The 57,594-nt window shown below is 41.6% G+C and overlaps 1 protein-coding gene, 12 non-coding genes and 1 pseudogene across 13 annotated transcripts; 4 read left to right on the forward strand and 10 right to left on the reverse strand.

Annotated features, from left to right (window-relative positions):
* Positions 1-1,436: 1,436 nt before the first annotated feature.
* On the reverse strand, positions 1,437-1,518 carry trnas-aga (transfer RNA serine (anticodon AGA)). Its single transcript has one exon. It is a non-coding gene; the product is annotated as a tRNA-Ser (tRNA).
* Positions 1,519-1,825: 307 nt separating this feature from the next.
* trnal-cag (transfer RNA leucine (anticodon CAG)) lies at positions 1,826-1,908 on the reverse strand. Its single transcript has one exon. It is a non-coding gene; the product is annotated as a tRNA-Leu (tRNA).
* A 1,355-nt stretch (positions 1,909-3,263) lies between these two features.
* On the reverse strand, positions 3,264-3,345 carry trnas-aga (transfer RNA serine (anticodon AGA)). Its single transcript has one exon. It is a non-coding gene; the product is annotated as a tRNA-Ser (tRNA).
* Positions 3,346-3,652: 307 nt separating this feature from the next.
* On the reverse strand, positions 3,653-3,735 carry trnal-cag (transfer RNA leucine (anticodon CAG)). The gene has a single exon. It is a non-coding gene; the product is annotated as a tRNA-Leu (tRNA).
* Positions 3,736-5,091: 1,356 nt separating this feature from the next.
* On the reverse strand, positions 5,092-5,173 carry trnas-aga (transfer RNA serine (anticodon AGA)). The gene has a single exon. It is a non-coding gene; the product is annotated as a tRNA-Ser (tRNA).
* Positions 5,174-5,480: 307 nt separating this feature from the next.
* Positions 5,481-5,563, reverse strand: trnal-cag (transfer RNA leucine (anticodon CAG)). The gene has a single exon. It is a non-coding gene; the product is annotated as a tRNA-Leu (tRNA).
* Positions 5,564-6,919: 1,356 nt separating this feature from the next.
* On the reverse strand, positions 6,920-7,001 carry trnas-aga (transfer RNA serine (anticodon AGA)). The gene has a single exon. It is a non-coding gene; the product is annotated as a tRNA-Ser (tRNA).
* A 308-nt stretch (positions 7,002-7,309) lies between these two features.
* trnal-cag (transfer RNA leucine (anticodon CAG)) lies at positions 7,310-7,392 on the reverse strand. Its single transcript has one exon. It is a non-coding gene; the product is annotated as a tRNA-Leu (tRNA).
* A 1,356-nt stretch (positions 7,393-8,748) lies between these two features.
* trnaf-aaa (transfer RNA phenylalanine (anticodon AAA)) lies at positions 8,749-8,830 on the reverse strand. The gene has a single exon. It is a non-coding gene; the product is annotated as a tRNA-Phe (tRNA).
* A 20,036-nt stretch (positions 8,831-28,866) lies between these two features.
* On the forward strand, positions 28,867-28,949 carry trnal-cag (transfer RNA leucine (anticodon CAG)). The gene has a single exon. It is a non-coding gene; the product is annotated as a tRNA-Leu (tRNA).
* Positions 28,950-29,255: 306 nt separating this feature from the next.
* trnas-aga (transfer RNA serine (anticodon AGA)) lies at positions 29,256-29,337 on the forward strand. The gene has a single exon. It is a non-coding gene; the product is annotated as a tRNA-Ser (tRNA).
* Positions 29,338-30,695: 1,358 nt separating this feature from the next.
* Positions 30,696-30,778, forward strand: trnal-cag (transfer RNA leucine (anticodon CAG)). Its single transcript has one exon. It is a non-coding gene; the product is annotated as a tRNA-Leu (tRNA).
* Positions 30,779-38,397: 7,619 nt separating this feature from the next.
* Positions 38,398-39,504, reverse strand: LOC139398325 (zona pellucida sperm-binding protein 4-like). The gene is made up of 3 exons (XM_071144387.1): positions 39,383-39,504; positions 38,892-39,022; positions 38,398-38,591 (listed from the first exon to the last, which is right to left on the reverse strand). Exons 1-3 carry the CDS (start codon positions 39,502-39,504, stop codon positions 38,398-38,400), a joined length of 447 nt encoding a protein of 148 aa, XP_071000488.1.
* Positions 39,505-45,740: 6,236 nt separating this feature from the next.
* LOC139398326 (uncharacterized) lies at positions 45,741-55,871 on the forward strand (annotated as a pseudogene).
* Positions 55,872-57,594: the final 1,723 nt, after the last annotated feature.

The following is a 57,594-nucleotide window of genomic DNA, read 5'->3' on the forward strand; positions in this document are numbered from 1 at the left end:
CAGAAGTGGGATTTGAACCCACGCCTCCATGGGAGACTGCGACCTGAACGCAGCGCCTTAGACCGCTCGGCCATCCTGACTACAGCACGGTAACTGGGTATCGGGTTAAAGAGTATGCGGTAAAAGTAGAAATATGGACAACGCTCTAAAATCACCACAGAGACCAGTACAATTATGCACGATACTGACTTGCACTTTCAATAGTCATTTGTTTTTATCAATTAAAAAGTCCAGTCATTGATTCAACCTCAATATGGCCTTCAATGGGAAAGAATAGTAAATCGTCATTGAATGAGCGCTAAACTGGCCTCAGAATATGGCCATTCTGATATAAATGATAGATTCCTCAGATAAGACCGAAAAAGTGTCTGGAAATATCAGCAACCATCAGGGTAAGAGTGACAACAGGTCCACATGGGGGAAATCTTAACAAATGGCTTAATGGGTCATTTCAACGCAATCGTGTTATTATTTATTTTTAGGGTTTAACAAAGCAGCTCACCTGTGACTTGACATTAGATGCGGCGACTTCGATTACCCTGCAGACGATATTTTTGTTCTTCCCGCCAATACAATCCACTGACAACGACCCGACGAGTTGTGCGTTCCGAGATGCTTTTTGTTATTTGCCTGTTTGTGCCCCGCATGTGAAATTGCGCGATTCTTGCAATTCTCTTTAAGCCTCTCATCAACTAGCTGTTTTCGCAGAATATTAAAAATACGATAGTTATTCACTACTCATATTAACTAAGTGTCATTTAGATTACCTTAAGTCATTTATTTTTCAACTGGATTTTACAAAGGTGCATGACATGCAGGCGCTAAAAAGTTGTCAGGAGTGGGTTTCATACCATGCCTATAGGGGAGTCTGCGTTCTGAATGACTTAATGGTTATTTTCAATGCAATCATGTTTTTTCTTTTTCTTTTAAGGTTTAACAAGGTTTCTCACCTGTTACCTGTGGCTTGACTTTAGATGTGGCCAGTTCGATTACCCTGCAGACTATAAGAGTGTCTTCAGAATATGGCCATTTTGACATGAATTTAAAAATGCCTCAGATAGGACCAAAAAAGTGTCTGGAGCTTCCCGTCAGGGTAAGAGTGACAACAGGTTTCCACATGTCAAAATGGGGGAAATCTTAGCAAATGGCTTAATGGTTATTCATGAGAATCGTGTTGTTGTATTGTTGAGTGTATCATGGGATCTCACCTGAAATCTGTGGCTTGACTACAAACCTGTAACCTATGCTACTGTGGCCTATAGAGCTAGAAGGCTGGATAACCAGGTGTGTAAAGGTGTGAAGTGGGATAGATGGCCTGCAGTCCTATCCCAAATGGACAACTAATCCCTATGTACTTGTGGAGATCTGAGAGGATGCGATTGGTATAAGAAACACGACTAAACTTCCACCTCCGGAGGGGTCAAAAAATGCATTTTCGTTGTCGGCAGGATTCGAACCTGCGCAGGAAGATCCTAATGGATTTCTAGTCCATCGCCTTAACCACTCGGCCACGACAACGTTGAGAGAAGAAAACAGGCTTGTTAGGAGTGAATGGGCCAAAAGGCATAGCCTACAGAAAGTGATAATTTAACAACTGAAAGATAATGCAGTAATTCATTATATAGCAATAACACAAAATGTTACCCTTATTCATTCGTTATTAAGTACAGCTGTTTTCTTATTTAACCTTGATCTTCGCTCACCTCCAGAAGGTCTGCATTTGAGAGTGTTTATTATGAATTGTTATTTCACTGTGTGAAGTTGTCATTTCATCATTCTTATTATTACTGCTAAGCAGCATGACTCCTGAGAGGCACTAAACAACTGTCAGAAGTGGGATTTGAACCCACGCCTCCATGGGAGACTGCGACCTGAACGCAGCGCCTTAGACCGCTCGGCCATCCTGACTACAGCACGGTAACTGGGTATCGGGTTAAAGAGTATGCGGTAAAAGTAGAAATATGGACAACGCTCTAAAATCACCACAGAGACCAGTACAATTATGCACGATACTGACTTGCACTTTCAATAGTCATTTGTTTTTATCAATTAAAAAGTCCAGTCATTGATTCAACCTCAATATGGCCTTCAATGGGAAAGAGTAGTAAATCGTCATTGAATGAGCGCTAAACTGGCCACAGAATATGGCCATTCTGATATAAATGATAGATTCCTCAGATAAGACCGAAAAAGTGTCTGGAAATATCAGCAACCATCAGGGTAAGAGTGACAACAGGTCCACATGGGGGAAATCTTAACAAATGGCTTAATGGGTCATTTCAACGCAATCGTGTTATTATTTATTTTTAGGGTTTAACAAGGCAGCTCACCTGTGACTTGACATTAGATGCGGCGACTTCGATTACCCTGCAGACGATATTTTTGTTCTTCCCGCCAATACAATCCACTGACAACGACCGACGAGTTGTGCGTTCCGAGATGCTTTTTGTTATTTGCCTGTTTGTGGCCCGCATGTGAAATTGCGCGATTCTTGCAATTCTCTTTAAGCCTCTCATCAACTAGCTGTTTTCGCAGAATATTAAAAATACGATAGTTATTCACTACTCATATTAACTAAGTGTCATTTACATTACCTTAAGTCATTTATTTTTCAACTGGATTTTACAAAGGTGCATGACATGCAGGCGCTAAAAAGTTGTCAGGAGTGGGTTTCAAACCATGCCTATAGGGGAGTCTGCGTTCTGAATGACTTAATGGTTATTTTCAATGCAATCATGTTTTTTCTTTTTCTTTTAAGGTTTAACAAGGTTTCTCACCTGTTACCTGTGGCTTGACTTTAGATGTGGCCAGTTCGATTACCCTGCAGACTATAAGAGTGTCTTCAGAATATGGCCATTTTGACATGAATTTAAAAATGCCTCAGATAGGACCAAAAAAGTGTCTGGAGCTTCCCGTCAGGGTAAGAGTGACAACAGGTTTCCACATGTCAAAATGGGGGAAATCTTAGCAAATGGCTTAATGGTTATTCATGAGAATCGTGTTGTTGTATTGTTGAGTGTATCATGGGATCTCACCTGAAATCTGTGGCTTGACTACAAACCTGTAACCTATGCTACTGTGGCCTATAGAGCTAGAAGGCTGGATAACCAGGTGTGTAAAGGTGTGAAGTGGGATAGATGGCCTGCAGTCCTATCCCAAATGGACAACTAATCCCTATGTACTTGTGGAGATCTGAGAGGATGCGATTGGTATAAGAAACACGACTAAACTTCCACCTCCGGAGGGGTCAAAAAATGCATTTTCGTTGTCGGCAGGATTCGAACCTGCGCAGGAAGATCCTAATGGATTTCTAGTCCATCGCCTTAACCACTCGGCCACGACAACGTTGAGAGAAGAAAACAGGCTTGTTAGGAGTGAATGGGCCAAAAGGCATAGCCTACAGAAAGTGATAATTTAACAACTGAAAGATAATGCAGTAATTCATTATATAGCAATAACACAAAATGTTACCCTTATTCATTCGTTATTAAGTACAGCTGTTTTCTTATTTAACCTTGATCTTCGCTCACCTCCAGAAGGTCTGCATTTGAGAGTGTTTATTATGAATTGTTATTTCACTGTGTGAAGTTGTCATTTCATCATTCTTATTATTACTGCTAAGCAGCATGACTCCTGAGAGGCACTAAACAACTGTCAGAAGTGGGATTTGAACCCACGCCTCCATGGGAGACTGCGACCTGAACGCAGCGCCTTAGACCGCTCGGCCATCCTGACTACAGCACGGTAACTGGGTATCGGGTTAAAGAGTATGCGGTAAAAGTAGAAATATGGACAACGCTCTAAAATCACCACAGAGACCAGTACAATTATGCACGATACTGACTTGCACTTTCAATAGTCATTTGTTTTTATCAATTAAAAAGTCCAGTCATTGATTCAACCTCAATATGGCCTTCAATGGGAAAGAGTAGTAAATCGTCATTGAATGAGCGCTAAACTGGCCACAGAATATGGCCATTCTGATATAAATGATAGATTCCTCAGATAAGACCGAAAAAGTGTCTGGAAATATCAGCAACCATCAGGGTAAGAGTGACAACAGGTCCACATGGGGGAAATCTTAACAAATGGCTTAATGGGTCATTTCAACGCAATCGTGTTATTATTTATTTTTAGGGTTTAACAAGGCAGCTCACCTGTGACTTGACATTAGATGCGGCGACTTCGATTACCCTGCAGACGATATTTTTGTTCTTCCCGCCAATACAATCCACTGACAACGACCGACGAGTTGTGCGTTCCGAGATGCTTTTTGTTATTTGCCTGTTTGTGGCCCGCATGTGAAATTGCGCGATTCTTGCAATTCTCTTTAAGCCTCGCATCAACTAGCTGTTTTCGCAGAATATTAAAAATACGATAGTTATTCACTACTCATATTAACTAAGTGTCATTTACATTACCTTAAGTCATTTATTTTTCAACTGGATTTTACAAAGGTGCATGACATGCAGGCGCTAAAAAGTTGTCAGGAGTGGGTTTCAAACCATGCCTATAGGGGAGTCTGCGTTCTGAATGACTTAATGGTTATTTTCAATGCAATCATGTTTTTTCTTTTTCTTTTAAGGTTTAACAAGGTTTCTCACCTGTTACCTGTGGCTTGACTTTAGATGTGGCCAGTTCGATTACCCTGCAGACTATAAGAGTGTCTTCAGAATATGGCCATTTTGACATGAATTTAAAAATGCCTCAGATAGGACCAAAAAAGTGTCTGGAGCTTCCCGTCAGGGTAAGAGTGACAACAGGTTTCCACATGTCAAAATGGGGGAAATCTTAGCAAATGGCTTAATGGTTATTCATGAGAATCGTGTTGTTGTATTGTTGAGTGTATCATGGGATCTCACCTGAAATCTGTGGCTTGACTACAAACCTGTAACCTATGCTACTGTGGCCTATAGAGCTAGAAGGCTGGATAACCAGGTGTGTAAAGGTGTGAAGTGGGATAGATGGCCTGCAGTCCTATCCCAAATGGACAACTAATCCCTATGTACTTGTGGAGATCTGAGAGGATGCGATTGGTATAAGAAACACGACTAAACTTCCACCTCCGGAGGGGTCAAAAAAATGCATTTTCGTTGTCGGCAGGATTCGAACCTGCGCAGGAAGATCCTAATGGATTTCTAGTCCATCGCCTTAACCACTCGGCCACGACAACGTTGAGAGAAGAAAACAGGCTTGTTAGGAGTGAATGGGCCAAAAGGCATAGCCTACAGAAAGTGATAATTTAACAACTGAAAGATAATGCAGTAATTCATTATATAGCAATAACACAAAATGTTACCCTTATTCATTCGTTATTAAGTACAGCTGTTTTCTTATTTAACCTTGATCTTCGCTCACCTCCAGAAGGTCTGCATTTGAGAGTGTTTATTATGAATTGTTATTTCACTGTGTGAAGTTGTCATTTCATCATTCTTATTATTACTGCTAAGCAGCATGACTCCTGAGAGGCACTAAACAACTGTCAGAAGTGGGATTTGAACCCACGCCTCCATGGGAGACTGCGACCTGAACGCAGCGCCTTAGACCGCTCGGCCATCCTGACTACAGCACGGTAACTGGGTATCGGGTTAAAGAGTATGCGGTAAAAGTAGAAATATGGACAACGCTCTAAAATCACCACAGAGACCAGTACAATTATGCACGATACTGACTTGCACTTTCAATAGTCATTTGTTTTTATCAATTAAAAAGTCCAGTCATTGATTCAACCTCAATATGGCCTTCAATGGGAAAGAGTAGTAAATCGTCATTGAATGAGCGCTAAACTGGCCACAGAATATGGCCATTCTGATATAAATGATAGATTCCTCAGATAAGACCGAAAAAGTGTCTGGAAATATCAGCAACCATCAGGGTAAGAGTGACAACAGGTCCACATGGGGGAAATCTTAACAAATGGCTTAATGGGTCATTTCAACGCAATCGTGTTATTATTTATTTTTAGGGTTTAACAAGGCAGCTCACCTGTGACTTGACATTAGATGCGGCGACTTCGATTACCCTGCAGACGATATTTTTGTTCTTCCCGCCAATACAATCCACTGACAACGACCGACGAGTTGTGCGTTCCGAGATGCTTTTTGTTATTTGCCTGTTTGTGGCCCGCATGTGAAATTGCGCGATTCTTGCAATTCTCTTTAAGCCTCGCATCAACTAGCTGTTTTCGCAGAATATTAAAAATACGATAGTTATTCACTACTCATATTAACTAAGTGTCATTTACATTACCTTAAGTCATTTATTTTTCAACTGGATTTTACAAAGGTGCATGACATGCAGGCGCTAAAAAGTTGTCAGGAGTGGGTTTCAAACCATGCCTATAGGGGAGTCTGCGTTCTGAATGACTTAATGGTTATTTTCAATGCAATCATGTTTTTTCTTTTTCTTTTAAGGTTTAACAAGGTTTCTCACCTGTTACCTGTGGCTTGACTTTAGATGTGGCCAGTTCGATTACCCTGCAGACTATAAGAGTGTCTTCAGAATATGGCCATTTTGACATGAATTTAAAAATGCCTCAGATAGGACCAAAAAAGTGTCTGGAGCTTCCCGTCAGGGTAAGAGTGACAACAGGTTTCCACATGTCAAAATGGGGGAAATCTTAGCAAATGGCTTAATGGTTATTCATGAGAATCGTGTTGTTGTATTGTTGAGTGTATCATGGGATCTCACCTGAAATCTGTGGCTTGACTACAAACCTGTAACCTATGCTACTGTGGCCTATAGAGCTAGAAGGCTGGATAACCAGGTGTGTAAAGGTGTGAAGTGGGATAGATGGCCTGCAGTCCTATCCCAAATGGACAACTAATCCCTATGTACTTGTGGAGATCTGAGAGGATGCGATTGGTATAAGAAACACGACTAAACTTCCACCTCCGGAGGGGTCAAAAAAATGCATTTTCGTTGTCGGCAGGATTCGAACATGCGCAGGAAGATCCTAATGGATTTCTAGTCCGTCGCCTTAACCACTCGGCCACGACAACGTTGAGAGAAGAAAACAGGCTTGTTAGGAGTGAATGGGCCAAAAGGCATAGCCTACAGAAAGTGATAATATTAACAACTGAAAGATAATGCAGTTATTCATTATATAGCAATAACACAAAATGTTACGCTTATTCATTCGTTATTAAGTACAGCTGTTTTCTTGTTTAACCTTGATCTTCGCTCACCTCCAGAAGGTCTGCATTTGAGAGTGTTTATTATGAATTGTTATTTCACTGTGTGAAGTTGTCATTTCATCATTCTTATTATTACTGCTAAGCAGCATGACTCCTGAGAGGCACTAAACAACTGTCAGAAGTGGGATTTGAACCCACGCCTCCATGGGAGACTGCGACCTGAACGCAGCGCCTTAGACCGCTCGGCCATCCTGACTACAGCACGGTAACTGGGTATCGGGTTAAAGAGTATGCGGTAAAAGTAGAAATATGGACAACGCTCTAAAATCACCACAGAGACCAGTACAATTATGCACGATACTGACTTGCACTTTCAATAGTCATTTGTTTTTATCAATTAAAAAGTCCAGTCATTGATTCAACCTCAATATGGCCTTCAATGGGAAAGAGTAGTAAATCGTCATTGAATGAGCGCTAAACTGGCCACAGAATATGGCCATTCTGATATAAATGATAGATTCCTCAGATAAGACCGAAAAAGTGTCTGGAAATATCAGCAACCATCAGGGTAAGAGTGACAACAGGTCCACATGGGGGAAATCTTAACAAATGGCTTAATGGGTCATTTCAACGCAATCGTGTTATTATTTATTTTTAGGGTTTAACAAGGCAGCTCACCTGTGACTTGACATTAGATGCGGCGACTTCGATTACCCTGCAGACGATATTTTTGTTCTTCCCGCCAATACAATCCACTGACAACGACCGACGAGTTGTGCGTTCCGAGATGCTTTTTGTTATTTGCCTGTTTGTGGCCCGCATGTGAAATTGCGCGATTCTTGCAATTCTCTTTAAGCCTCTCATCAACTAGCTGTTTTCGCAGAATATTAAAAATACGATAGTTATTCACTACTCATATTAACTAAGTGTCATTTACATTACCTTAAGTCATTTATTTTTCAACTGGATTTTACAAAGGTGCATGACATGCAGGCGCTAAAAAGTTGTCAGGAGTGGGTTTCAAACCATGCCTATAGGGGAGTCTGCGTTCTGAATGACTTAATGGTTATTTTCAATGCAATCATGTTTTTTCTTTTTCTTTTAAGGTTTAACAAGGTTTCTCACCTGTTACCTGTGGCTTGACTTTAGATGTGGCCAGTTCGATTACCCTGCAGACTATAAGAGTGTCTTCAGAATATGGCCATTTTGACATGAATTTAAAAATGCCTCAGATAGGACCAAAAAAGTGTCTGGAGCTTCCCGTCAGGGTAAGAGTGACAACAGGTTTCCACATGTCAAAATGGGGGAAATCTTAGCAAATGGCTTAATGGTTATTCATGAGAATCGTGTTGTTGTATTGTTGAGTGTATCATGGGATCTCACCTGAAATCTGTGGCTTGACTACAAACCTGTAACCTATGCTACTGTGGCCTATAGAGCTAGAAGGCTGGATAACCAGGTGTGTAAAGGTGTGAAGTGGGATAGATGGCCTGCAGTCCTATCCCAAATGGACAACTAATCCCTATGTACTTGTGGAGATCTGAGAGGATGCGATTGGTATAAGAAACACGACTAAACTTCCACCTCCGGAGGGGTCAAAAAAATGCATTTTCGTTGTCGGCAGGATTCGAACCTGCGCAGAAAGATCCTAATGGATTTTTAGTCCATTGCCTTAACCACTCTGCCACGACAACGTTGAGAGAAGAAAACAGGCTTGTTAGGAGTGAATGGGCCAAAAGGCATAGCCTACAGAAAGTGATAATTTAACAACTGAAAGATAATGCAGTAATTCATTATATAGCAATAACACAAAATGTTACCCTTATTCATTCGTTATTAAGTACAGCTGTTTTCTTATTTAACCTTGATCTTCGCTCACCTCCAGAAGGTCTGCATTTGAGAGTGTTTATTATGAATTGTTATTTCACTGTGTGAAGTTGTCATTTCATCATTCTTATTATTACTGCTAAGCAGCATGACTCCTGAGAGGCACTAAACAACTGTAAGGGAAAAAGCGGCGTTGATTCGTGCAAAGTATGGCAATTGCCAATTGTAACACCTCAAAAATCCAACAGGGGGCGAGTGCGCTCCACCTGGATTTTTCATATTGGAAATGCAACCCAAGTCAACATCCAAAAGCAAAATTTTGAAAAAAGGATTTTTTTTTCAAAAACGTTTCACCCCTTAAAAAAGTGCTTTCTGGGTCTTTTTTCGAAATTCTTTCGATTTTTTTTGTCAATTACACATGTGTAAGAACTGTATGAATATACTTTTGTCCAATTTTGTTATCATATTTTTTATTTTTTACTTGTGCATAAGGCATATGTTTTCTCCATTTGGAATATGATTTCATAGGAAGTCAAAAGTCCAAAGTCAAAAATGTCAAAATTGTATAAAAAACTTCACACACCCTTAAAAAAGTGCTCTCTGGACCGTTTTTCAAAATTCTTTCGAATTTTGTGTCAATTACACACGTATAAGAACTGTATCAACATACTTTATTCGTATTTTATTATCATAATTTTTTTTTTTTTTTTTACTTGTGCATAAGGCATATGTTTTGTCCATTTGCAATATGATTTAATAGGATGTCAAAAGTCGAAAATTAGATTTTTTTTTTAAAACTTTAAAAACAAAAAAAAGTGCTTTCTGGACCGTTTTTCGAAATTGTTTCGATTTTAAGACAATTAATCATGTGTAAGAAGTGTATGAATATACTTTTGTAAAATGTTATTATCATAATTTTTTTTTTTTTACTTGTGCATAAGGAATATGATTTGTCCATTTGCAATATGATGTCATAGGAAGTCAAAAGTCAAAGTCAAAAGTAACGATTTTCCTCCGTGCAACTGGTGATCTGAAATGTGCAACTGGTGATCTGAAATGTGCAACTGGTAACCCCCCCCCAAAAAAAAAAAATATTTTTGTTTATGTTTCCTTACTTTTTCAAAGTCACTGTGCATTTGCAATATGTTTCAATGGGCAGGTACCATCACGAATTGGTCATGCTATAAAAATCCTGCAGGAATGTGAAATTGACTGGCCCGATGAACTCGGGATGGCTTTGCAGTGATTCTGGGTCATCTCAATCACTCGTTTGGGTTGATTTCAGAATGTCGCTTTTGGTGATGGTACCTCACTGTTTAAACATATTGCAGATGTACAAGAGTCAAGTGGACAAGAGTCCATCAGTCAATTAGATATCATTCTGACACCAAACTGATACAAACTGACACCAAACCCACTTTTTCCAACTCGTATAGTAGCCAACTATGACATACTTCAGAGCTGGCCCAAAATTCACAACGCCTTCGTTTCAAACCATAAAAAAACCATATAACACATAGTTACGTTCTAGCTGCGGGTCCATTTCTTATGTTATGTGTTGGCCTAGCTGAGGCGACCCCGAATCCCAAGTTTCGGCTCGATAGGTCATTTGGTGTCCGAGAAAAACCCTAATTGGTGCTGAAAATCCACTATTTTCCATGACTTGCTACGGGGTCCTTGAACGAGCTATCCGACAGAAACGTTGGGGTCTGTCTCTATGGGCCGAGCCGGTTTCAATGCACCTAGCCTTGCGTCTCTAAGACTTTTCTAAACGTCGTCATTTTCGTAATGGTCCAAACGAATTGAAGGTATTGCAAATGTACGAGGCTGTTTCTCGGTCCGAGAACCGTCTAGAGCCACGTAACTCACCACGCACCATCGACCGGAGGTCTAGAACAGGTTTCCAAAGTTTCGGAACTCTAGGTCTGACGGTTCTTTTTTAGCTCGAACAAAGCTAACTATTGCAGCCACTGTCTGTCTCTACGCACCCCAATACGTCCCTCCTTCCAAGTTGTGTTTTAGTGTGATTTTTTTTTCCATTGAATTTTTTTGGGAAAAATGACTGATTTACAGTTCATGGGGGTTGCCTAATCACACATATGAAGTTTTGGAAAGATCAGACTTTTTTAACCCCTCGAAACAGCCCCTGAGACACCAATTATGGCACTTCCGGTTGGCACAGGAAGCTATAAATCAACACATATCCTCATTGGGGTATGCTGTTACAGAATCCTGAGTTTTAAGTCCTTACGTTTAGAACTGACTGATTTACACAGGGTTGAATGCACTATGTCTATCAAACTGCAGGCAGGGTATGGGTAAACACTTTTAGGGTGATTTTAACCACTTCCGGTTGGTCCAGGAAGCTTAGAATCAACACAGGTAGACCTCATAGTGGCCTGATGGACTGGTACCGAAGACAGGTTCATACGGCATTCATAACCCATATAGACTTCAGGTTGAAATTAGGTGTGCAGGCAATGTATTCCTATGGGGAGAGATGACACTGTAATCCGTGAGATCAAAAAACCCTGTTTTACTGTTAAGGGTTAATGCCACGCGGTCAAGGTTAGGCTTGCACGGATCGGGAGGACCTTAGGAACATTCCTGTGGTGGAATTTTTCTTCTCACCCTAACGGTTCTCTCACTCTCACCCAAAATCAAATGACGTTGTGGGGCAGGCTTCATTTTGGGCCTACTATTCTAATGGTCGCTGCGCCTAGACCGAGCGAGCTACGGTCAAGCGGGATATCTCGTTGAACTCGGCACGGCCTAGGGATTATGGTAATGCCATTTCCTGCTCTCTGTGTCTTTAAGCACCGCACTTTATCACTCCATCCTTCCTGTGTGTGTGTGAGGGAGCTTTTCTTTGACATCTGTTGGGAGAAATGACTGATTTACAGTTCAGAAGGGTTACCTAGTCACACATATGACATTTTGGAGAGATCAGACTTTTTTAACCCCTCGAAACAGCCCCTGAGACACCAATTATGGCACTTCTGGTTGGCACAGGAAACTATAAGTCAACACATATCTTGATTGACATAGCCACTTACAGAATCCTGAGTTTTAAGTCTTTACGTTAAGAATTGACTGATCTACACAGGGTTGAATGCACTATGTCTATCAAACTGCAGGCAGGGTATGGGTATACACTTTTAGGGTGATTTTAACCACTTCCGGTTGGTCCAGGAAGCTTAGATTCGACACAGGTAGACCTCATAGTGGGCCTGATGGACTGTCATAGAAGACAGGTTCATAAGGCATTCATAACCCACATAGGCTTCAGGTTGAATTTAGAGGTGCAGGCAATGTATTCCTATGGGGAGAGAAGTCAAAGCAAGCTGTTTCAAGTAAACACCTTCTTTTTACTGTGAAGGGTTAATGCCACACGGTCAAGGTTAGGCTTGCACGGATCGGGAGGACCTCAGGAACGTACCTGAGGTCTAATTGTGCTTCTCACCCTAACGGTTCTCTCACTGCCACCCAAAATCAAATGACATTGTGGGGCAGGCTTCATTTTGGGCCTTCTTTTTTTCAAGTTCGCTGCACTCAGAACGAGCTACGGTCAAGCGGGGCGTCTCGTTGAACTCGGCACAGTCTGGAGACTATGGTGATTCCATTTTTTGTGTTGATTTCAGAATGACATTTTGGTGATGGTCCCTCTCCGTTTAAACATATTGCAAATGCACAAAAGTCAACTAGCAAGTCAGTGTCCATCAGTCAATTAGATGTCATTATGACACCAAACCCACTTTTTCCTACTCATTTAGAAGCCAACTATCACATATGTCAGAGCAGTCCCATAATTCACAGCGCCTTTAGTTTAAAACATAATAAAAAGGTAAAACACATAGTTACGTTCTAGCTGCGGGTCCAGTTCGGACATTATGTGAAGTCCTATGTGAGGCGACCCCGAATCCCGAGTTTCGGCTCGATAGGTCATTTGGTGTCCGAGAAAAACCCTAATTGGTGCTGAAAATCCACTTTTTTCCATGCCTTGCTACGGGGTCCTTGAACGAGCTATCGGACAGAAACGTTGGGGTCCGTCTCTATGGGCCGAGTCGGTTTCAATGCACCTAGCCTTGCGTCTCTGAGACTTTTCTAAACGTCGTCATTTTCGTAATGGTCAAAATGATTTGAAGGTATTGCAAATGTACGAGGCTGTTTCTCGGTCCGAGAACCGTCTAGAGCCACGTAACTCACCACGCACCATCGACCGGAGGTCTAGAACAGGTTTCTAAAGTTTCGGAACTCTAGGTCTGACGGTTCTTTTTTAGCTCGAACAAAGCTAACTATTGCAGCCACTGTCTGTCTCTACGCACCCCAATATGTCCCTCCTTCCAAGTTGTGTTTTAGTGTAATTTTTTTTTCCTTTGAATTTTTGGGGGAAAAATGACTGATTTACAGTTCATGGGGGTTGCCTAATCACACATATGAAGTTTTGGAAAGATCAGACTTTTTTAACCCCTCGAAACAGCCCCTGAGACACCAATTATGGCACTTCCGGTTGGCACAGGAAGCTATAAATCAACACATATCCTCATTGGGGTATGCTGTTACAGAATCCTGAGTTTTAAGTCCTTACGTTAAGAACTGACTGATTTGCACAGGGTTGAATGCACTATGTCTATCAAACTGCAGGCAGGGTATGGGTAAACACTTTTAGGGTGATTTTAACCACTTCCGGTTGGTCCAGGAAGCTTAGAATCAACACAGGTAGACCTCATAGTGGCCTGATGGACTGGTACCGAAGACAGGTTCATACGGCATTCATAACCCATATAGACTTCAGGTTGAAATTAGGTGTGCAGGCAATGTATTCCTATGGGGAGAGATGACACTGTAATCCGTGAGATCAAAAAACCCTGTTTTACTGTTAAGGGTTAATGCCACGCGGTCAAGGTTAGGCTTGCACGGATCGGGAGGACCTTAGGAACATTCCTGTGGTGGAATTTTTCTTCTCACCCTAACGGTTCTCTCACTCTCACCCAAAATCAAATGACGTTGTGGGGCAGGCTTCATTTTGGGCCTACTATTCTAATGGTCGCTGCGCCTAGACCGAGCGAGCTACGGTCAAGCGGGATATCTCGTTGAACTCGGCACGGCCTAGGGATTATGGTAATGCCATTTCCTGCTCTCTGTGTCTTTAAGCACCGCACTTTATCACTCCATCCTTCCTGTGAGTGTGTGAGGGAGCTTTTCTTTGACATCTGTTGGGAGAAATGACTGATTTACAGTTCAGAAGGGTTACCTAGTCACACATATGACATTTTGGAGAGATCAGACTTTTTTAACCCCTCGAAACAGCCCCTGAGACACCAATTATGGCACTTCTGGTTGGCACAGGAAACTATAAGTCAACACATATCTTGATTGACATAGCCACTTACAGAATCCTGAGTTTTAAGTCTTTACGTTAAGAATTGACTGATCTACACAGGGTTGAATGCACTATGTCTATCAAACTGCAGGCAGGGTATGGGTATACACTTTTAGGGTGATTTTAACCACTTCCGGTTGGTCCAGGAAGCTTAGATTCGACACAGGTAGACCTCATAGTGGGCCTGATGGACTGTCATAGAAGACAGGTTCATAAGGCATTCATAACCCACATAGGCTTCAGGTTGAATTTAGAGGTGCAGGCAATGTATTCCTATGGGGAGAGAAGTCAAAGCAAGCTGTTTCAAGTAAACACCTTCTTTTTACTGTGAAGGGTTAATGCCACACGGTCAAGGTTAGGCTTGCACGGATCGGGAGGACCTCAGGAACGTACCTGAGGTCTAATTGTGCTTCTCACCCTAACGGTTCTCTCACTGCCACCCAAAATCAAATGACATTGTGGGGCAGGCTTCATTTTGGGCCTTCTTTTTTTCAAGTTCGCTGCACTCAGAACGAGCTACGGTCAAGCGGGGCGTCTCGTTGAACTCGGCACAGTCTGGAGACTATGGTGATTCCATTTTTTGTGTTGATTTCAGAATGACATTTTGGTGATGGTCCCTCTCCGTTTAAACATATTGCAAATGCACAAAAGTCAACTAGCAAGTCAGTGTCCATCAGTCAATTAGATGTCATTATGACACCAAACCCACTTTTTCCTACTCATTTAGAAGCCAACTATCACATATGTCAGAGCAGTCCCATAATTCACAGCGCCTTTAGTTTAAAACATAATAAAAAGGTAAAACACATAGTTACGTTCTAGCTGCGGGTCCAGTTCGGACATTATGTGAAGTCCTATGTGAGGCGACCCCGAATCCCGAGTTTCGGCTCGATAGGTCATTTGGTGTCCGAGAAAAACCCTAATTGGTGCTGAAAATCCACTTTTTTCCATGCCTTGCTACGGGGTCCTTGAACGAGCTATCGGACAGAAACGTTGGGGTCCGTCTCTATGGGCCGAGTCGGTTTCAATGCACCTAGCCTTGCGTCTCTGAGACTTTTCTAAACGTCGTCATTTTCGTAATGGTCAAAATGATTTGAAGGTATTGCAAATGTACGAGGCTGTTTCTCGGTCCGAGAACCGTCTAGAGCCACGTAACTCACCACGCACCATCGACCGGAGGTCTAGAACAGGTTTCTAAAGTTTCGGAACTCTAGGTCTGACGGTTCTTTTTTAGCTCGAACAAAGCTAACTATTGCAGCCACTGTCTGTCTCTACGCACCCCAATATGTCCCTCCTTCCAAGTTGTGTTTTAGTGTAATTTTTTTTTCCTTTGAATTTTTGGGGGAAAAATGACTGATTTACAGTTCATGGGGGTTGCCTAATCACACATATGAAGTTTTGGAAAGATCAGACTTTTTTAACCCCTCATAACAGCCCCTGAGACACCAATTATGGCACTTCCGGGGTTGGCACAGGAAGCTATAAATCAACACATATCCTCATTGGGGTATGCTGTTACAGAATCCTGAGTTTTAAGTCCTTACGTTAAGAACTGACTGATTTGCACAGGGTTGAATGCACTATGTCTATCAAACTGCAGGCAGGGTATGGGTAAACACTTTTAGGGTGATTTTAACCACTTCCGGTTGGTCCAGGAAGCTTAGAATCAACACAGGTAGACCTCATAGTGGCCTGATGGACTGGTACCGAAGACAGGTTCATACGGCATTCATAACCCATATAGACTTCAGGTTGAAATTAGGTGTGCAGGCAATGTATTCCTATGGGGAGAGATGACACTGTAATCCGTGAGATCAAAAAACCCTGTTTTACTGTTAAGGGTTAATGCCACGCGGTCAAGGTTAGGCTTGCACGGATCGGGAGGACCTTAGGAACATTCCTGTGGTGGAATTTTTCTTCTCACCCTAACGGTTCTCTCACTCTCACCCAAAATCAAATGACGTTGTGGGGCAGGCTTCATTTTGGGCCTACTATTCTAATGGTCGCTGCGCCTAGACCGAGCGAGCTACGGTCAAGCGGGATATCTCGTTGAACTCGGCACGGCCTAGGGATTATGGTAATGCCATTTCCTGCTCTCTGTGTCTTTAAGCACCGCACTTTATCACTCCATCCTTCCTGTGAGTGTGTGAGGGAGCTTTTCTTTGACATCTGTTGGGAGAAATGACTGATTTACAGTTCAGAAGGGTTACCTAGTCACACATATGACATTTTGGAGAGATCAGACTTTTTTAACCCCTCGAAACAGCCCCTGAGACACCAATTATGGCACTTCTGGTTGGCACAGGAAACTATAAGTCAACACATATCTTGATTGACATAGCCACTTACAGAATCCTGAGTTTTAAGTCTTTACGTTAAGAATTGACTGATCTACACAGGGTTGAATGCACTATGTCTATCAAACTGCAGGCAGGGTATGGGTATACACTTTTAGGGTGATTTTAACCACTTCCGGTTGGTCCAGGAAGCTTAGATTCGACACAGGTAGACCTCATAGTGGGCCTGATGGACTGTCATAGAAGACAGGTTCATAAGGCATTCATAACCCACATAGGCTTCAGGTTGAATTTAGAGGTGCAGGCAATGTATTCCTATGGGGAGAGAAGTCAAAGCAAGCTGTTTCAAGTAAACACCTTCTTTTTACTGTGAAGGGTTAATGCCACACGGTCAAGGTTAGGCTTGCACGGATCGGGAGGACCTCAGGAACGTACCTGAGGTCTAATTGTGCTTCTCACCCTAACGGTTCTCTCACTGCCACCCAAAATCAAATGACATTGTGGGGCAGGCTTCATTTTGGGCCTTCTTTTTTTCAAGTTCGCTGCACTCAGAACGAGCTACGGTCAAGCGGGGCGTCTCGTTGAACTCGGCACAGTCTGGAGACTATGGTGATTCCATTTTTTGTGTTGATTTCAGAATGACATTTTGGTGATGGTCCCTCTCCGTTTAAACATATTGCAAATGCACAAAAGTCAACTAGCAAGTCAGTGTCCATCAGTCAATTAGATGTCATTATGACACCAAACCCACTTTTTCCTACTCATTTAGAAGCCAACTATCACATATGTCAGAGCAGTCCCATAATTCACAGCGCCTTTAGTTTAAAACATAATAAAAAGGTAAAACACATAGTTACGTTCTAGCTGCGGGTCCAGTTCGGACATTATGTGAAGTCCTATGTGAGGCGACCCCGAATCCCGAGTTTCGGCTCGATAGGTCATTTGGTGTCCGAGAAAAACCCTAATTGGTGCTGAAAATCCACTTTTTTCCATGCCTTGCTACGGGGTCCTTGAACGAGCTATCGGACAGAAACGTTGGGGTCCGTCTCTATGGGCCGAGTCGGTTTCAATGCACCTAGCCTTGCGTCTCTGAGACTTTTCTAAACGTCGTCATTTTCGTGATGGTCAAAATGATTTGAAGGTATTGCAAATGTACGAGGCTGTTTCTCGGTCCGAGAACCGTCTAGAGCCACGTAACTCACCACGCACCATCGACCGGAGGTCTAGAACAGGTTTCTAAAGTTTCGGAACTCTAGGTCTGACGGTTCTTTTTTAGCTCGAACAAAGCTAACTATTGCAGCCACTGTCTGTCTCTACGCACCCCAATATGTCCCTCCTTCCAAGTTGTGTTTTAGTGTAATTTTTTTTTCCTTTGAATTTTTGGGGGAAAAATGACTGATTTACAGTTCATGGGGGTTGCCTAATCACACATATGAAGTTTTGGAAAGATCAGACTTTTTTAACCCCTCGAAACAGCCCCTGAGACACCAATTATGGCACTTCCGGTTGGCACAGGAAGCTATAAATCAACACATATCCTCATTGGGGTATGCTGTTACAGAATCCTGAGTTTTAAGTCCTTACGTTAAGAACTGACTGATTTGCACAGGGTTGAATGCACTATGTCTATCAAACTGCAGGCAGGGTATGGGTAAACACTTTTAGGGTGATTTTAACCACTTCCGGTTGGTCCAGGAAGCTTAGAATCAACACAGGTAGACCTCATAGTGGCCTGATGGACTGGTACCGAAGACAGGTTCATACGGCATTCATAACCCATATAGACTTCAGGTTGAAATTAGGTGTGCAGGCAATGTATTCCTATGGGGAGAGATGACACTGTAATCCGTGAGATCAAAAAACCCTGTTTTACTGTTAAGGGTTAATGCCACGCGGTCAAGGTTAGGCTTGCACGGATCGGGAGGACCTTAGGAACATTCCTGTGGTGGAATTTTTCTTCTCACCCTAACGGTTCTCTCACTCTCACCCAAAATCAAATGACGTTGTGGGGCAGGCGTCATTTTGGGCCTACTATTCTAATGGTCGCTGCGCCTAGACCGAGCGAGCTACGGTCAAGCGGGATATCTCGTTGAACTCGGCACGGCCTAGGGATTATGGTAATGCCATTTCCTGCTCTCTGTGTCTTTAAGCACCGCACTTTATCACTCCATCCTTCCTGTGTGTGTGTGAGGGAGCTTTTCTTTGACATCTGTTGGGAGAAATGACTGATTTACAGTTCAGAAGGGTTACCTAGTCACACATATGAAATTTTGGAGAGATCAGACTTTTTTAACCCCTCGAAACAGCCCCTGAGACACCAATTATGGCACTTCCGGTCGGCACAGGAAACTATAAGTCAACACATATCTTGATTGACATAGCCACTTACAGAATCCTGAGTTTTAAGTCTTTACGTTAAGAATTGACTGATCTACACAGGGTTGAATGCACTATGTCTATCAAACTGCAGGCAGGGTATGGGTATACACTTTTAGGGTGATTTTAACCACTTCCGGTTGGTCCAGGAAGCTTAGATTCGACACAGGTAGACCTCATAGTGGGCCTGATGGACTGTCATAGAAGACAGGTTCATAAGGCATTCATAACCCACATAGGCTTCAGGTTGAATTTAGAGGTGCAGGCAATGTATTCCTATGGGGAGAGAAGTCAAAGCAAGCTGTTTCAAGTAAACACCTTCTTTTTACTGTGAAGGGTTAATGCCACACGGTCAAGGTTAGGCTTGCACGGATCGGGAGGACCTCAGGAACGTACCTGAGGTCTAATTGTGCTTCTCACCCTAACGGTTCTCTCACTGCCACCCAAAATCAAATGACATTGTGGGGCAGGCTTCATTTTGGGCCTTCTTTTTTTCAAGTTCGCTGCACTCAGAACGAGCTACGGTCAAGCGGGGCGTCTCGTTGAACTCGGCACAGTTTTTTGTGTTGATTTCAGAATGACATTTTGGTGATGGTCCCTCTCCGTTTAAACATATTGCAAATGCACAAAAGTCAACTAGCAAGTCAGTGTCCATCAGTCAATTAGATGTCATTATGACACCAAACCCACTTTTTCCTACTCATTTAGAAGCCAACTATCACATATGTCAGAGCAGTCCCATAATTCAAAGCGCCTTTAGTTTAAAACATAATAAAAAGGTAAAACACATAGTTACGTTCTAGCTGCGGGTCCAGTTCGGACATTATGTAAGGGAATACCCCCCTGATTTGTACAAAAATGAATGTCAAAATATTGGCATTGGACAAACCATGTACACGATGTCCAATACCACCCAAAGCGGCGTTGATTCGTGCAAAGTATATGGCAAATGCCATATGGCAATTGCCAATTGTAACACCTCAAAAATCCAACAGGGGGCGAGTGCGCTCCACCTGGGTTTTTCATATTGGAAATGCAACCCAAGTCAACATCCAAAAGAAAAATTTTGAAAAAATGATATTTTTTTCAAAAACTTTTTACCCCTTAAAAAAGTGCTTTCTGGGCCTTTTTTCGAATTTCTTTCGCTTTTTTTTGTCAATTACACATGTGTAAGAACTGTATGAATATACTTTTGTCCAATTTTGATATCAAATTTTTTTTTTTTTAATTACATGCGCATAAGGCATATGTTTTGTCCATTTGCAATATGATTTCATAGGAAGTCAAAAGTCAAAAGTCAAAAATGTCAAAATTTGGTAAAAAACTTCACACATCCTTAAAAAAGTGCTTTCTGGACCGTTTTTCAAAATTCTTTCAATTTTTATGTCAATTACACATGTATAAGAACTTTATCAACATACTTTAGTCATACTTTATTATCATTTTTTTTTTTTTTTACTAGTGCATAAGGCATATGTTTTCTCCATTTGGAATATGATTTCATAGGAAGTCAAAAGTCAAAGTCAAAAGTAACGATTTTCCTCCGTGCAACTGGTGATCTGAAATGTGCAACTGGTGATCTGAAATGTGCAACTGGTGATCTGAAATGTGCAACTGGTAACCCAAAAAAAAATAATTTGATTCTATGTTTCCTTACTTTTTCAAAGTCACTGTGCATTTGCAATATGTTTTAATGGGCAGGTACCATCACGAATTTGTCATGCTATAAAAATCCTGCAGGAATGTGAAATTGACTGGCCCGATGAACTCGGGATGGCTTTGCAGTGATTCTGGGTCATCTCAATCGCTCGTTTGGGTTGATTTCAGAATGTCGCTTTTGGTGATGTTTTTTCACTATAGAATCATATTGCAAATGCACGTGCAACTGCTCACCCAAAAAAAAAATGTTTAGATTTTTTTTGTTTATGTTTCCTTACTTTTTCAAAGTCACTGTGCATTTGCAATATGTTTTTTCACTATAGAATCATATTGCAAATGCACATGCAACTGGTCATCCCCCCCAAAAAAATTTAGATTTTTTTTGTTTATGTTTCCTTACTTTTTCAAAGTCACTGTGCATTTGCAATATGTTTTTTCACTATAGAATCATATTGCAAATGCACGTGCAACTGGTCACCCAAAAATAAAAATTTTGGATTTTTTTTGTTTATGTTTCCTTACTTTTTCAAAGTCACTGTGCATTTGCAATATGTTTTTTCACTATAGAATCATATTGCAAATGCACATGCAACTGGTCATCCCCCCAAAAAAAATTTAGATTTTTTTTGTTTATGTTTCCTTACTTTTTCAAAGTCACTGTGCATTTGCAATATGTTTTTTCACTATAGAATCATATTGCAAATGCACATGCAACTGGTCATCCCCCCAAAAAATGTTTAGATTTTTTTTGTTTATGTTTCCTTACTTTTTCAAAGTCACTGTGCATTTGCAATATGTTTTTTCACTATAGAATCATATTGCAAATGCAAAGTCACTGTGCATTTGCAATATGTTTTTTCACTATAGAATCATATTGCAAATGTCATCCCCCCCAAAAAAATTTTAGATTTTTTTTGTTTATTTTTCCTTACTTTTTCAAAGTCACTGTGCATTTGCAATATGTTTTTTCACTATAGAATCATATTGCAAATGCACATGCAACTGGTCATCCCCCCCAAAAAAAATTTTTTTTGTTTATGTTTCCTTACTTTTTCAAAGTTTGCATTTGATGTTTTTTTTGAATCATATTTATGTTTCCTTACTTTTTCAAAGTCACTGTGCATTTGCAATATGTTTTTTCACTATAGAATCATATTGCAAATGCACATGCAAAAATAAAAATTTTGGATTTTTTTTGGTCATCACTGTGCATTTGCAATATGTTTTTTCAGTATAGAATCATATTGCAAATGCACATGCAACTGGTCATTTTAGATTTTTTTTGTTTATGTTTCCTTACTTTTTCAAAGTCACTGTGCATTTGCAATATGTTTTTTCACTATAGAATCATATTGCAAATGCACTGTGCATTTGCAACTGGTCATCCCCCCCAAAATTTTTTTTAGATTTTTTTTGTTTAAAAAAATTTAGATTTTTTTTGTTTATGTTTATTTTTCCTTACTTTTTCAAAGTCACTGTGCATTTGCAATATGTTTTTTCACTATAGAATCATATTGCAAATGCACATGCAACTGGTCATCCCCCCAAAAAAATTTAGATTTTTTTTGTTTATGTTTCCTTACTTTTTCAAAGTCACTGTGCATTTGCAATATGTTTTTTCACTATAGAATCATATTGCAAATGCACGTGCAACTGGTCACCCAAAAATAAAAATTTTGGATTTTTTTTGTTTATGTTTCCTTACTTTTTCAAAGTCACTGTGCATTTGCAATATGTTTCAATGGGCAGGTACCATCACGAATTTGTCATGCTCAAAATTTTTTAGATGTATTTTTTTTTGTTTCTTACTTTTTCAAAGTCACTGTGCATTTGCAATATGTTTTAAAGGGCAGGTACCATCACGAATTTGTCATGCTATAAAAATCTTGCAGGAATGTGAAATTGACTGGCCCGATGAACTCGGGATGGCTTTGCAGTGATTCTGGGTCATCTCAATCGCTCGTTTGGGTTGATTTCAGAATGTCGCTTTTGGTGATGTTTTTTCACTATAGGATCATATTGCAAATGTACAAGAGTCAAGTGGACAAGAGTCCATCAGTCAATTAGATATCATTCTGACCACCAAACTGATACAAACTGACACCAAACCCACTTTTTCCAACTCGTTTAGTAGCCAACTATTACATACTTCAGAGCTGGCCCAAAATTCACAACCCCTTCGGTTCAAACCATAAAAAAACCATAAAACACGTAGTTACGTTCTAGCTGCGGGTCCATTTCTTATGTTATGTGTTGGCCTAGCTGAGGCGACCCCGAATCCCAAGTTTCGGCTCGATAGGTCATTTGGTGTCCGAGAAAAACCCTAATTGGTGCTGAAAATCCACTATTTTCCATGACTTGCTACGGGGTCCTTGAATGAGCTATTGGACAGAAACGTTGGGGTCTGTCTATATGGGCCGAGACGTTTGCAATGCACCTAGTCTTGCGACTCTGGGACATTTCTAAATGTCGTCATTTTCGTGATGCAAAAATGAATTGAAGTTATTTCAAATGTACGAGGCTGTTTCTCGGTCCGAGAACCTTCTAGAGCCACGTAACTCACCACGCACCATCTACGGGAGGTCTAGAACAGGTTTCTAAAGTTTCGGAACTCTAGTTCCGACGGTTCTTTTTTAGCTCCAACAAATCTAACTATTGGAGCCACTGTCTGTCTCTACGCACCCCAATACGTCCCTCCTTCCAAGTTGTGTTTTAGTGTGATTTTTTTTTCCTTTGAATTTTTTTGGGAAGAATGACTGATTTACAGTTCATGGGGGTTGCCTAATCACACATATGAAGTTTTGGAAAGATCAGACTTTTTTAACCCTTCGAAACAGCCCCTAAGACACCAATTATGGCACTTCCGGTTGGCACAGGAAGTTATAAATCAACACATATCCTCATTGGGGTATGCTGTTACAGAATCCTGAGTTTTAAGTCCTTACGTTAAGAATTGACTGATCTACACAGGGTTGAATGCACTATGTCTATCAAACTGCATGCAGTGTATGGGTAAACACTTTTAGGGGCATTTTAACCACTTCCGGTTGGTCCAGGAAGCTTAGAATCAACACAGGTAGACCTCATAGTGGCCTGATGGACTGGTACCGAAGACAGGTTCATACGGCATTCATAACCCACATAGGCCTCAGGTTGAAATTAGGGGTGCAGGCAATGTATTCCTATGGGGAGAGATGACACTGTAATCTGTGAGATCAAAAAACACTGTTTTACTGTTAAGGGTTAATGCCACACGGTCAAGGTTAGGCTTGTTCAGATCGGGAGGACCTTAGGAACATTCATGTGGTGCAATTTTTCTTCTCACTCTAACGGTTCTCTCACTGTCACCCAAAAGCAAATGACATTGTGGTGCAGGCTTCATTTTGGGCCTACTATTCTAATGCTCGCTGCGCCTAGACCGAGCGAGCTACGGTCAAGCGGGATATCTCGCTGAACTCGGTACGGCCTAGGGATTATGGTAATGCCATTTCCTGCTCTCTGTGTCTTTAAGCACCGCACTTTATCACTCCATCCTTCCTGTGTGTGTGTGAGGGAGCTTTTCTTTGACATCTGTTGGGATTAATGACTGATTTACAGTTCAGAAGGGTTACCTAGTCACACATATGAAGTTTTGGAGAGATGTGACTTTTTTAACCCTTCGAAACAGAGAGTGTGACCCAATTAAAGGCACTTCCGGTTGGCACAGGACGCTATAAGTAAACACATGTCTTGATTTACATAGCCACTTACAGAATCCCGAGTTTTAAGTCTTTACGTTAAGAATTGACTGATCTACACAGGGTTGAATGCACTATGTCTATCAAACTGCAGGCAGTGTATGGGTAAACACTTTTAGGGGCATTTTAACCACTTCCGGTTGCTCCAGGAAGCTTAGATTCGACACAGGTAGATCTCATAGTGGCCTGATGGACTGGTACCGAAGACAGGTTCATACGGCATTCATAACCCATATAGGCTTCAGGTTGAATTTTGTGGTGCAGGCAATGTATTCCTATGGGGAGAGATGTCACTGTAATCTGTGAGATCAAAAAACCCTGTTTTACTGTGAAGGGTTAATGCCACACGGTCAAGGTTAGGCTTGTTCAGATCGGGAGGACCTTAGGAACATTCATGTGGTGGAATTGTGCTTCTCACCCTAACGGTTCTCTCACTGCCACCCAAAATCAAATGACATTGTGGTGCAGGCTTCATTTTGGGCCTTCTTTTTTTCAAGTTTGCTGCACTCAGAACGAGCTACGGTCAAGCGGGGCGTCTCCTTGAACTCGGCACAGTCTGGAGACTATGGTGATGCCATTTTTTGTGTTGATTTCAGAATGCCATTTTGGTGATGGTCCCTCTCCGTTTAAACATATTGCAAATGTACAAAAGTCAACTAGCAAGTCAGTGTCCATCAGTCAATTAGATGTCATTATGACACCAAATGGATATCAATTGACACCAAACCCACTTTTTCCTACTCATTTAGTAGCCAACTATCACATATGTCAGAGCAGTCCCATAATTCACAGCGCCTTCGGTTTAAAACATAATAAAAAGGTAAAACACATAGTTACGTTCTAGCTGCGGGTCCAGTTCGGACATTATGTGAAGGCCTATGTGAGGCGACCCCGAATCCCGAGTTTCGGCTCGATAGGTCATTTGGTGTCCGAGAAAAACCCTAATTGGTGCTGAAAATCCACTTTTTTCCATGCCTTGCTACGGGGTCCTTGAACGAGCTATCGGACAGACACGTCGGAGTCCGTCTCTATGGGCCGAGCCGGTTTCAATGCACCTAGCCTTGCGTCTCTGAGACTTTTCTAAACGTCGTCATTTTCGTAATGGTCAAAATGAATTGAAGGTATTGCAAATGTACAAGGCTGTTTCTCGGTCCGAGAACCGTCTAGAGCCACGTAACTCACCACGCACCATCAACCGGAGGTCTAGAACAGGTTTCTAAAGTTTCGGAACTCTAGGTCTGACGGTTCTTTTTTAGCTCCAACAAAGCTAACTATTGCAGCCACTGTCTGTCTCTACGCACCCCAATACGTCCCTCCATCCAAGGTGTGTTTTAGTGTGATTTTTTTTTCCTTTGATTTTTTTGGGGAAAAATGACTGATTTACAGTTCATGGGGGTTGCCTAATCACACATATGAAGTTTTGGAAAGATCAGACTTTTTTAACCCCTCGAAACAGCCCCTGAGACACCAGTTATGGCACTTCCGGTTGGCACAGGAAGCTATAAATCAACACATATCCCCATTGGGGTATGCTGTTACAGAATCCTGAGTTTTAAGTCCTTACGTTAAGAACTGACTGATTTACACAGGGTTGAATGCACTATGTCTGTCAAACTGCAGGCAGGGTATGGGTAAACACTTTTAGGGGCATTTTAACCACTTCCGGTTGGTCCAGGAAGCTCAGAATCAACACAGGTAGACCTCATAGTGGCCTGATGGACTGGTACCGAAGACAGGTTCATACGGCATTCATAACCCATATAGACTTCAGGTTGAAATTAGGGGTGCAGGCAATGTATTCCTATGGGGAGAGATGACACTGTAATCTGTGAGATCAAAAAACACTGTTTTACTCTTAAGGGTTAATGCCACACGGTCAAGGTTAGGCTTGTACAGATCGGGAGGACCTTAGGAACATTCATGTGGTGGAATTTTTCTTCTCACCCTAACGGTTCTCTCACTGTCACTCAAAAGCAAATGACATTGTGGGGCAGGCTTCATTTTGGGCCTACTTTTCTAATGGTCGTTGCGCTTAGACCGAGCGAGCTACGGTCAAGCGGGATAGCTCGTTGAACTCAGCACAGTCTGGAGACTATGGTGATGCCATTTTTTGTGTTGATTTCAGAATGCCATTTTGGTGATGGTCCCTCTCCGTTTAAACATATTGCAAATGCACAAAAGTCAACTAGCAAGTCAGTGTCCATCAGTCAATTAGATGTCATTATGACACCAAACCCACTTTTTACTACTCATTTAGAAGCCAACTATCACATATGTCAGAGCAGTCCCATAATTCACAGCGCCTTTAGTTTAAAACATAATAAAAAGGTAAAACACATAGTTACGTTCTAGCTGCGGGTCCAGTTCGGACATTATGTGAAGTCCTATGTGAGGCGACCCCGAATCCCGAGTTTCGGCTCGATAGGTCATTTGGTGTCCGAGAAAAACCCTAATTGGTGCTGAAAATCCACTTTTTTCCATGCCTTGCTACGGGGTCCTTGAACGAGCTATCGGACAGAAACGTTGGGGTCTGTCTCTATGGGCCGAGCCGGTTTCAATGCACCTAGCCTTGCGTCTCTGAGACTTTTCTAAACGTCGTCATTTTCGTAATGGTCAAAATGAATTGAAGGTATTGCAAATGTACGAGGCTGTTTCTCGGTCCGAGAACCGTCTAGAGCCACGTAACTCACCACGCACCATCGACCGGAGGTCTAGAACAGGTTTCTAAAGTTTCGGAACTCTAGGTCTGACGGTTCTTTTTTAGCTCGAACAAAGCTAACTATTGCAGCCACTGTCTGTCTCTACGCACCCCAATACGTCCCTCCATTCAAGTTGTGTTTTAGTGTGATTTTTTTTTCCTTTGAATTTTTTGGGGAAAAATGACTGATTTACAGTTCATGGGGGTTGCCTAATCACATATATGAAGTTTTGGACAGATCAGACTTTTTTAACCCTTTGAAACAGCCCCTGAGACACCAATTATGGCACTTCCGGTTGGCACAGGAAGCTATAAATCACCACATATCCTCATTGGGGTATGCTGTTACAGAATCCTGAGTTTTAAGTCTTTACGTTAACAACTGAGTTATTTACGGAGGGTTTAGTATGTGTGTGTTATTTCAGAAAATCATAGAAAATCACAGAAATCTCGCAGAGCTCCGCAGCACACTTTAAAAAGATTCGTATGAACACCCTGCAACTGGATCTGTAACCGTTGAAAAAAAAAAACGCCTATTTGTGACCATTGCCAAGTTGTCATTGTTCCGTTTCTCTTAAATGACGATAGATAAATGGCTGGTTCTTTTTTTATTGACACCGGAGGCTCCTTGACTTTGACCTGAAGTGGAAAAATAATTTCTCTATTTCCATTTAGGACCTTTAATCCCAGAAAAACGGCCATAACTCAAAAACCGTCGAGGCCTAGACGCCATCTTGTTCGGGGCCAACTGCCCATTATGCCAAACCTACGCTCACCGAGTTTCGGCTTCGAAATATTTTCCGTTTTCGAGATAAGGCCCCGTCGTGATTCGTGATGTTTTGCCAAATTGCCATATGATTCCGTATGCCCTCTTGTGGGAAATTCCGGGATAGCGGAAAAACGGTCAAAAACTTGTTTATTTTATAAAACGGAAACCGAATGTCCGACAAAGTTCATTTGATGACTTCCCGGTAGGTCTGGCCCTACCGCACGGCCCGACGCCGACCGCGAATTTTACAAACGATTTCGGACGTCTAGTAAGGGACCGTACATTTGCAACTTAAGGTAATGTAAATGACACCTAGTTAATATGAGTAGTGAATAACTATCGTCTTTTTAATATTCTGCAAAAACAGCTAGTTGGTGAGAGGCTGAAAGAGAATTGCAAGAATCGCGCAATAATCACAGGCGGGCCACAAACAGGCAAATAACAAAAATTATCTCGGAACGCACAACTCGTCGGTCGTTGTCAGTGGATTGAATTGGCGGGAAGAACAAAAATATCGTCTGCAGGGGAATCGAAGTCGCCGCATCTAATGTCAAGTCACAGGTGAGCTGCCTTGTTAAACCCTAAAAATAAATAATAACACGATTGCGTTGAAATGACCCATTAAGCCATTTGTAAGGATTTCCCCCATGTGGACCTGTTGTCACTCTTACCCTGATGGTTGCTGATATTTACAGACACTTTTTCAGTCTTATCTGAGGAATTTTATCATTTATATCAGAATGGCCATATTCTGATGCCAGTTTAGCGCTCATTCAATGACGATTTACTACTCTTTCCCATTGAAGGCCATATTGAGGTTAAATCAATGACTGGACTTTTTAATTTATAAAAACAAATGACTATTGAAAGTGCAAGTCAGTATCGTGCATAGTTGTTCTGGTCTCTGTGGTGATTTTAGAGCGTTGTTCATATTTCTACTTTTACCGCATACACTTTAACCCGATACCCAGTTACTGTGCTGTAGTCAGGATGGCCGAGCGGTCTAAGGCGCTGCGTTCAGGTCGCAGTCTCCCATGGAGGCGTGGGTTCAAATCCCACTTCTGACAGTTTTTTAGTGCCTCTCAGGAGTCATGCTGCTCAGCAGTAATAATAAGAATGATGAAATAACAACTTCACACAGTGAAATAACAATTCATAATAAACACTCTCAAATGCAGACCTTCTGGAGCTGAGCAAAGATCAAGGTTAAATAAGAAAACAGCTGGACTTAATAACAAATGAATGAGGGGAACATTTTGTGTTATTGCATTATAATGAGTTACTGCATTATCTTTCAGTTGTTAAATTTCACTTTCTGTAGGCTATGCCTGTTGGCCCATTCACTCCTAACAAGCCTGTTTTCTTCTGTCAACGTTGTCGTGGCCGAGTGGTTAAGGCGATGGACTAGAAATCCATTAGGATCTTCCTGCGCAGGTTCAAATCCTGCCGACAACGAAAATGCATTTTTTTGACCCCTCCGGAGGTTGAAGTTTAGTCGTGTTTCTTATACCAATCGCATCCTCTCAGATCTCCGCAAGTACATAGGGATTAGTTGTCCATTTGGGATAGGACTGCAGGCCATCTATCCCACTTCACACCTTTACACACCTGGTTATCCAGCCTTCTAGCTCTATAGGCCACAGTAGCATAGGTTACAGGTTTGTAGTCAAGCCACAGATTTCAGGTGAGATCCCATGATACACTCAACAATACAACAACACGATTCTCATGAATAACCATTAAGCCATTTGCTAAGATTTCCCCCATTTTGACATGTGGAAACCTGTTGTCACTCTTACCCTGACGGGAAGCTCCAGACACTTTTTTGGTCCTATCTGAGGCATTTTTAAATTCATATCAAATTGGCCATATTCTGAAGACACTCTTATAGTCTGCAGGGTAATCGAACTGGCCACATCTAAAGTCAAGCCACAGGTAACAGGTGAGAAACCTTGTTAAACCCTAAAAGAAAAAGAAAAAACTCGATTGCATTGAAAATAACCATTAAGTCATTCAGGTCGCAGACTCCCCTATAGGCATGGTTTGAAACCCCCTCCTGACATCTTTTTAGCGCCTGCATGTCATGCACCTTTGTAAAATCCAGTTGAAAAATAAATGACTTAAGGTAACGTAAGTGACACCTAGTTAATATGAGTAGTGAATAACTATCGTATTTTTAATATTCTGCAAAAACAGCTAGTTGATGAGAGGCTGAAAGAGAATTGCAAGAATCGCGCAATAATCACAGGCGGGCCACAAACAGGCAAATAACAAAACGCATCTCGGAACGCACAACTCGTCGGTCGTTGTCAGTGGATTGAATTGGCGGGAAGAACAAAAATATCGTCTGCAGGGGAATCGAAGTCGCCGCATCTAATGTCAAGTCACAGGTGAGCTGCCTTGTTAAACCCTAAAAATAAATAATAACACGATTGCGTTGAAATGACCCATTAAGCCATTTGTTAGGATTTCCCCCATGTGGACCTGTTGTCACTCTTACCCTGCTGGTTGCTGATATTTCCAGAGACTTTTTCGGTCTTATCTGAGGAATTTTATCATTTATATCAGAATGGCCATATTCTGAGGCCAGTTTAGCGCTCATTCAATGACGATTTACTACTCTTTCCCATTGAAGGCAATATTGAGGTTAAATCAATGACTGGACTTTTTAATTGATAAAAACAAATGACTATTGAAAGTGCAAGTCAGTATCGTGCATAATTGTACTGGTCTCTGTGGTGATTTTAGAGTGTTGTCCATATTTCTATATTTACCGCATAATCTTTAACCCGATACCCAGTGACTGTGCTGTAGTCAGGATGGCCGAGCGGTCTAAGGCGCTGCGTTCAGGTCGCAGTCTCCCATGGAGGCGTGGGTTCAAATCCCACTTCTGACATACCTTAAGGGAACATTTCGGCATTTCGTGTATGATCGGTGAAAAAGTCCATATTGCAAATATACGGTCCCTTACTAGACGTCCGAAATCGTTTTTAAAATTCGCGGTCGGCGTCGGGCCGTGCGGTAGGGCCAGACCTACCGGGAAGTCATCAAATGAACTTTGTCGGACATTCGGTTTCCGTTTTATAAAATAAACAAGTTTTGGACCGTTTTTCCGCTATCCCGGAATTTCCCACAAGAGGGCATACGGAATCATATGGCAATTTGGCAAAACATCACGAATCACGACGGGGCCTTATCTCGAAAACGGAAAATATTTCGAAGCCGAAACTTGGTGAGCGTAGGTTTGGCATAATGGGCAGTTGGCCCCGAACAAGATGGCGTCTAGGCCTCGACGGTTTTTGAGTTATGGCCGTTTTTCTGGGATTAAAGGTCCTAAATGGAAATAGAGAAATTATTTTTCCACTTCAGGTCAAAGTCAAGGAGCCTCCGGTGTCAATAAAAAAAGAACCAGCCATTTATCTATCGTCATTTAAGAGAAACGGAACAATGACAACTTGGTGATGGTCACAAATAGGCGTTTTTTTTTTTCAACGGTTACAGATCCAGTTGCAGGGTGTTCATACGAATCTTTTTAAAGTGTGCTGCGGAGCTCTGCGAGATTTCTGTGATTTTCTATGATTTTCTGAAATAACACAAACATACTAAACCCTCCGTAAATAACTCAGTTCTTAACGTAAAGACTTAAAACTCAGGATTCTGTAAAAGCATACCCCAATGAGGATATGTGGTGAATTATAGCTTCCTGTGCCAACCGGAAGTGCCTTAAATGGTGTCTCAGGGGCTGTTTCGAAGGGTTAAAAAAGTCAGATCTGTCCAAAACTTCATATATGTGATTAGGCAACCCCCATGAACTGTAAATCAGTCATTTTTCCCCAAAAAAATCAAAGGAAAAAAAAATCACACTAAAACACAACTTGAATGGAGGGACGTATTGGGGTGCGTAGAGACAGACAGTGGCTGCAATAGTTAGCTTTGTTGGAGCTAAAAAAGAACCGTCAGACCTAGAGTTCCGAAACTTTAGAAACCTGTTCTAGACCTCCGGTCGATGGTGCGTGGTGAGTTACGTGGCTCTAGAAGGTTCTCGGACCGAGAAACAGCCTCGTACATTTGCAATACCTTCAATTCATTTTGACCATTACGAAAATTACGACGTTTAGAAAAGTCTCAGAGACGCAAGGCTAGGTGCATTGAAACCGGCTCGGCCCATAGAGACGGACCCCAACGTTTCTGTCCGATAGCTCGTTCAAGGACCCCGTAGGAAGGCATGGAAAAAAGTGGATTTTCAGCACCAATTAGGGTTTTTCTCGGACACCAAATGACCTATCGAGCCGAAACTCGGGATTCGGGGTCGCCTCACATAGGACTTCACATAATGTCCGAACTGGACCCGCAGCTAGAACGTAACTATGTGTTTTACCTTTTTATTATGTTTTAATCTAAAGGCGCTGTGAATTATGGGACTGCTCTGACATATGTGATAGTTGGCTTCTAAATGAGTAGGAAAAAGTGGGTTTGGTGTCATAATGACATCTAATTGACTGATGGACACTGACTTGCTAGTTGACTTTTGTGCATTTGCAATATGTTTAAACGGAGAGGGACCATCACCAAAATGGCATCTTGAAATCAACACAAAAAATGGCATCACCATAGTCTCCAGACTGTGCTGAGTTCAACGAGCTATCCCGCTTGACCGTAGCTCGCTCGGTCTAAGCGCAACGACCATTAGAAAAGTAGGCCCAAAATGAAGCCTGCCCCACAATGTCATTTGCTTTTGAGTGACAGTGAGAGAACCGTTTAGGTGAGAAGAAAAATTACACCACATGAATGTTCCTAAGGTCCTCCCGATCTGTACAAGCCTAACCTTGACCGTGTGGCATTAACCCTTAACAGTAAAACAGTGTTTTTTGATCTCACAGATTACAGTGTCATCTCTCCCCATAGGAATACATTGCCTGCACCCCTAATTTCAACCTGAAGTCTATATGGGTTATGAATGCCGTATGAACCTGTCTTCGGTACCAGTCCATCAAGCCACTATGAGGTCTACCTGTGTTGATTCTGAGCTTCCTGGACCAACCGGAAGTGGTTAAAATCACCCTAAAAGTGTTTACCCATACCCTGCCTGCAGTTTGACAGACATAGTGCATTCAACCCTGTGTAAATCAGTCAGTTCTTAACGTAAGGACTTAAAACTCAGGATTCTGTAACAGCATACCCCAATGAGGATATGTGGTGAATTATAGCTTCCTGTGCCAACCGGAAGTGCCATGACTGGTGTCTCAGGGGCTGTTTCGAAGGGTTAAAAAAGTCAGATCTGTCCAAAACTTCATATATGTGATTAGGCAACCCCCATGAACTGTAAATCAGTCATTTTTCCCCAAAAAAATCAAAGGAAAAAAAAATCACACTAAAACACAACTTGGAAGGAGGGACGTATTGGGGTGCGTAGAGACAGACAGTGGCTGCAATAGTTAGCTTTGTTGGAGCTAAAAAAGAACCGTCAGACCTAGAGTTCCGAAACTTTAGAAACCTGTTCTAGACCTCCGGTCGATGGTGCGTGGTGAGTTACGTGGCTCTAGACGGTTCTCGGACCGAGAAACAGCCTCGTACATTTGCAATACCTTCAATTCATTTTGACCATTACGAATATGACGACGTTTAGAAAAGTCTCAGAGACGCAAGGCTAGGTGCATTGAAACCGGCTCGGCCCATAGAGACGGACCCCGACGTTTCTGTCCGATAGCTCGTTCAAGGACCCCGTAGCAAGTCATGGAAAATAGTGGATTTTCAGCACCAATTAGGGTTTTTCTCGGACACCAAATGACCTATCAAATGAGCCGAAACTTGGGATTCGGGGTCGCCTCAGCTAGGCCAACACATAACATACGAAATGGACCCGCAGCTAGAACGTAACTACGTGTTTTATGTTTTTTTTAGGGTTTGAACCCAAGGCGTTGTGAATTTTGGGCCAGCTCTGAAGTATGTAATAGTTGGCTACTAAACGAGTTGGAAAAAGTGGGTTTGGTGTCAGTTTGTATCAGTTTGGTGTCAGAATGATATCTAATTGACTGATGGACTCTTGTCCACTTGACTCTTGTACATTTGCAATATGTTTAAACAGTGAGGTACCATCACCAAAAGCGACATTCTGAAATCAACCCTAACGAGCGATTGAGATGAACCAGAATCACTGCAAAGCCATCCCGAGTTCATCGGGCCAGTCAATTTCACATTCCTGCAGGATTTTTATAGCATGACCAATTCGTGATGGTACCTGCCCATTGAAACATATTGCAAATGCACAGTGACTTTGAAAAAGTAAGGAAACATAAACAAAAAAAATCAACAACAATTTTTTTGGGGTGACCAGTTGAACGTGCATTTGCAATATGATTCTATAGTGAAGAAACATCACCAAAAGCGACATTCTGAAATCTACCCAAACGAGCCATTGAGATGACCCAGAATCACTGCAAAGCCATCCCGAGTTCATCGGGCTAGTCAATTTCACATTCCTGCAGGATTTTTATAGCATGACCAATTCGTGATGGTACCTGCCCATTAAAACATATTGCAAATGCACAGTGACTTTGAAAAAGTAAGGAAACATAAACAATTTTTTATTTATTTTAGGTGACCAGTTGCACGTGCATTTGCAATATGATTCTATAGTGAAAAAACATCACCAAAAGCGACATTCTGAAATCTACCCAAACGAGCCATTGAGATGACCCAGAATCACTGCAAAGCCATCCCGAGTTCATCGGGCTAGTCAATTTCACATTCCTGCAGGATTTTTATAGCATGACCAATTCGTGATGGTACCTGCCCATTAAAACATATTGCAAATGCACAGTGACTTTGAAAAAGTAAGGAAACATAAACATTTTATTTTTATTTTTAGGTGACCAGTTGCACGTGCATTTGCAATATGATTCTATAGTGAAAAAACATCACCAAAAGCGACATTCTGAAATCTACCCAAACGAGCCATTGAGATGACCCAGAATCACTGCAAAGCCATCCCGAGTTCATCGGGCTAGTCAATTTCACATTCCTGCAGGATTTTTATAGCATGACCAATTCGTGATGGTACCTGCCCATTAAAACATATTGCAAATGCACAGTGACTTTGAAAAAGTAAGGAAACATAAACATTTATTTTTTATTTTTAGGTGACCAGTTGCACGTGCATTTGCAATATGATTCTATAGTGAAAAAACATATTGCAAATGCACAGTGACTTTGAAAAAGTAAAGAAACATAAACAAAAAAAATCTAATTTTTTTGGGGGGGGGTGACCAGTTGCACGTGCATTTGCAATATGATTCTATAGTGAAAAAACATATTGCAAATGCACAGTGACTTTGAAAAAGTAAGGAAACATAAACAAAAAAAATCTAAAAATTTTTTTGGGGGGTGACCAGTTGCACGTGCATTTGCAATATGATTCTATAGTGAAAAAACATATTGCAAATGCACAGCGACTTTGAAAAAGTAAGGAAACATAAACAAAAAAAATCAAAAATTTTTTGGGGGGGTGACCAGTTGCACGTGCATTTGCAATATGATTCTATAGTGAAAAAACATATTGCAAATGCACAGTGACTTTGAAAAAGTAAGGAAACATAAACAAAAAAAAAATTTTTTTGGGGGGTGAAACGTGCATTTGCAATATTTTATTGAAAAAACATATTGCAAATGGGGGTAAGGAAACATAAACAAAAAAAATCAAAAACAGTTGCACGTGCATTTGCAATATGATTCTATAGTGAAAAAACATATTGCAAATGCACAGTGACTTTGAAAAAGTAAGGAAACATAAACAAAAAAAATCAAAAACATTTTTTTTTAGGGTGACCAGTTGCACGTGCATTTGCAATATGATTCTATAGTGAAAAAACATCACCAAAAGCGACATTCTGAAATCAACCCAAACGAGCGATTGAGATGACCCAGAATCACTGCAAAGCCATCCCGAGTTCATCGGGCCAGTCAATTTCACATTCCTGCAGGATTTTTACAGCATGACAAATTCGTGATGGTACCTGCCCATTGAAACATATTGCAAATGCACAGTGACTTTGAAAAAGTAAGGAAACATAAACAATTGGACATAATGAAATCATCATTTTTTTTTCGGTTACCAGTTGCACGCGCATTTGCAATATGATTCTATAGTGAAAAAACATCACCAAATGGACATGATGAAATCAACACAACGAGTGATGGAAATGAACAACTATCACTGCCCGGCCGTCCCGAGTTCATCAGTTCAGTCAATTTTGGCCCCCAAAAAAATTGACTTTGGACTTTGACTTTTGACTTCCTATGAAATCATATTGCAAATGGACAAATCATATTCCTTATGCACAAGTAAAAAAAAAAAAATTATGATAATAACATTTTACAAAAGTATATTCATACACTTCTTACACATGATTAATTGTCTTAAAATCGAAACAATTTCGAAAAACGGTCCAGAAAGCACTTTTTTTTAGTTTTTAAAGTTTAAAAAAAAACCAAATTTTCGACTTTTGACATCCTATTAAATCATATTGCAAATGGACAAAACATATGCCTTATGCACAAGTAAAAAAAAAATAAAAAAAATAATGATAATAAAATACGAATAAAGTATGTTGATACAGTTCTTATACGTGTTTAATTGACACAAAATTCGAAAGAATTTTGAAAAACGGTCCAGAAAGCACTTTTTTAAGGGTGTGTGAAGTTTTTTATAAAATTTTGACATTTTTGACTTTTGACTTTTGACTTCCTATGAAATCATATTCCAAATGGAGAAAACATATGCCTTATGCACAAGTAAAAAAAAATAAAAAATGATAATAAAGTATGACTAAAGTATGTTGATAAAGTTCTTATACATGTGTAATTGACACAAAAATTGAAAGAATTTTGAAAAACGGTCCAGAAAGCACTTTTTTAAGGATGTTTTTTACCAAATTTTGACATTTTTGACTTTTGACTTTTGACTTCCTATGAAATCATATTCCAAATGGAGAAAACATATGCCTTATGCACAAGTAAAAAAAATAAATAAATAATGATAATAAAGTATGACTAAAGTATGTTGATAAAGTTCTTATACATGTGTAATTGACATAAAAATTGAAAGAATTTTGAAAAACGGTCCAGAAAGCACTTTTTTAAGGATGTGTGAAGTTTTTTACCAAATTTTGACATTTTTGACTTTTGACTTTTGACTTCCTATGAAATCATATTGCAAATGTACAAAACATATGCCTTATGCGCATGTAATTAAAAAAAAAAAATATGATAAAAAAATTGGACAAAAGTATATTCATACAGCTCTTACACATGTGTAATTGACAAAAAAATCGAAAGAATTTCGAAAAAAGGCCCAGAAAGCACTTTTTTAAGGGGTGAAAAGTTTTTGAAAAAAATATCCTTTTTTCAAAATTTTTCTTTTGGATGTTGACTTGGGTTACATTTCCAATATGAAAAACCCCGGTGGAGCGCACTCGCCCCCTGTTGGATTTTTGAGGTGTTACAATTGGCAATTGCCATATGGCATTTGCCATATACTTTGCACGAATCAACGCCGCTTTGGGTGGTATTGGACATCGTGTATATGGTTTGTCCAATGCCACATTTAGTGTCTTCCTTACAATTAACTGTGAACATGCGTGCATTCCTATCAAAGTACCTTATTTTCTGTGTAACGTGTTGTCGTTTCTACTGTAGCGTACCGTAAGTATAATGTACTTAGCGTTTTATTAATGCGTTCTGATTCTTGCCTAGATTGTAATGGACACATGTGTAAAACACTTTGAAGGTGGTACTGATCATGAGCTAATGCTAACGCCATACAATGCAGTCAGGTTATCACATACGCGTATGTCAGACTTATGGTGATCTCAACTGGAGTACCCCAATTGTCTTGAATGCACTGAAGTCGTTAGTTGATTTGAACACAGCATCAGAGTGTCAACTATGGTACCTCAGCCCACTAATTTCCTGCATCATCCTCTCCATAATACCTTCCCCCAAGGACATCACTTCCCAAAATGGATTGACCTATATCTTGCAACTCTGTTTAGCTTTCGTGCTACGGTTGTATTGGATTTTTGATTAGTTAACTGTAAACTACTTGTCATGTGTACGCCGTAACAAGTACAAAGATTTGCCACATGCTGAAGTGGCCAAACTAAGTTAAGACCTCAGGAAACGGGCGCAGTGAATGGCATTCTGGGATTAGGGAGTTATTTTCTATTTTCTAAACTAGATTTACATGTTCCAATGGTACGCTGCAGGGACCACTCAGTGATAACAAGCATGTGATCAGAATCTCCCATAAGTGTTAAATTGGGTGTAGATCTGGTGACAGACCGCACATGGCTCACATCTTTTTTTAAGCTCAAACCATTGTGACCACTCATGACCTATGTATGGATGGGGGCATAGCCACGGTAGCCAAAGTAAATGGCCTGCCAAGTATGATAGGTTGCTAATTACTCAGGAACCACACCTGTGGAATAACACTTGTTTAGGCCCTAAAACAACAAGTTACCCATTAATGATGAGATTCCAACGGGGTCGGGAGCCGCGGTTCTCGTTGAGGGTGGCCCAGCAGTGGTCAAGCACCAGCGCTACCTTGGGGTCAGAGGACCTGGTCAGCTCCACCTCAAAGTGCAGAGGCTGTCTCAGGTACCTCACCACTGGATAGTCCTCCTCCTGGTGGAACGTGTTATACGAGGCGTCTGGAACACAGAACAAGACAACCGGGGGTCGTGTTCAGTGGGCACCATCTGAATTTGTCCATTAAGAAAAGCTTGTTTATAATATCCTGTTGTGCCCCGATGTACACAAGCCATTTATAGCCAACACTGCCAACACTACCCCCCCCGCCCACCAGAGGCTTCTGACAAATTCCCAAATCAGCTCCTCACCGTTACTACATAGCCACACCTGTAGATCTCAGAACGCAAGAGTAATATATCACAAGGCTTACATTTTTGGGAATGGTTGAAAGTTGAAATTCTGAATTTGTACACGCTTACCCTGAGCGAGTCTCATTCTGACCATTAGTCGACCAGTCCCAGTCTCTGCAAAAGGCTCGTTGTCACGCGGCCTGGTCAGGAAGGCCAATGTGCGAGTGATGTTGACCACATAGTAGCAGGAAACCTTTAACCTTAAAAGAGTATGCAACTTCAATAGGGGAAATATGCAACTTCAATAGGGGAACTTCAAGCAGTGGAGTGGACACAGTGGTAGTAGAGGCACACTTTCCCTGTATACAAAGTATTGAGCAATTGGTCAAGGAAAAAGAGCTAATAGCTACAATTGTGATGCGTAATGCATTTACTGATATTCCTCCTCTGAAGACGTCAAGGAGATTTCGTTCTCATACAGCATGAATTGTTGATAAACTATGTAGTAGAGGGGAATTGCTTATTACGGCCTACAGAAGCAAACAGTCCATAAATACACAGTACCCATCACCTCAGGGTAATTGTCATTTTACCTTCCTGGTGGTGCCACAGGAGTTCACAGTGAAGTGGAAGTAGGTAAGCGATCGTCACTGTAGGTGGGACCACAGGCGGGGTCGCTCAGGGTCAGCTGACCGGGGTTCAGAACGGGAGCAGACTCCACCTTCACCGCCAGCGCAGTCATCGTTCCGTTAGAGAAACACTCTTGGAGGTAGGGGAGCAAAAGACAGGTAGCCATCAGACCTGGGTTCTGTATTTGTTACACTTAATTGAGCTTGCCGAGCACAGTAGAACCAATGGAATAGCACCAAATGTGCAAACCATGCCCATCTGGTTCTCCAGATTGAATTGATGAATACACCTGAAGTCGTAAAATGTCTAACTAGTAATTTGTTATGCTAACTAACTAGCAAGAGGTTGCATAGCAACAGCATCAACTTCTGGTTGACAGGTGAAGAGCTAGTACACGCGACTGAAAGCATACTGTTCGTTTACAGGTTGGAACAACCTATTTCGTATGTTTTTGCGGTCCTTTTTTGGAACCCTATAAGCTTAAATGTTGCGGCATCCTGCAGCACATCTTGCGTGGTTCCGCATAATTCTATGGCACGTTATTTAAGTGTCAGCCAAGACGCAATTTACCACAATCTGCCACCATCTACCACAAACGGTGGCTGCATAAGCTCAAAACTTTCAAAAGTAAGAACCACTGTACATCTGACAACGTTATCAGATGTAACATTTTACTGGTTGTCTCAGATAAAAAAAATACTACTACTTTGTTCTCCTGTACCTCTTCTCCCTGCCTGTTTGTTCTTCTAGATTCTCCCCTTCCATCTATGTTCCCATCTGTGGCAAATCCACCCATGTCTCCTTTTCCGAACATTTTCCACCAAAAAATGTGTACAGTCTTGTAGGTAGACTCATCACTGATCCTTTCACCTTCATCCATCTCAGACGTACTCTCATCTAGGCTACCTGCACAGCCTACCTCAGTACAGATGTGCAGATCCACCAACCAAACGCACCACTACATTCACTTCCGAAACCGAATGTTTTGATCGAACACAACATTTTTTAAATAATAATAATTCAATGTCCAAAGTCAGATTCCGCACTCATCTGGTACGTTGTGATTCAAACTGTAGCCCAAATGAGCTTGCTCTGGTGTCAATGCTCATCGGGAGAAGTCCTCAACTTCAAAACTTTGTTTTCTACAGCAAAGCTGGCTAACCTTACGTATTCACTACTGCACTTGTTTATTGCAATTGAATGGTAAAAACACATCCAAGAAACACCCACATCAAACCACACCCCCAAGACAATTCTTGTTTGCCTTCAGTCATAGCCGCTAGCATTTCTTAATGAGCATTGATGAAACACAAGAGCTGTGCTCGAATACCCATACTAACATACTGTATACTACATACTTAATGAGTATATACTGCATACTATATATTATTAGTTAATTTTAGTATACTGTAAACGAACAGTATGCTTTCAATTGCGCGTACTAGCTTTTCACCTGTCTACCGGAAGCTGATGCTGTTGCTATGCAACCTCTTGCTAGCTATCTAGCATAACAAATTACAGGTTAGACATTATATGACTTCAGGTGTGTTCTTAAATTCAATCAGGAGTTCCAGAATGCGCTCATGAATTCAGAGCGTTGTCAGATTGTCTGTTTGTAAATTCAGAGCAGAGTAGACAGCCAGAGCGAATTTACGAAAGCACCCGAATGTCCATTGAGAACGCACAATGACTATACCATTTAGCTAAGCTCAGAATGACGGGAATAATCACGTCAAACATTGGGTAGTTAGTTAGATAGCCTATAGTTATTATTTTGTCAAGTTTGATCTATAAGTAGCCAACTAACGTTAGGTATCTAGCTAACAACATACCGGTACATACTGCTGTACTGATAAAGCTATGTGGTTCGTAAGACCAGTGTAGCTAACAAATTGTTAGCCAATATAACGTGTAAGTTAACTTATTTAAAAAGTAATTACTTTATTACATTGCTCAACATTTTCTTAATATTTGTCATAATTAGTTAAAGCAATGAATTTGTATCCGCTCTCGTTGTACTTCGACTGCATATTTTCTGCCATTTTCAACAAATCTGGAAACGATGTGAAGCCACGCCCATTTTCTGAAGAATTGCATTATTGGCCCTAAAGTACGGAAATAGTGTCCTCTTCGTGTATTCCTCATATTTTGGCGAATTTAGTACGACATCCTGGAACATTTGGCATACTAAATATATCCATAGTATTTTTTTATTTCTATTTTATTTCACCTTCATTTAACCAGTTAGGCTAGTTGAGAACAAGTTCTCATTTACAACTGCAACCTGGCCAAGATAAAGCAAAGCAGTTCGACACATACAACAACACAGAGTTACAGATGGAATAAACAAACATACAGTCAATAATACAGTAGAAAAAGTCTATATACAGTGTGTGCAAATAAGGAAAGGATAAGGGAGGTAAGGCAATAAATAGGCCATGGTGGCGAAGTAATTACAATATAGCAATTAAACACTAGAATGATAGATGTGCAGAAGATGAATGTGCAAGTAGAGATACTGGGGCGCAAAGGAGCAAGATAAATAAATAAATACAGCAAGGGGATGAGGTAGTTGGATAGGCTATTTACAGATGGGCTGTGTACAGGTGCAGTGATCAGTGAGCTGCCCTGACAGCTGGTGCTTAAAGCTTAGTGAGGGAGATCTGAGTCTCCAGCTTCAGTGATTTTTGCAGTTCGTTCCAGTCATTGGCAGCAGAGAACTGGAAGTAAAGGCTGCAAAATGAAAAATTGGCTTTGGGGGTGACCAGTGAGATTTACCTGTTGGAGCGTGTGCTCTGGGTGGGTGCTGCTATGGTGACCAGTGAGCTGACATAAGGCGGGGCTTTACCTAGCAGAGACTTGTAGATGACCTGGAGCCAGTGGGTTTGGCGACGGGTATGAAGCGAGGGCCAGCCAACGAGAGCGTATAGTTGCAGTGGTGGGTAGTAAATGGGGCTTTTGGATTGGAGATGCTTAATGTGAGTCTGGAAGGAGAGTTTACAGTCTAACCAGACACTTAGGTATTTGTAGTCCACATATTCCAAGTCAGAACCGTCCAGAGTAGTGATGCTGGACGGGCGGACAGGTGCGGGCAGCGATCGGTTGAAGAGCATGCATTTAGTTTTACTTGCATATAAGAGCAGTTGGAGGCCACGGAAGGAGAGTTGTATAGCATTGAAGCTCATCTGGAGGTTAGTTAACACAGTGTCCAAAGAAGGGCCAGAGGTATACAGGTATACTATGATATATTTCTACAGGTATACTATGACCAATAAGCATACTAAATACTCAATTCATGTCACAAACAGTACAGTTAGTTCGAACACAGCTAAGGCCAAATCCTGAATGACAATTGTCTTGCCTCATAGAGATAGATAAATCTTCTTAGGGCTGATCGATATGACAACAGCCAGTGAAAGTGCAGGGCGCCAAATTCAAAAGAACAGAAATCTCATAATTAAAATTCCTCAGACATACAAGTATTTCACACCATTTTAAAGATACACTTCTTGTTAATCCCACCACAGTGCCCGATTTCAAATAGGCTTTACGGCGAAAGCACCACTAACTATTATGTTAGGTCAGAGCCAAGTCACAGAAAAACACAGTCATTTTTCCAGCCAAAGAGAGGAGTCACAAAAATCAGAAATAGAGATAAAATGAATCACTAACCTTTGATGTTCTTCATCAGATGACACTCGTAGGACTTCATGTTACACAATACATGCATGTTTTGTTCGATAAAGTTAATATTTATGTCAAAAGAATCTCAGTATTCGTTGGAGCGTTATGTTCAGTAGTTCCAAAAACATCCGGTGATTTTGCAGAGAGCCACATCAATTTACAGAAATACTTATACTAAATGTTGATGAAAATAAAATTGTTATGCACAGAATTAAAGATATACTTCTGCTTCATGCAACCGCTGTGTCAGATTTCAAAAAACCTTTACGGAAAAAACAAACCATGCAATAATCTGAGTACGGCGCTCAGAGCCCAAACAAGCCAAAAAGATATCCACCATATTGTGCAGTCAACAGAAGTCAGAAATAACATGATAAATATTCACTTACCTTTGATGATCTTCATCAGAATGCACTCCCAGGAATCCCAGTTCCACAATAAATGTTTGTTTTGTTCGATAATGTCCATCATTTATGTCCAAATAGCTACTTTTGTTAGCGAGTTTTGTAAACAAATCCAATCTCACGAAGTGTGTTCATTAGGAGCAGACGAAATGTCAAAAAGTTCCGTTACAGTCCGTAGAAACATGTCAAACGATGTATAGAATCAATCTTTAGGATGTTGTTCAAATAAATCTTCAATAATGTTCCAACCGGAGAATTCCTTTGTCTGTAGAATTGCGATGGAACAGAGCTCGCTCTCATGTGAACGAGCGTCACGAGCTCAAGGCATTCTGCCAGACCTCTGACTCATTCCCCTCTCATTCGCCATCACCTCACAGTAGAAGCATCACACAAGGTTCTAAAGACTGTTGACATCTAGTGGAAGCCTGTTGACATCTAGGAAGTGCAACATGACCAATATCCCACTGTGTCTTCAATAGGGAATCAGTTGAAAAATGACCAACCTCAGATTTCCCACTTCCTGGTTGGATTTTTTTCTCAGGTTTTTGCCTGCCATATGTGTTCTGTTATACTCACAGACATCATTCAAACGGTTTTAGAAACTTCAGAGTGTGCATATCTTAGCTTCTGGGACTGAGTAGCAGGCAGTTTACTCTGGGCACCTTTGGACAACTTATTCAGCCAAGCTACTCAATACTGCCCCCAGCCATAAGAAGATAAAAGACTCATCTATGCATCTGTGCCAATATAGTGTCTGTGACAGCATGGGCAGCGCCATTGAGGCTATCTTCATATTAAAGTAGTAACATTTCTTCTTCACAATTGTCTGAGCCCTTCTGATGACCTGATGGGACATGACTTCAACAGGGTCACCAGTAGGGCTCAGCCAATGAAGTTGGTAGTCCCACCCAGTTGATTACATTCAAATTGTGAAAGTGCATGCAAATGCAGCATTTTGGCCATTAGAGGCCAATATCTTTCTCTCTGTCTGGGCTACAATTGTAGACGGTTGGGTAATTATGCGTTTCACCTGTGAAAGGCTGTTGTGCTGCTAATGAGGGAGTTCTATTAACCTGAGCCGAGATGCACCGGTCCATGGCCCCTGACATGAATGGATAAAAGCGGTGAGGGCGGAGCACCCTTCTAAAATTGAACAGTAGCCTTACATTTAGGGTTTTGTCCTAACACTACACAGCTGATTCAGATTAACAAAGCTGGATGATTATTTGAATCAGATTTGTAGGGCTAGGGGAATAAAAAGAAAATGTGCAGCCCTTTGGGGTTCAGGTGACTGAGTGTGGGAAGCCTTTGTCATAGGGTAGAAGTTGCATACCCCTGGGCTGTAGGCTGCACACTTTGGGTCAAATATCAGGTTCTGTAGCTGTGTATTTTATCGGAACAAATCTGTTCTACAATGAGTATTTTCCTTAGCTCAGGGTAAGTAGTAGCAGGCCTAGGAGAGTCTTATGCGACGCAAACATTTGAGTTGTGTTCTTCCTCCTTTTTAATCAATCATAATTTGTCAAATACCTTACAGGTTGTTTTGCCTATTGATGGCAGCTGTGGGCATACAAGCACAACAGCCACATTCTATAAGTATGCATTTTGCACCCTGCAAATTTAAGCACTAAGCGTTTGACAATATTTTATTTTTAACTAACCTTTCCTATTCCAGATGACCTCAACGCTGAATGCCTTGGTAACGTTATTCGTTTGAGTGTCGCTCCTCTTTTTGAAGAGGTTGATGCTGTCTTCAGTGAGTTTGCCTCTTTATGATTCTCTTTCTCTCCTTTCATAATTCATGGCTTGATATTGCTTGTCAACTATTGTGTTCACACCATCTCCATCCCTTCCAGATGACACACAAATCATAAACCTGACGCCTGGCCTTGCTACTCAGTGTGGATTCAGCTTTAAATTTGACCCCATGGGGAATGCCATGTTTTTTGCTTCTCTTCAAAACTGCTTTTCCCAAAACATGGTAACCCTAAGAACTGTAGCGTTTGCTTGTACTTCAAATGGACATTTGCCTTTCGTGTCACTGCATTTGCAACTCGTACTGTAGCAATGTAATTTTATTTACCTTTGACATGGAGTCATGCTGAGACCAGGCTCTTTTGCAGATGAGCCCTGTATACACAAAGATACAAGTCAATATTTGCATCACTAGATGGAAATAATTAAACACATTCTTCAGTAAAAAGGTCCTCAATAAGCCTGAGTTGTTGCCGTAGAGGTGCTAATACATACAATTTAGCGCATGGAGGTTATTAGAAGTACGGTTCCAGAAACATCGACGCAGTTTGACTTAACTCTGTGGATATCAAAAGGATCTCCATTGTTAGCCACCCCTGGGTCTGGGTCTCTTACCTCTTAGTTAACGATGACGTAAGGTACCGCAGAAGTTTATGGAGGGCTTTCAGAGGGCCAGCCAACTTTCTGATACAGACTGCAGTGATGTGAACTATTGAGCTCTTCTCCTGTAGTGTGGCTTCAATACAGTGGCAGCTGCATTCATATAGCCAATTTTGCCACAGTCTATAACTTGCATGAATGTCACCTGAATTTAGTTTTTTGCAATATAGTGAAGGCTTTTCTCTTCCCCCTTCATTTTAGGATGATAAGATGTTCAGCTTGGTCATGCAGTTCAGGCTGCCAGGAAACCACATGACTGAAGACCCTGTGTATAGAGTGGGAAAAACTTGTAGCTACACCCCCTGGACCTCCCGAGAGATTCTGTGTGACCGCAACTACATGGAGGCAAGTGAGCAGAGCATGCCCCAATGGACATGTTTACAGTCGCGCTTGTCGTACTGCCTGTATAAATGATCTGTCTTAGAGCTACAACTGTCCAGTGTTTTCACTTCTTCTGCAACACAACCTAGAGGTCTTGACTCTCAATTCCACTCGCCTCTTCAAAATGCACATAGGAGAACTTTAGAGGTGAGGAATTTTGGCCTATTCTCAATGCATTTAAGGAGGGGAGTGGACAGATTGAGAACTGGCCCTTGATTTCCTATTGTATGGGAGGGAGAAAATGCATAGGGAATAATGGCCTTCTCTAGGTGTCTGTCAGAAGGACTCTTCCAGACATCCAAACCGTCCCCGAACAGACCACTGGGGGCCCGAAAGCAAAGGGCGGCAACTTCCGTAGAGGAGCTGAGGTAGCCATATTTCAGTTTCTGTAATTTCACTACAACATGACAGGATGGCGCTAAACAATGTGCGTTTGTTGACAATTTTGTTTAATTCATGTTTCCATTTCCTGAGACAGGCTGTTGCTTCAGGATACAAAATGACAGCAGTCGTCTTTAGTCCTAGCAAGAATGTCATGAATGTGGATGAGGTCCAAAGAAAGGGCTATGCAATAGCCAACACTCCCACACGGCTGGTGTTAAGAAGCCCTCATAATGCAGAGGAGACATACCTCCAGAATGTAAGCTGACCTCCATGAACTGGGTCATGTTCAGTAGAGCAAACATTTGGAAACGGTGGCCCTACCTGAACTCTGCAACATATTGTTAATACGGTGTGCCCTACTGAACATGGCCCTGATGTGGTTGCCCCCTGAACAGGTAGCTGGGGTTCCGATGCGGGTGCTCTCAACCTCAACCTTCTTTGAGCAGAAGTGGCTGGTTACTCGAGTAGATGCCGCAGCTGTTTGTCCAACACCAGGTTGAGTGTGAAATAATTTAAGATCCTATAAGCCCAGTTCTTAATTGGCTCCAGACAAGACTTTCATGTAGTGTTCAGTTGGGAAAATGTTCTGTTTTGATGTGCCCTTGGCTTCTTGTTTCACTGCAGAGGCAGTGGCCTTTACTCCAGAAGTGATCACCTGGTACATGCCCAAGCACATAGACCCACTTTTCTCCTCTGATGCCTTCACCATGTTGGAGGTGTACATGGGAATTGACGCTAAGAGGCTGGACACTGAGGAAATGGCTGCCAGAAACTACTCTGTTTTAGTCACAGAGGCTCATATTATTGTTGAAATTCCGGTGGGGGCGGTTGGCGGCTATTTCAAGGTCCGCATTGGATTAGTAAAATGTTCCTGTTTAATTTCTGTCTTATTTGTAGAGCCCTTTTTACTACAGCAGTTGTCAGTGCTTTGCAGTAACCCTTTGCCATCTCTCATGGGTAAACTCCTAGAAAGGTTGTCTTGTGTAAAATGTTTCTTATTGAGCAATTGTCTGCTTAATCAATGGATTACAATGGATTGCAGAATTGTGTGAATTTTGCATGAAATTACATTTAAACATACTCTACCGCTTGTCTTTGCAGTTTGTCCTTTAGCCGCTTGAAATTTGAGACCAAATATCCACACTAAAGTATTGTTTACCTGACTTTTTAGGTAGCCGGTAGCTTTGCCACTGTCAACTGAATGCAAGGAACACTCGGCTGCTGTTTACATATTGTGCAAGTGTTTACTTTACGTGTCAGTTGCTCTGAAAATGCACACCGCCGGAAATGCAAGTTGACAACCATACACCTACCAGCTCTCTAAAGTCTGGTAACCAATACTTTCCTTTGGATATTTTGTCTTAAATTACGAGCGGCAAAAAGACAAGCGGTAGAATAATTGTATTTAACAGTCTGGCTCATAAGGAACATTTACCTTTTTTTGCACTCCAATTGTGTATTACAGCCTGACTGCATCACTCGTCTCCCTTACAGAGCCATATTCAGGATGACCAGTACTTTGTCACTTACACCATTGAGCCCATGCTTGAGTTGCTGTGGATCGAGGAGGTCGCACACGAGGACACCAGCTATAAAGTCCTCTTCCCTATCACAACACCTCTGATGGCCAGGCCTCCACAAGTTCGCAACTGTGAGTCTGGTTTAGTTAAATAGTGCCTATGGTAATTTGGGATGCCTGGGTTGTTCATTAGGCACAAAACAGAAGGAAATGTACTGAAACGGGGAGGCAATACCTGGACTTACCCAATAACAAATGTAAATGTTCAACTTCCATTGTACCGCATTTCAAAATGTTTTCCTTTGTTTGCCAATGAACAGACACGCCCTTAGACACAGTTCCTGAGCAGGCAGTGTTTGTGCTTGAGTTGGGGACCTTCAACCTTGATGTGGAGCTGCTGAACATCACCTTTCCCACCATGGTGCTAACTGTTGCAGAGTGCAACGCCAGGGGTTTCAATGTTCGGGAGCAGAGATCCCCGGACAACACCTTGAAGACCTTCAGGCTGGAGGTGCCCTTCTCAGACCCGGTGGTCTTCAAGGAGGTGTGTTTCTGTTAAATGCAAAGCCACACGCAGTGATTTGTACATGCCCTAATAAGTGGGCCACCAACAAAATATAAATAATGGCACAGATGTATTTTGTATCCCTCATTTACTCAAGTGTTTCCACTATTTTGGCAGTTGTGTGCATTTGATGTAGAGGAATGAGGGCAACGTTACTTTAAGTAAATAGTTTGTTTTAATAGTACCCATATGTACTTAGTTGTCAGTTGATGTTGAATAGCGTTCTGTTACAACAATAATGCTGCCCAATTGACCGATGCTTTTAACTTCACTACAGAGAAGGGCGGAACAAGGTGTCACAACCTTCACTCTTCAGCTGATCTACGGCCTGGTCATCTTTCCAGAGTACGCGCCTTTCTCTCACTCTGCCGTTGTGGACGCTGTACTGCTGGACATTGGTATGTCTCTGGACTACTCCAAACTACTGTTGAATGGTTTCCTCTCGTTAATGATTGCCCTGAAAGGAAATTGGCAGTGAAAGCCCAACTAGCCATACTGTAGGGTTTTCCTATGCGGTCTCTCTACAAAGAAAATGTTAAGCTTTAGAGTAGTTGGACCCAGTTGTCCTGTTCCTGATTTGCCAGGATCGTTTTTATTCAGTCCCACCGTAGCAAAACATTTTGCAATCTAAACAAGGGTTTCGTCTTGGACAAGTTCAAGTAGTACCTTCCTGTTTTTTGTGCTTAATTAATGAACACAACCCTGTTTGTCCTTGTAGTGCCACCTTCAGTCACTGGCAACTGTGATCAGGAGAACTTCCACATCACTGTGGACTACAGGAACCAAGAGCCCTTTTTTGTGGTCTTGGTTGGCAAGCGGCTGCTTAACCATGAGTTTGCTCAACAGTATTTAACAGAGGGCGACACAGACTTCACCATCACGTTGCCCTTCTCTTCGCCGGACGCAGTGTTTGAGGTACGACTCTCTCCCAAAACATGTTAACCTAAATTGCTGCAGCTAGCCTCGCTTTCCTTACCCTGTGTACATGCATACAATATTGGACTAATGAACTCTCCCATTGGTTCCCAGTCAGTTCACTCGTCCTCTGTCAGGAGCAGACTGGATGTGGCTCTGTTGAATCCTTACAACAACATGACCATCAAATACTTTTCCCTGGCTTGCAGCTTCCTCAAAACGCTGACTGGTTGGTTCTCAAACAATTACTTCTGATAAATAGTCGTTTAACATGGTTACCAAACCTGGGTTCCTTGCAAATACTGTGAGTCTAATAGTAGTGCCAGATGGGCATGGTTTGCACTTTTGGTGCTATTCCATTGGTTCTACTGTGCTCGGCAAGCTCAATAAGTGTAACAAATACAGAACCCAGGTCTTTTGCTCCCCTACCTCCAAGAGTGTTTCTCTAACGGAACGATGACTGCGCTGGCGGTGAAGGTGGAGTCTGCTCCCGGTCTGAACCCCGGTCAGCTGACCCTGAGCGACCCCGCCTGTGGTCCCACCTACAGTGACGATCGCGTCGCCTACTTCCACTTCACTGTGAACTCCTGTGGCACCACCAGGAAGGTAAAATGACTATTACCCTGAGGTGATGGGTACTGTGTATTTACGGACTGTTTGCTTCTGCAGGCTGTAATAAGCAATTCCCCTCTACTACATAGTTTATCAACAATGTCATGCTGTATGAGAACGAAATCTCCTTGCCAGATGAACTTGAGGTGAAGCGGAATGCCACGACGTCTTCAGAGGAGGAATATCAGTAAGTGCATTACGCATCACAATTGTAGCTGTTATAGGGCATTTTTTTTCTTCACCAATTGCTCAATACTTTGTATACAGGGAAAATGGGCCTCTACTACCAGTGTCCACTCCACTGCTTGAAGTTTCCCCTATTGAAGTTGCTCACATCCCTCTTTTTAGGTTAAAGGTTTCCTGCTACTATGTGGCCAACATCACTCGCACATTGGCCTTCCTGACCAGGCCGCGTGACAACGAGCCTTTTGCCGCGACTGGGACGGGTCGGCTAATGGTCAGAATGAGACTCGCTCAGGGTAAGCGTGCACAAATTCAGAATTTCAACTTGACCCCTAGCCTCTAAAAGTATCTTGGAAGGTCTCCTTTACAAAACCATTCCCAAAAATCTAAGCCTTATGATATTCCTCTTGCTTTCTGAGATCTACAGGTGTGGCTATGGAGTAACGGTGAGGTGCGGATTTGGGAATTTGTTAGAAGCCTCTGGTGGGGGGTGGGTAGTGTTTGCTATAAATGGCTTGTGTTCATCGGGGCACAACAGGATATGATAAACGAGCATTTCTTAATGGACAAGTTCAGATGGTGCCCACTGAACACGACCCCCGGTTGTCTTGTTCTGTGTTCCAGACGCCTCGTATAACACGTTCCACCAGGAGGAGGACTATCCAGTGGTGAGGTACCTGAGACAGCCTCTGCACTTTGAGGTGGAGCTGACCACGTCCTCTGATCCCAAGGTAGCGCTGGTGCTTGACCACTGCTGGGCCACCCTCAACGAAGACCGCGACTCCCGACCCCGGTGGAATCTCATCATTAATGGGTAACATGTTGTTTTTGGGCCTAAACAAGTGTTATTACACAGGTGTGGTTCCTGAGTAATTAGCAACCTATCATGCTTGGCAGGCCATTTACTTTGGCTACCGTGGCTATGCCCCCATCCATAGGTCGAGTGGTCACAATGCTTAAAAACGATGTGAGCCATGTGCGGTCTGTCACCAGATCTCCACCCAATTTAACACTTATGAGAGAATCTGGCGCGTGTTATCGCTGAGTAATCCCTGCAGTGTATCATTGGAGCTGCATCAAACGACTCTAAACCGCATTGTCTGAAAAGCATCTAAGAAATGTTTTGTACTGATGAGAAATAAAGGTCTTCACAACTTTATTCCACCTTTGCTTGTAAAACATATAAATGTTAACGTTATCTAGTCTAAATAACAGGTTGACTTGTCTAGTTTCTAGTAATCTAGTTTAGAAAGTATGGAGTCCATGTTTGTCAAGCAAGAACTCCTAGAATGCTGTTCACTGCGCCCGTTGCCTGAGATCTTAACTCAGTTTGGCCACTTCAGCATGTGACTAATCTTTGTACTTGTTACGGCGTACACATGACAAGTAGTTTACAGGTAACTATTCCAAAAGCCAATTGTTGTCACCTCCCCAAATACAACCGTAGCACGAAAGCTAAACAGAGTTGCAAGATATAGCACAATCCATTATTGGGGGTTAAGTCCTTGGGGGAAGGTATTGTGAAGAGGATGATGCAGGAAATATTACTAAGATCTGGGAATTTATCAACAATAAATGGCGGAAGACAGTTTCTCTAAGCTATATACCCCTGGAAAGGGGGGGGGGGTCTGATCTGGCAACCCTGAGGTACCATAGTTTACACTCTGATGCCGTGTTCAAATCAACTAACGATTTCAGTGCATTCAAGACAATGGGGTACTCCAGTTGCGATCACCATAAGTCTGACATGCGTGTACATGAACCTGACTGCATTGTATGGCGTTGGCATTAGCTCATATTCAGTACCAACTTCAAGTGTTTTACACACGTGTCCATTACAATCTAGGCAAGAATCAGAATGCATTAATAAAACGCTGAGTACATTATACTAACGGTACGCTACAGCAGAAACGACAACACGTTACACAGAAAATAAGACACTTTGATAGGCATGTTCACAGTTAATTGTAATGAAGGCAATAAATGTGCAAGGACTGTATACTTGATCTGGGGAAGTGCTTGGGCTTTCTTTTGAAGGAAAGTTTGTCCAGCTCATTAAATTCTCAAATCGAAATGGTCTGCAACAGTGAAATGGGCGCCCTTTGTGAATGAGGCAAAATTAATGTTGAAACGGCCTATAGAAAAATCGCCTTGGACTGAGGTCAGCGCGGGTTGAATGTTGGAACGGTGAGTGCATTCTGACCACGTGCATAAAATCAACTCCCACTGGGGCGACTGTTTAAGATATTTGGAACTTGTGTGTGAAAAGGTTAATGTTGGCATTACCTACACCTTTTTACTCAATGTTATCCTTTTGGTTTGCTACAGTTCAGTGTTGTGCCAAGCTGATGGTCAGTCGACTGGAAATCAAGAGCGGCTGGCAAGCTTGGCTTGCCTTTCCGGTTGGTTTCAAACAACTGCTCTTAACACTGACTGAATAGTTGTTGGGTTTGGGTTGAATTCAGGCACAAGTGACCTCTTGTGTTTAAATCAGTTATTGCACTAAACCTAAAGGATGGTTCAGATGCCTGTGCAGCATGGATGTTTGAAACTGAATAGGATCAGTTGACAGGATCCCCAGAAGTTGATGCCACTTTCAATGGAATTTCCTGTCCTAGAGGAATGCGCTAATTTGGAGTTTCTAAACATGAACAAATACCACGGTCAAGTGTAGCAGCGTCTTGCTAACCTTATTTAGCTAGCTAATGTTCGTATTAAAAAAATGTTACTAAATTTTTGATTTGGGTGAGCACTTTTCCACAGATGGACACGCTGGCCTAATTTTTATCTCAAGAATTTAAATTGGGTTACTATTGAAAGATGACTTATTTTTCCTACATTGTAATGGGCTACAATGACTGACCATGATTATGCACGCTGCAAATGACACTTTATTTTGCGGGTGCCTTTTCAGTATCTGGATGCATGTTACACCAAGCATTGTAGTGAAGCAACTTTTATTGGTCAAAACCATTCATTTGGGGGATCGGTTTGCAAATGCTATCAAATCACGCAATTTTACCATTTTTATGAAATGGTATCAAACCTAAATTTGGCAATGTGGACACGGAGTAACTTTACAGCTGTTTATTAAATCAGCAGTGTCATAGCAGTTTTTTAAAAAACAAGCTGAAAATGTTTTGTAGATCATAGGAAAAGACAACATTCACATGGCTGTGCACAAAATGGGTAGTTCAGATTTGTCACTTCAGCTGCAACTATCTTGATGGTCAGGATTTTGCACAGCGTCTGTCAGCTCAAGTGGATTTGTACTGGTGTGGGCGTTTGTCTCAATGTAACGTCTTCAGATTTCACAAATTCCTTTTTGCTAATATTGGGCAGTTAAACAGTAAAGGATAAACCTCCCAAAGATGCAAATAAAAAAAGTAGGCCTTAACTGTCAATGCATAGGTTACTTTGTATAGTAGCGCTGCGCCCTTCACAAGTCTTCCACGTGTGAATCCGATGCCGTGGGTGTAGAATTTATTTTGTGTGACCAATTTTTCCAACAGCGGAAAAATTGCTCTGGCGCATTGCATGAAATTCTTGTTTAAAATGAAGTACTTGTGTTGAAAAATATGATTTCCTTGATGGTATCATCTATTCGGCAACTTTGGTTAAACCACGGTCAATTGATCAATATTCAGGTCGCCTGTGGTCTTAAAATTCTGGATAATTTAGAATTTTAAGAACCATTTAGAGGGACGTTTCACCTCATGTCAATGGAATCGAATATTCATGTTTGACATCCGTCATTTAACAAGCCATTGCAGTAGACCAAAATAAATATTGTTGACGGAAAGCCCAATTTCTGTTCTTTAAAATAAAATAAAAACGTACTAAATCAGATTCATCCAGGTCTGATGGGCCAAAAGATCAGAAATGACAAACCACTGTCGTGACCTTGAATTATCTGAGGACTGTTTAATTGTTAGGCGACTCTAAATGAATCATGTTAGGATTTGGGGTGCCGAGGAAGCGGTTTTAAAGTTACCGTCTCCCGACTTAAACTCTAGACGGTAGAAATCTATTAAATTGATAGTGAACTTATGAACCATTACATCGTATCCTCCTTGCAGCTGCAGAAACCCCAGCCTTATGATTCAGTACTATACAAGTTGGTTTAATTGAATTACTAGCTAACTAAATAACACAGGCTAAACACACAGGTGACACAATATGACGGCTTGTTACAAGGTATCTCCCCCCCCGTTCCGTAAGGGACACTTATCGTTGATACGTTTTTGAACACACGAACCGGCACCAGCTTGGAGTAAAAGCATGAATGTATTTGTATTTGTGGGATGCCGCTGTGGAAAGGCTTGTCTTCTCTCTGATTGGCTACATGAGGTCACAATGTCGTTGGTTGTCCGTGGCTCCAATGACTAGTCTTGAACAGAACTACAGGATGGATTATCCTTTCACTCGTTCTGGAAGATGGGCTAATCAACCCTGTCACTGATTCCTCAGTGGGTGATGAGTAGGATGGTTTGGATATAGTAGCAGAATGGTCCCACTTAAGTTCATTTTTCTAGGTACTTGTGAGTTTAGGAAAGTTCTGAACGTGTAGCTTGCGCCTCACGGTTTTCTGGTCTAATGTTAATTTCTATTACCATTCCTCTTATGCACTCTGGCCGCCGGGGACGCTTCTGTCAGTCTGACCCGCTCTGATGTCCCTTGTGGCATGGCTACTTACTATGCACAACATTGAACACTATGAACAATATTTCTAACATAAGACTGGTCAGATTAGCTATAGAAAATGAATGTCATATTGGTTTTTATTTTGTGATTTTTACTAGAAACCTGCTCACTCTACAGGTAGGAAGTCTCGAGCCTTTACATTGTACATGAAATATGTTTTTTCAAGACAAAGGTGATTTTTGTTGGGGAGAGCCTGTTGGCAAAAACATTACTTTAGTTCATACTGGAGGGGGAGAAAGAACCCACTTCTGCTGTAAATTGATCTGATCCTCACAGGGCAGTCATGACACCACCACAAGACTTCGTACACAAGGCGGTTGGGGTTTTCTTGTTCCTAACTTAGTCCCTCTCTCCACTGGCAGCTGTGAGAACCCCGAGGATCCATACCGTGTTGTCTTCCACCCGGTGGTAGCTGACGCCAGGGTCCACTTCCCCCCTCACGTCAAACGCTTTGAGGCCTATATGTTTTCCTTCGCCGAGGATGCGGTTGAGCCGAGTGGCCAGGTAACAAAGTTCACCCAACAATCTTTATTGGTTAATTTTGTTTGAGTGGCAATCATCCCTTTAAAAAAATAAATAAAACATCTGACACATCAAATCTTTGATTCCTAGGTCTTTGTCCATTGTGATGTGGTCATCTGTGATGCCAGTAGTCCGTCTGGCGGCCCCTGTAGTGGACAATGTGTGAATCAGGACAACCCGAAAAGAGGTAGGTCTTGTTTTATGCTTTTCAGACCCTGGCAGACCATAACTGAACTAATAGGTTCTCTCTCAACAGGTCAACGACATGTCAAAGACCTCTTTGAGGAGCGTCATTTATATGTTTCTTCTGGATACATTCTTTGGGTGTAATGTCTCTTTCTAACATGTCAAATAAAGTGTTCTATATAAAACAATCCTAACCGTTGGAGCTACCTTAATTGTATCTGATTTGCATTTAACACCATGTCGTAGGCTTGTCATCTGACATGTATCAATCAACCTTTTTGTAAGCATGGAACTCTGAACCATCCACCGGAGGGTGATGAGTGTTGCACACCAATTTCCCGTCTAGGACAAACAATGGGAAATGAAACAAAAGCTTTCCAATGTCCAGTAGGATGAAATGACTCAATGTTATAGCAGATGGTGGTTTGCCAAAGTGAAACCAGCAGGGCTGTGGTTGGATGCAGTGTTGGTAATTTTCAACTGAAATTACAACTTTCCTTTACCTTTACCTTTCCTTTAGCTTGGTTTCCATCCAAATTTGGACATTTCTTCTTTAATGATATGCATGTCAATCTCTCATGGCTCAAATGGGAAGAGCTTGACTTCATCGCTACTTGTTTGTGTAAGAAGTGTTGACAAGCTGAATGTACCGAGGTGTCTGTTTTTTAAAACTACTAGCGCACAGCTCGGACACCCATGCATTCCCCATAAGACATCTCTTCACAATCTCCAAGCCCGAACTACGAAGGTAGAGCCATGAATACGCTGCAATCTATTCCGCATCAGGATAAGATTTCAACACACACCGTACGGAACAGCGGGGACTGAAGACACTCCTTTAAAAGTTGTGAGCTTGCACCGCGGGACGGCTTCATTGCTCCAGACCACCACAAGGGGGAGTTGGCGCAATCATTATGCATTTGGGTCCCAAGGCTTTGATGACCAAAGACTAATTTTGACACCAGCCACCCTTGCTTTGTGGCGCTCAACGAAGATTGCTGACAAAACAGATGGAAGTTGTCTTAACGAGTCAAGCAAATGTACAATTTGAGAGGAATGTGATAATGTAGAGACACGGCTATATTTTTTTTGTCAAAGTTAAATTACAAATCTCTATTTAGCAAGTTCAGACTAAGAAGTGTTAGGAGAATGAATTTGTCTTTCAGGGACTCCTGAGAACCAACAAACCAGGATGTCTTGTGAAACAGTGGCTGTAAAGAATCTAGCTGGCTAAAGCATTGACTGCACAATTGTACGCTTGCCTTGCAATGCAGCTGAAGTAACATGGCTAGCTATTTACTTGCTGGAGTCGGATTAAAAATAACTGTTGCCGCTCTGGGTATGGACCCTAAAGTAGTTCTGAACTAATATTCATACCAATCAATGAACCTCAAGTCTGAATGGCATTAAGGACGCCTAGAGTAGAATATACCTTTTGTGCCAAGGATGCAAGACCTATCTACACATGTATTTTAGTTATTACCACGTATGAGATTCCCATATTGTAGCCTGTACATTGAATATATTCACTGACCATGTACTCTTCCTTGGCAAATAAAGGTGTGGTCCAGGTATGACAGACACTTTCAGTCATATCAAACGATACGGTGTCTGCATGTATGTATTACAATTATACACTTCAGTGTTTACTGCTCCTGGGATATCAATGATTACACATTGTAACTATACAACAGACTAAACATGATTGATTTGTAATTCATATATACA

Source organism: Oncorhynchus clarkii, unplaced genomic scaffold (assembly GCF_045791955.1).
Source record: "Oncorhynchus clarkii lewisi isolate Uvic-CL-2024 unplaced genomic scaffold, UVic_Ocla_1.0 unplaced_contig_1080_pilon_pilon, whole genome shotgun sequence".
Lineage (NCBI taxonomy): Eukaryota > Metazoa > Chordata > Actinopteri > Salmoniformes > Salmonidae > Oncorhynchus > Oncorhynchus clarkii.

Coding starts and splice junctions, on each gene's coding strand:
- LOC139398325 (XM_071144387.1), bottom strand. CDS start 39,504: ATGACTGCGCTGGCGGTGAAGGTGGAGTCTGCTCCCGTTCTGAACCCC. Junction 39,023..39,382: donor TTACCTACTTCCACTTCACT/GTGAACTCCTGT, acceptor TACTCTTTTAAG/GTTAAAGGTTTCCTGCTACT. Junction 38,592..38,891: donor CAGAATGAGACTCGCTCAGG/GTAAGCGTGTAC, acceptor TCTGTGTTCCAG/ACGCCTCGTATAACACGTTC.